Source organism: Amphiprion ocellaris, chromosome 8 (assembly GCF_022539595.1).
Source record: "Amphiprion ocellaris isolate individual 3 ecotype Okinawa chromosome 8, ASM2253959v1, whole genome shotgun sequence".
Lineage (NCBI taxonomy): Eukaryota > Metazoa > Chordata > Actinopteri > Pomacentridae > Amphiprion > Amphiprion ocellaris.
Window position 1 is genome coordinate 33,663,959 of NC_072773.1, and position 72,089 is coordinate 33,736,047.

The 72,089-nt window shown below is 39.0% G+C and overlaps 2 protein-coding genes across 2 annotated transcripts; both read left to right on the forward strand.

The window, feature by feature from the left end:
• Positions 1-570: 570 nt before the first annotated feature.
• On the forward strand, positions 571-27,251 carry pik3cd (phosphatidylinositol-4,5-bisphosphate 3-kinase, catalytic subunit delta). The gene is made up of 23 exons (XM_023277498.3): positions 571-869; positions 1,562-1,733; positions 2,330-2,558; positions 4,859-5,091; positions 5,449-5,625; positions 7,663-7,818; positions 8,736-8,825; positions 9,838-10,059; positions 15,190-15,286; positions 15,663-15,793; positions 16,424-16,474; positions 16,575-16,742; positions 17,648-17,769; positions 17,857-18,000; positions 18,566-18,665; positions 18,754-18,920; positions 19,489-19,598; positions 20,100-20,178; positions 21,879-22,046; positions 23,653-23,776; positions 24,050-24,195; positions 24,335-24,467; positions 24,559-27,251. The coding sequence occupies exons 2-23, from the start codon at positions 1,596-1,598 to the stop codon at positions 24,694-24,696; spliced, it is 3,123 nt and encodes a 1,040-aa protein (XP_023133266.2). The 5' UTR covers positions 571-869; positions 1,562-1,595; the 3' UTR covers positions 24,697-27,251.
• Positions 27,252-31,350: 4,099 nt separating this feature from the next.
• On the forward strand, positions 31,351-57,674 carry ctnnbip1 (catenin, beta interacting protein 1). The gene is made up of 4 exons (XM_023277507.3): positions 31,351-31,509; positions 42,230-42,344; positions 44,393-44,483; positions 54,662-57,674. Exons 2-4 carry the CDS (start codon positions 42,249-42,251, stop codon positions 54,718-54,720), a joined length of 246 nt encoding a protein of 81 aa, XP_023133275.1. The 5' UTR covers positions 31,351-31,509; positions 42,230-42,248; the 3' UTR covers positions 54,721-57,674.
• The last annotated feature ends 14,415 nt before the right edge of the window (positions 57,675-72,089 follow it).

Below are 72,089 nucleotides of genomic sequence, written 5' to 3' on the forward strand. Positions count from 1 at the left end.
AAAATTCCACAACTTTCTGAAAATTTGGAAAACTTTCAGGAAGAAAATTCCAATAATTCCTTAAAAGTTTCCCTTAAAAGTTTTATTTAAAAAAGAAAATCCCCCAAATTTGGCAAGAAAATTCTTGTAAATATTTTCAAAAATGAGTAAAAATCTTCTTAAAAAAATCTTTAAAAATATCTAAAGTGATTCCATATATATCAGTAAAACTTCTAATATTTTCTTGAAGAACATTAACAAAAAAATCAACCAAAATCCAGCGAAATTCGCCGGATTTTGGTTGATTTTTTTTTGTGAATGTTCTTCAGAAACATTTTTAACATTTGTTCAAAGATTTCCCAAAAATATTGAAAATGTGGACATCAAAAGCTGCACTGTGAATTTTTTATTTATTTATTTTTTTCCCCATATTTTCAAACTTTAAACCGGGTCAGTTTTGACCCGCAGGACAACACGAGGGTTAAGGATTCCGTGTCTGCATGACTGCTCCACTTCAACAAAACTCCCAGCATGCATTACTGAGGAGGAGTCCAGACAGATGAATCTCTTTTCACTTGTGCGGAGCTGAACTTTTGGCGGACGGTCCCTTGGCCCTCAGAGAGCTGGAGCGGCAGCGCGCAGCCGCTCAGTCGGTGCAGCGCGACAACATCACCGCATGAATGACGGGCAGCGGACCGAAGCAGGAGACTCTTCGCCGCTTCTCATGAGCCGCATCGGTCCCTTCGAGCTGGGTTCATAACGACTCGCCTCACTGCTTACAGATCCGCATCCTGCAGCCGCCGGAGCGGGACATGTCTCCGTGATGTTTCAGCCTCCATCTTCACTGCGAGAAGAACCATGAAGAGATGACCGGGTAGTAGAGCTGACAGGCAAGTGTCTGCATGTGCTAACAGGTTGGCCGGGCTTCCGACATGATTCAAGTTGAACTCAGGCAGTAGAAAGTCATTTTAATCCTCCTATATGTCCATCTTAATACCATTTCAGAATTTAGAGACATTTTTCTTCACAGCATGTTGGACACCCATATTATAGGAACCTTCACATACATGTTTCTTTATTATAAGTCAGCCTACATGTCTGATTAAAACCCACAGAATGCAGCTCACGCAGCACAAGTTTCCTCTTACCAAAATCAATAGTGTAGAATTACTTTAAGGGAAACAGGCGGCTTAACACTGGCAGGAAGGAGAAGCACATTTACATATAACCTGTATTTTATGCAGCGTGTACAGTGCAGGAAATTGAAGTTTCTCTTTAGTGTGTCTTCACCTTGCATGACCCTTGAACACTAACTATGTAGAGGTTAAGACTTCAGTTTGTAGCAGCAGACGCAGATATAGCTGCTATCTTCAATATCCTTTATATCCATTAAATTGAGCAAAAGCATCGAGGAGAAAGGGATCAAGCAAGGCCCTTCAAAAACAAGCCGCTGTTAATCTGTCATGTCATTCATTCACATTTTACGCACTCTGCATGTCCTCCTTGTAAAGAGGAGTCCTCCAGGCGTTAATAGTGGATGTATTAACCGCGGCTGTGTTTCCTCTGGTGTTCTGGTGAGCAGCGGAGGAGCTGACAGTAAATGAGAGGCCGTCACCATGCCCCCAGGGAAGTATGGGATGCAGGAGGAATGGGAGAAGGAGGACCAGCAGATCACCATGGACTTCCTGCTGCCTACTGGGATCTTCCTCAAATTCCCCGTGTCTCGAAACGACACCATCAAAAGCATCAAAAAGGTACGTCCCTTTAAAGATGTGTAGTCTATCTATTACAGGATGGCTCTGTTTTTTTCCCTAATAGACTGTAATTGATTGACTGCAGCACGACACTGTGGCTCAAATGACCGCAGCGCTGCTGTTATTTACAATACTTACTTGCTTTTAAACAAATTGGTCAACTTATTATTATTCCCTTCAGACATTAAACTAATTGAAGCATTCAGACAATGCTCACTGGTTTTGACGTTAGAGAGGCAGCCACAGCTTTTTCCTCCTCGGCCAGCCCTGTGCCGAAGCAGATCTACCGTTAAATGTGCCGTTCGGTGTGCCAACACTTCTGCCACTTCAGGCTGCTTGATTTAGCTGTGTTAAGTAATGATGCTCTGGGAGGCTGTTAAGATGATTAAAAGATTAACCGTCTTGGTAATTCGCTGGGAATTTTAGAAAAATGGTTTTAGAAAAAGGTAATGTCTCGCTTGTGAAAATATGACTCTGAATATACCCTGCATGACCCCTCAGGGATCAGCTTTACATGCACAGAGAACAAACTGTACACTGCAGGTCATAAACACTGGGCTCTCAACTTTGTGCGCCACCGTTGTCTCTTGTTTCAGATGGTTTGGAAGAATGCCAGAAGCGAGGCCTTGTACAGCGCACTGGACGATCCTGACGGCTACGTCTTCACCTGCATCAACCAGACGGCAGAAAGGGAGGAACTGGAGGAAGAGTCGAGGCGTCTGAGCGACGTGCGGCCCTTCATGTGCGTTCTGAAGCTGGTGGCGAGGGAAGGCGACCGAGTGGAGAAGCTCACCAACACCCAGATCAGCCAGCTGATCGGCAAAGGTCGGCAGAGTCCCCCTTTCTATCAGATCTGCTGCTAGGCTAACAGTGGAGCTGCAGAAGCTGTTGGTGGTTGTTGGTTTTGTTGCGTAGTTTCTAAGAATAAGATAAGAAGCAGCCTTTTGTCATCATCACAAAGAAGATGAGAGTTTTTTGTCATGTAGATTTTGCAAGCGGCAGAGCTGCTCTCGCCTGGTTCCAGTCGTCTGAATCGCATCGTCTACATGCCTGAATTCCTCAACAAATCAGAAAGAATTATTGATTAATCCTCTGAACCCCAAACCACACCGACGGCAACAGAAAATCATTCAAATGACACAACTTATCAAAGCTAGAAACGATAGAAACAGAAAGAACTGTCAGATTTTTAATGATCATTGAACTAACCCATCTGCTGTTTTATCTGGAAAGTTAACCAAGCTTAGAATTTAGATTTTTCATCAAAATCACTTTATTCTACTTGTCTCAGTTTAAAATTCTCCAGTATTATATTGTTTGCTCTCACCAGATTCTATAAAAAACAAAAAATACTGCGCTGATTGCTGCAGCTGAGAAGCTAATAGAGACTTTTCTGCTGAACTGCAGGCAGTGTTTATACAGATCCGATAGGAGAGAAATATGGAAATTAAAAAAAATGTAGGTAATAAAATATCCATAGTGTGTAGACTCACCATTTTCTTTTGTAGCACCTGTATGCTTTTGAAAAACTGTTTTATGTTGATTCCAGGCATTTTCATTTTTATAAAATAAGTAATCAAAAGCATTCAACTTTACTTTTTTAAATGATTTATTTTACTGTACCTGTCCTATACTGGACAACAGATGATGTTTTAGTTCTCTCCATTTCTAATCATGGTTGTTCTGTTTCCATGGACGTGCAGGACTTTATGTTACAGTTAAAAATTAGTCCACAGTGATAAAAAATGTGACAGGAGCAAAGAAACGCCCGGAAACTGTTTGTGATTCAGAGGGTTAATATATCAAATGGAACAATAAAGCGAAATGAAATGGCAAATTCTGGCTTGCCGTTTTCTTTCCCTTCATTATTCACCCTGACATTGTGTTAATATTTGCAGCTATGACAAACAGAACAGCAGCACTGATCAAGTCTCATCCATTTGTCGCCATTTTTTGTGCTAGTTTTTTCTAATTTTTTTTTTCTGGCCATTTTTCAGGTTCACAGACAAACTATGAAACTACCGTTGCAAAATGTACAACAGCAGGCTGATTTCAAAAAATAGAAGAAAGTTGTGGGTCAGAGGGTGTGAGTTAAAACCTAAGCAAAGACTTATTTTAGAAAGAAGGAACTCAGAAAAACAAGTGTTTTGCTTTGGTCATTTGTATTCATGATATTTATCTTTGTTGTTGAAAGTCAGCAAGTTACATACTAGCTATATGCTAATGTGGCTAACTTAAAACACATCTTCATAATGCATTTGTAATATCCCTCAATATATCAATAAGGGACTTTTTGTACCACAGTTGACATTTTTGCTGTTTTCAGGCCTAAAATCAACATTGCTGCCTATAACCAAACACCACATGGCATTTTTACACAAAGATTCTTCTAAATATTATATATATATTTGAGTAAAATAGAAATTGAAAGTTATTTCTAAAGATATTGTAGTAAACCTGTTGACTACTTTATATTAAATAACTCAGAAAGCCTTGGAGTCTGGCCAGTCTTTTCTTCAGGAGGAAATGACATCATGTGGAGCAGGTCATGTGATCTGGAATTAACACACTTCCTTCAGAGGTGTTTTTGTAATGGGGAACTTGGTGGAAAGTGATTTCTCAGACACAGATACAATTTGTTATTTTCCATATAAAATTTGATATATTTCCACAAAAGAAATATCTGTCATAATTATCTCAACTTAATACAAAGAACACAATCAAAACAATTGTTGAATAAACTCATTTTGTTATTGTTTATATAATTAGAAGGTGGTTGTTATTAAATTGGGACGGTTATTTAGTTGACATTTTAGTGATATCCAGTCATTTTTTATTAATAAGTGATTGTTTCCATAATAAATAATGATGCGATTTGTAAAGACATGTCATAATGAGCATAAAAAACATTTGTTTTTTTTTTTACTTTCAATAAAAATGTATATCCCATGGACTTCAAAAGTCCCTCAATTATATATTGACCATATATTCTTTTCTGCTCTGCTCAGCTATAGTTCTAAGCTTCTTTGAGTTCCATTTAATAAAATAACATCCTCCCAGGTAGATGTAAATTGTTCCTGCACTGTGGAAGACATGTATTTTTGACATGTAATGTGAACTTCTAGGTCTGCATGAGTTCGAAGCCCAGAAGAACCACGAGGTGAACGAGTTTCGGACCAAGATGCGCACGTTTTGCGAGGAGAAGGCTCAGGAGCGGGAGAGTTTACCATGGCAGCAGTGGATGGAGTTCAGCTTCCCGTGTGAACTGGAGCCGTGCTGCGCACCGCCAGAGAGCTCCAGCGTAAAGCCAAAAAACAGCAAAAAGATCTTCATCCAAATCAAGTTCGAGTCTTGTCAGGTGAGCTGTCGTTCTGAGTCATATATTCACACCGTTGAGACAAATCAAATGTAATTGTATGATTAAGCAGCAGCAGCAGCAGCAGCAGCAGCAGCAGCAGCAGCAGCAGCAGCAGCAGCAGCAGGGAGCTCCACAAACAGCACAACAGCTTTGATTGGAAAAACTCTTGCTTAAACCTTGTGTAGACAAATTGTGGAGGATGGTTTTAAGTCAGTGTGAGCACCTTCGGAAATTCCCCTCCTACACCGTAAACACCATCTTCAAAACATCACCCAGGAGTAAGATCCAGAGACACGCAAGCTGCTTTTTGTGACGTTTTTCTGTAAAGATGGCGCCTTTCTCTGAATTACGTTGCAGGAAAGCTTCATGCTGCAGCAGGACCCTCAGGACCTCCCGGTGGCCCTCATGAAGAGCGCCCTGAAGAAGAAGGCCACCGTGTTTCGCTCTGTGAGGCAGGAGCCTGAGGACTACACCCTGCAGGTCAACGGGAGGTGGGAGTTCATCTACGGGAAACACCCGCTGTGCCAGTTCAAAGTGAGTTACTGCAGCAGGGAAGAGTGATTTAAAGCATCTTTTGAATTAGATTGCTTTTAAATGTTCTTTCTCTTTTAAGTCCATTGGATGTTGTTGGTTTTGTGACTCCGATCAACAAAAAAATTGATGTTAATCTGTAAACAAACCGTTGCAAAGTAGAAATAAACCTTGAATGAAGTACTCATTTAAAGCTTTGACCTGTGAAGGATTGATTAATTAACCCTCTGAACCCCAAGCAGTTTCTGGGCATTTTTTTTGCTCCATGTTGGTCACTGTGAGCTCATTTTTCACTGCAACATAAAGTCCAGTGCCTCAGTAGAAACAGCACAACCATGCCTAGAGGAGGAGACAACACAAAAGTCTATTTTGTGGAAGATGACAAAGTTAGCTCATAAATTAAAAAAAAAAAAAAGATTTAAGTATTTGCTACAAAAAATAGAAAAACCTGCAATCAGTCTGTTCAGAATTTTTCCCAGTGCAGGTGTTACCAACACTGGAAAAAAAATAGTGGCTCTACATACTATAGACAATTTACAACTTACATTTTTAATTTGTTTCTGTACTTTTCTCCTGTTTGCTCTGTGTAAACACAGTAGTCATGACTGTCTGCTGCAGCTACATTAGTTTAGCTTCACAGTTGCACCAAGGAGTGCCAAATTTTTTGGTTTTCACAGAATGTGGTCACTGCAACTGGTTTAAGTTTGGCAAATTCTAAGTGAGTCATGTGCAGTAATGTGATTTTCACCAAATGTCACACTTATACACTTAGACTTGGTTAAATGTCCAGGTGGAATTTCATGTCACGCATGATTATGTAGTTCAAAGACTGTGAGAATCTTTTTTTTTTTTTTTTGATTGAGCAATTGTTTATTTTTTTAATGTCTGGCTATAATAAATGGTGTAATTTTGGCAATTTTTAGGAATATAATATGCCTTTTTAAAAAAAAAAAAAAAACAGGATTTGGAGTTCAGAGGGTTAAAACTAAATCTTTCACCCTTAAAGTAAACATAAAACATCACACAGGGCTACATTTTATGAGGAAATGGAATGTAGGTTAAGAATCTGGGTTGCGAAATTTATAACCTTATTTTGAAACAATTTCTGTGCAGCACTGTCTTTATTTTAGGTTTCAATTCCTAGGAAATGGATTCTAAGTTCCTATTTGCACCAAAGCTCTTCATCCTTCCTGGTTTTTGTATATTTTTGCTGCATTTATTTTACACTCGCGAGCCTTCTGGACCTGCTGCTGAGAAGCTTCCTCGCTTGCCTCCAGACAATCAGCGCAGATGTCATGTGAATTTTCTCCAATAACTGTTTTCTTTTGTCTCACAGAGCCATTAGTAGCTTCCATCGTTAATATCCTTATCATGCGGACACTTAAGTTTTGTGGATATCTATTCACAGATTATTTTCTTTATGACCAGCCCAGCTCAGATATATTTAGTGTGCAATGAATTTAATAGTTTTCGTTATTTTAAATCACCATCTGCCCTTATTATATATAATGAAAATTTACAAAATCAATCATTAAATCAAAAGCATTTCTGCATGAAAGAGCCGTTTTCTGTTGGTTTGTGTCAGAATTCTTAAGTACATTCAGTGCAAAACAAGGACAAAGCAAACCAGAACACCCGAAACTAAAGTTGTTATTTTCTCAGCGGTTGATTTTCTGTTCTGTGAGTTTTTCCCTGCTGGTGTCGTCCACGATAGCCGAAACGTCGTCAAATCAGGAGTGGGGTGAGTCAAGATTTTGGTGGCAGGAGACTCCACTGTTGATTTTGAAACTCCAGCTACCTGCGGGGGTGACTCATATCTGTCGAGCAGCCCTGCAGAAAGGAACTGCATCCATCCACACATAATGAGATTTCAGCTGCATTAACCTACAGTAAATGAACAGCCTTCAGGAGTGAACCAGCGCTATCAGAACACTGGGAAATATCTGTGGGTGAACTGACTGATGGCTGTACCGGTAAACAAACAAACCCAAAAAAAAAAAAAAATCCCTTTTTCTTTCCCGTCCTGTTTGTTTTCTGCAGTACATTTTCTCGTGTCTGAGAAATGGCCAGAACCCTCATCTCACCATGATTCACCACTCCACCATCGTGAAATACCAGGAGGAGCAGAGCAAAGTGTGCAGCCAGGTGTCCAAGAGTGGCTCCCTGTCCAGACCTCCTCCTCTGCCCCTGAAGAAGGTAAGAGGTCGTCTTTCATTAACCCTCCTCTTCTCCTCATTTACGGGCACCAAAAAATATTGTTTCTTTGTCTGAAAAAAATCCAAAAATTCAGCAAAAAAATTCCCCACACTTCTGAAAATTTGCAAAACCTTCAGGAAGAAAATTCCAATAAGTCCTTAAAAGTTTCCCTTAAAAGTTTTATTTTAAAAAATAAATAAATAAATAAAAATCCCCCAAATTATGCAAGAAAACTCTTGTAAATATTTTCAAAAAATGAGTAAAAATATTCCAAAAAAAAATCCTAAAAATAGCTAAAGTGATTCCATATATATCAGTAAAACTTCTAACATTTTCTTTAAGAACATTCACATAAAAATCAACCAAAATCCAGCAAAATTCGCTGGATTTTGGTTGATTTTTATGTGAATGCTCTTAAAGAAACATTTTTAACATTTCTTTTTTTCCACCACAAAATGTTCAAAGATTTCCCAAAAATGTTGAAAATGTGGACATCAGAAGTTTCACTGTGAAAATATTTCTTTTCCCCACATTTTCAAACTTTTGACCCGCAGGACGACATGAGGGTTAACAGAGCAGCTTTCTTTCTGTCTCTCTCCTCATCGCAACCCGTGGACTTTGGCACAAATTTGGGGAATTTTGGGATTTTTTTCAGACAAGGAAACAATATTTTTTGGTGCCCGTAAATGAGGACAACAGGAGGGTTAATGACTTTTGTCCGTTTCTAAGCTTCTTCCCCTTTTCATTTTCTTTTGAAAGCATACGTTGTTGTGCATCTAACTTCTGACACGTTGCCAAATAGGAAATTGTAGCAACAGTTTCATGACTTGGATTCCATCGAAAGCTATAAATGTAATTCTTATGTAAACAACAGGATGGAGGAATAAAATCTCCTCCTCTGTGACTCCCTCCTACAGCAGAACACCTCGTCTCTCTGGTCCATCAATGAGCCTTTCTACATTCACCTGCTGCAGGGCAGCCGAGTCAATGCAGACGAAGGAATGAAGGTTGGTGTGGTTTTGCGTGGGTTTTCTCTCACTTTTCTGCTCAATGAAGTGTGGCATCCACTTGTTTACCAATATCTCAATTTCAGTTGTAGGAACAGTGGGGTTGACATGTAAATGACAGGGGGTCACATGGTCCAGACCACACGTTTCCCATAATTCATCAAGGCGGTTGGTTGAAGCTTCAAAACAGGAAGTGGGGAGGGCCTATCTGGTTTTTACGTCTCATTCTGAGGCCTAGATTCTAAGAAAAAAGACAGACTTCATGCTGTCTCTCCCTCTCTCGCTTTCAAATACAGTTCTTTTTTTGAAGGCGTTGCGTGCACTTCGTTACTATTGCAGATAGGACCTGACCTATCTTGAAATTTGAGAATCGTCTGTGCTTGAAACTATTTTGATGTTTCCCTGTAAATACTGGTCGAAAGATGTAGAAATATCCAGATGCACGTAATATTATTCAATGTTTGTTTTTTGGTTTTCTTGCCATGTCAGAAAAAAGTGAGAAGACCAACAGGGAACTGATTGTGCATCATATTTAACCGTGTTACTGCATAGATGGGATATTAAGTGAAAGTGCACTTCCGGCTGCTGCCTTGGAGCATCATGACTCACGGCTAATTTGTCCTGTCACATAATTATCAGTCATGTCTGCAGTTGGCAGGCCGAGGTCTGAAAACACACCCTGGGGGAGAACAGCCACTCATGCATTTAGTAAATATAGATTCAGTCCGTCTTGATTTGGCAAAAGGCAGGAACTTAATGGTGGTACAATATTGAATTATGACTCCTCTGGTTGTTTATCATTGCGGAGCGACTCGAAAAGCATGGCGACCTGCTTGTGTTATGAATGTGTAGACCCTTTGACTCATAGCTGGAGTGACACAGGAAACTCTGAATCATCTCGCAAAGTCTGTAGACCTTCCACAAACAATCTCCTTCACACGAGTGGTAAAATCTTCAGCTTCCAAGACCACACGTCATGCTGTTTGTCTAACGTTTCTCCCCCCCTCTGCAGCTCGTGGTGCAGGCCGGTCTCTTCCATGGCAGCGAACTGCTCTGTAAGGTGGTGACGACCTCCGAGGTGACAGTTTGCTCTGAGCCGCTGTGGGATCAAAAGCTGGAGTTTGACATCAACGTGGCCGACCTGCCCCGCATGAGCCGCCTGTGCTTCGCCCTCTACGCTGTCATCGAGAAGGCCAAGAAACCCCGCGGCACCAAGAAGAAGAATAAGAAAGCGGTGAGTGTGTCAGAAACCCGTTTTTCGGGGTACCTCGGTGCACAGGTTGAGTTTGAGCAGGCGGCTGGTTGGGCTGGTGGGTGTGAATTTGTTAGCAAGCACAAACAGATCTGTTTCCTCTCCAGTGTGTAGTGCGTGTACTCGGCGTGTGTGTTGTGTGGGTGTGTTTTGCTGCTGCGTCTGGTTGTGCAAGTGTGTTCAGTGGCAAGGCTGCGGTTACCATTTCCTCTGCCTCAGCTCTTTTATCTGCACATCAGTCCAAGTAAGGAAGGAATTGGCAAACATTTTCAAGGAATTCTAAATTCATCTCCACACTTCCATGTCACTCTCCCACGCAACAAACTTCACCTTTTAATTTACGACCGGACTTTGCACCAGCGACGGTTTGGAATCGAGGTCTGAAACATTACAAAGCAGATTTTCTCAAGTTGGACGATTTATCTAGAGACTTTTAACGGTGTCTTATTTTTTCATGACAATTTCGCACATTTCAGATTACAACAAATCCATATATACACACTACTATTCAATGGTTTGGGGGTCACTTACAAATGTCCTTATTTTTGAAAGAAAAGCAGTTTCTTCAATGAAGATAACATTCAATTCATCCTGAATCTAGTCTAGACATTATTAATGTGGTAAATGACTATTTTAGCTTGAAACGGCTTAATTTTTAATGGAATATCTCCATAGGGGTACAGAGGAACATTTCCAGCAACCATCACTCCTGTGTTCTAATGCTACATTGTGTTAGCTAATGGTGTTGAAAGGCTAATTGATGATTAGAAAACCCTTGTGCAATTATGTTAGCACATGAATAAAAGTGAGTTTTCATGGAAAATATGAAATTGTCTGGGTGACACCAAACTTTTGAATAGTAGTGTATATATCAAATCTTGGATCCCTCACATTTGTTAGTCAAAGCTGCCACTAATATATGCACTTTTTTGCAGTTTTTGGACATTTTCTATTGCAAAAGCTAAAGCATGGGACAACACAGAACCAAGACACCCAAAATATGAACGTCATACATTATAGACAGCAAATCTTTAAGCTGCTCTATATAGTTTCTGTTTAATACAGATGACAGGCAAAGTATACAATAAAAAAGGTAGATGTAATTTGCACATTGATTACCAATAATGATGCCACATGCATGATGCACAGCGACTTTAGTCTCCTTTTCAGAGAAACACATTTAATTCTCGTGCAAGAAAAGATGTCGTGCCACTTTAGGTTTCAAAATAAGACGTCTTTGTAACCGCACTATCAGCTCTTTATCAGGCTGAGTAACTTCAGTTCCATTTACTGTTTAAATGATCATGTGCAGATATACATGCATGATGTGGGTTGTTTTGAATAGACAATTTTTTTTTGTATTACAGCATTGATACTCAACCAAAAAACAGGTCTCGTGGCATGAATGTCTGTTGGCTGTTGCTCAGTTAATTTGAAAATGAACAATTTGAAATTTAGATGAGTTATTTGCCTTTTAATGTTAAATAATTTAATTATTTAGATGTTGTTTGTTTATTAACTGGCCCCTGGTCTCCTGTCATTTTGCAAAAGTGGCCCCTGGATGAAGCAAATTGATTATTTCTTGTTTAAGGGAGATTGTAGTTAAATATATTGAGGACGGTGTCATCTGCATAAAACAGATGCTTCTGTGGAGTTGAAACTGTTGAGATGCACGATTAAGGACAAACATCAACACAGACAGTCAATATGAAAGAAACAATACACGGAAATGTGTTTTGTAAAATCCACTGAGTATGTAGACGTGAACGTCAATGTCAGTTTTGACAAATTTTCATAGCAATTAATAGTTATTTAGTACTGAATCAATCAGTCAACTGACAGACAGTTGATGTGCATAATGATCATGAATTCATTTTCATTTTTCAAGATTGTCTGCACAAATTTACTGCTTTATTGTGTTGCATATCACTGAAGATGATTTCGTAGGCTAAATTATTTTTTAAAAAACATCAGCTGAGTCAATACAAAAAATTACCTCTCTGTAGCCGTTATTACATCTCTAGCTATAAAATTAGTATGCTACTACAGTACTATTCAAAATATGCCAGTTAAGTCACAGTGAGGTTAAAGTTTTTGCTGTCGTCTTCCCTTCCCCTCTTTAACCCTCCTGTTGTCCTCATTTACAGGCACCAAAAAATATTGTTTCCTTGTCTGAAAAAAATCCAAAAATTCAGCAAAAAAATTCCCCAAATTTCTGAAAATTTGCAAAACCTTCAGGAAGAAAATTCCAATAATTCCTTAAAAGTTTCCCTTAACAGTTTTATTTTAAAAAATCCCCCAAATTTGGCAAGAAAATTCTTGTAAAAATCAACCAAAATCCAGTGAAATTCGCTGGATTTTGGTTGATTTTTATGTGAATGTTCTTAAAGAAGCATTTTTAACATTTCGTTTTCCACCAAAAATGTTGAAAATGTGGACATCAGAAGTTTCACTGTGAATTTTTTATTTTTTTCCCCCACATTTTCAAACTTTAAACCAGGTCAATTTTGACCCGCAGGACGACACAAGGGTTAAAATCCAGTTTTCCTGCACGGCTACAGCAGCAGTAGTACTCCCACTGTGAGACTGCACTGGAGAGTCCACACACCCACGCACTGTACAATAAAAAGTACAGTAAGCAACAAAAAATTCCCCTTTTTCTGCGGCTGTGGTCTCAGCATGTTGTTGTTTTGAAGTGTTGCAGCAGCAACACGTTTCGGCCGAACATTTTGCCCAGGTGTCTTTCAATATATGGGCATCGAGGCTACTTCTGCTTTCTGAGCCACTTCTCTCTTTTGTTGCCCGGACGAGAAGTCCTGCAGCCAGACGGCAGAAAGACAGACGGAAGTGGAGCTATTTTAGCCGTTCGTGTTTGTGTGCATCACTTCTTTTTTAACTGGGGGGTTTTCAGCCTATATTCTAATACACTGAACTGATGGAGGTTATATTAGACTGACTGCCTGGAAGCTCATCAGCTAATTATTTCTAAGTACGACATCACTCACATTTTTCTGTACTTGGCAGTTTAGAATCAATAAAAAGCTCCTACAAAAAAGCTTTATTTTATTTTATTTTATTTATTTAACACTCGTGTCGTCCTGCGGGTCAAAATTGACCTGGTTTAAAGTTTGAAAATGTGGAGAAAAAAATATTTTCACAGAGAAACTTCTGATGTCCACATTTTCAACATTTTTGGGAAATCTTTGAACATTTTTTGGTGGAAAAAAATAAATGTTAAAAACGTTTCTTAAGAACATTCACAAAAAATCCAGCGAAATTCGCTGGATTTTGGTTGATTTTGTTGAATTTGTAAAACTATAAATTTAAAATAATTTCTAAACCATGACAAGTTGTTTTGATCATAAAGTAAAATATTCGATTGCTCATTGTTCTTTAGTCATTTTGTGTCTCATTTTTGTAATATTTTGACTTGTTTTTGTTGTTTTTTTTGTCTGGCTTTTACCATTTCTGTCACGGTTTTGTCATTTTTTGTTTCGTTTGTATTTTTTTTTCTTTTTTTTGTCTAATTTTATGTCTCTTTTTTGTTTTGTTTCGTGTCGTTTGCCTCATTTCTTCTCATTTTGTTACTCGCTTTTGTTGTTTGTATGTCATTTTTGTAATATTTTTTCTTGTTTTTGTTGTTTTTAGGCTTTTTTTGTCTGACGTTTATCGTTTGCACCACGTTTTTGTCATTTTCTTTCTCTTTTTTTCAGTTTTTGTTTCCTTTTTGTCTCACTTGTGTTTTTTGTCTCATTTTTGTTATTTTGTTTTTTTGCTTTATTCATTGTTTTGTGTATCGTTTTTGTCGTTTTGTTTCATGGATTTGTCTTTTTTGTCTCATTTGTACATTTTTTGTCACTTTGTTACTTTTTTTGTCTTATTTTTTGTTACTTTTTTGTTTTGTTTCGTGCTATTTGTCTCATTTTTTGTAATTTTGTTTCTTGCTTTTGTTGTTTGTGTCATTTTTGTGATATTTTGTCTTGTTTTCATTTTTTTTTGTCCTTTTAAAAAATAAAATACTATATTATTCAGTTCCAGATAGCTGTGACTGAATGTTTCATGCCTTTGTTAACACCCTGTGATCTGGAAGTTGTAATGTGTAAATGATAAACTGAGGCAGAATGTTATTGAAATTGAATTAGTTTTTCTTCATAAATTTCAGGTTGTTCATGATGTTTTGTAGAAAGATAATTCCTTAAATGCGAACGTTTTCAGAATGCACTAAAACAAAGGAAACATTTGGAGTTGGGGTTATTTATCTGGTATTATGTTATGATTTTACTGGTCCACTTCACATCAAACTGGGCTGAATGTGGCCCCTGAACTAAAATGAGTTTGACACCCCTGATCTAGCTGATTTTTTTAAACGACGAGAGTGGTACGGACTCTAAACTTATTGATGTCAGATATGAAAGTTTCCCTAATGCCGTGTGGTTCAGGTGAACCTCTGAAATGCATTATGTATTGGACAGTGACGGGTTAACCACTCAAAGTGTTTTAGATTAACTCATTAAAATGCTTTAACCGTAAAGAATCTTAAGTTTATCTCTTGGATGTTGTAAAGATGAGTTGACTATAAGAGAGGATGGGAGCTTGGAGAAGCAGCTGGATGTTGAGATAGATGTTATGTTCCAAGTATTGCATGCATTTTGGATTTAAATGAACTAATTTTATGGCGAACAGTGAAGCAAGAAGGTTGTGGTTTCAAACCTGCTGGGGGCCTTTTGCTGTGCAGTTTGCATGTTCTCCTTGTGCCTGTGTGGGTTGTTTCTACGTGCTACGGCTTCCTCCCACAGTCCAAAGACATGCTTTGGTTAATTAGTGCTTCTAAATTGGCTGTAGGTGTGAGTGTGAACATGAGTGGTTGTGTGTCTCTTTGTGTTAACCAGCCATCTGCAACCCTCTACAGGATAAACCAGGTATAGCTGATGGATTAATGAACCAATTTGGTTTTAAACACAGTTTTCCTTTGACTGAAAATTACATCCATCTTTTCTGTTCTTTTTGAAGTCAAAGACAGGGATCTTTTCCAGGATTTTACAGCTTGCAGATGGTCTGTAAACCGAAACAACAAACCTAATCCTTCCCGTTGCGTTCTTTGTGTCTTGTCAGGATTGTCCGATAGCCTGGGTGAACACCATGGTGTTCGACTACAAGGACCAGCTGAAGACTGGGGAGTTCCTCTTGTCCACATGGCCATCTGTTCCCGGTACTTTCAGCCTCGCCTCTTCTTACATGTCCTCCTCTTCAAAAACACCTCACATGTTCACAGCCTCCTCCACAACTCTTGGCAGCGCGCAGTGAAGTCTGAAATACCCAGAGTGATATGAGGCGCCATCAAAAACCCCACATGGTCACATATTTTGTGTGTTTGCTGAGGCCTTTTTAAGATGTTGAAATGCCTGTTAGTTTGTGTCAGTAAAGCAGAATTGCTACATGTTTGTCGGTCACGTGAAAAGATTTTATCTCTGTGTTTTTTACTCTTGCGGTGTCGAAAGATAGATAAGGAATTTGAAGATAAAGTGTGCATGTAAGCAGATGAAACCGGCCACTGAATGTTTCATTTTATGACATTTTTATCCCAGATGACAAAAGTGACCTGCTGAACCCAATGGGAACAGTGGAGAAGAACCCCAACATAGACAGTGCTGCCGGGCTTCTCATTCGCTTCCCCAACATCCGACCGCACCCTCTCTATTATCCTCCACTCGACAAGGTACTTACTCCCCCCAAATATATACTTAACCCTCCTGTTGTCTTCATTTACGGGCAACGAAAAATATTGTTTCCTTGTTTGAAAAAAATCCAAAAATTCAGCAAAAAAAATCCACAAATTTCTGAAAATTTGTAAAACCTTCAGGAAGAAAATTCCAAAAATTCTTTAAAAGTTTCCCTTAAAAGTTTTATTTTTTTAAAAAATCCCTGAATTTGGTGAGAAAATTCTTGTAAATATTTTCAAAAAATGAGTAAAAATCTTCCAAAAAAATCCTAAAAATATCTAAAGTGATTATATATTTATCAGTAAAACTTCTAATATTTTATTTAAGAACATTCATATAAAAATCAACCAAATTCCAGCGAATTTCACTGGATTTTGGCTGATTTTTTTTGTGAATGTTCTTAAAGAAACTTTTTTTAACATTTCTTTTTTTCCACCAAAAAATTTTTAAAAATTTCTCAAAAAATGTTGAAAATCTGGAAGTTTTCACTGTGAAAATATATATTTTTTCCACATTTTCAAACTTTAAAACAGGTCAGTTTGACCCACAGGACAACACGAGGGTTAATACAGGCTAAGACTGTGATTTGTTTTAGAATCTAGCAAAACATCCTCTTCTGTTTTCAGATAAGTGACATGGAGAAAAACGGTGATGCAGTTTACGCCACTAAAGATGAGGTAAGAGTTCTGTAAATCTCACATTCTGCAATTCAGCCATTTTTTTGGTGGCCGCATTTTTTGTGAATATGTTTTCATCGCATCGTTTTGCCTTCTGCAGTACACGAAGCTGAAAGAAATCATCGACAACAAAAACTCCACTGAGTTTTTTGAGGATGAGAAAGAGCTCCTGTGGAAGCTTCGCACCGAAGTCCGAGACCGTTATCCTGAAAGTCTGTCCAAGCTGCTCCTCATCACCAAGTGGAACAAGCGAGAGGATGTAGTTCAGGTAAAAATGGAGGCTCCTGGAAGAGAATTTCCACACTGATCAATTTCATTTTCTCTGATGTCTGCACACAAAACATGGAAAATAAGTAGTCTTCCCACTGGACTTAACCTGCATGTTCATGAGTAATTTTGCATCTTTCACAGACAGTATAGTACTTGTGTGTGTTTTTACTGACTGGACACTGCATCAATATACCTCATGCTCAATAATCCAACCACCAGCGCTTTAGATTCTCTTTTTTTAACTGTAATAATTAATGTAGCACCTAATTACTGCATAACTGATTGATTTAGCCCGTGAAATGAAAGTGCTCTGACTGTTTGCGGAGTCCTTATCTCAGCTTATTAGCACGCTAATATTTACTTATCGGCATTAAACACAAAGTACAGCTGAGGCTCATGAGAATCTCATTATTTTTGCAGGTATTTAGTCCTAAACCAAAGATTTGGATGAGTTTATGATTCAATAATTCATTATTTTTAATAGGCAAAATGTTTCATTCTGAACCAAAAACCTCATTGTGCTGCCAGAGTAAAAGTCATCCTCTAGGAATTATTAATACCTGTACAAAATGTCATAGCAATCCATACAATAGTTTTGTGTTAGTGTTTGTACTAGTATGGCTAAATACAAAATGCAAAAATGGTCAGCGCTTTTTCCAAGATAATGTAAGAGCTTTAAACTGCACAAATAAACTCAATCAACGCAATTTAATCAATGGCATAAATCTGAGAAAAGCTGGGAAATGTTGTATTGGAGAAATTAAAACTACCAAATGTTATTTTTGATTCATATTTTCAGACCTTCTCAATACCTCCAGTGGATTTAAAGTAAAAACACAGTACACTGAAATGCTCACTGAAGTTTAATCTGTTGTAAAATCATAATTGCTTGCTTCTCCTCAGATGGTGAGTTTGCTGAGACACTGGCCAGACCTTCCTGCCATCTCTGCCTTGGAGCTCTTAGACTACAGTTTTCCCGACCCGGCGGTCCGTTCTTTCACCATCAGATGCCTCAAGAAGCTCAGGTACACACATTGTCATGCTCGGGATTCGGCATCAGACATCATTTTGAGCTGTGAATGTTAAACAACATAACATTTCTCTTCACACAGCGATGATGAACTGCTCCAGTATTTAATCCAGCTGGTCCAGGTCCTGAAGTACGAGTCCTACCTAGACTGTGACCTCACCACCTTCCTGCTAGAGAGAGCTCTGTCCAACAGGAGGATAGGACACTTCCTGTTTTGGCATCTAAGGTGGGACAATGTGTAGCTGTTATAAAGGAAAAAAAAAAGACAAAACATGGGCATTGTCAGGGATATTTTACATTTTAGGCACACAATTCCAGCTTTGCATGAGATAACAAACACACTGTTGGGTTGTCCTTAAATCTATTATTGTTAACAATATGGTGAATAAAATTATTGTAATGGGAAATACCTTTTACTCAACGTGGGGGGAAGAGACCTCAGTCCTCTCTCCTCCAAGGAAGAAGTACAAATGTAGCAGCATTTATAGAGAACAGCTCTTCTCCTATTGGCTCATTGAAAATAGTTTGTAAGTTTAAACATTATGCTACAGAAATGCTGAGTCCATCTCTCAAAGACGAAAGCCTTTCAGGGGTGTGAACATATCTTTGCTGGTTGGTTCAAACCTTCACCGTTTTGACCCCTTAGGTAACTCTTCAGTAATTAAGCTGAGCTGCATAGATAAATATACATAAAATGAACAAACAGATAATAAATGATAACCTAAGAGCTTAAGGTTGATTTGACTTTCACAGCATCTGCAGCCTGTTGTTCAACTTTTTCTGTATTGTAGGTCGGAGATTCACGTGGCGTCTGTGAGTTTGCGTTTTGGCCTGATTCTCGAGGCGTACTGCCGAGGAGACATCCACCACATCAAGCTCCTGACGAAACAGGTAGTCTGACACCTACTTACACTATCTTCAAGCTAAGTGTTTTCGTCCGTGCTGAATCTTAACCCATGCCTCACATTTTCCCACTCAGAATGAAGCTCTGGGCAAAATGAAGGCCCTGAGTGACATCGTGAAGTCGGGCTCCCAGAAGATGACAGTGGACGACCTGAAGCTGTGCATTAGACAGGAGTCCTACCTGGACGCCCTGTCAGACCTGTACTCACCACTCAACCCCAGCATCTTCCTCGCTGACATCTGGTTGGTGCACACACACACACACACACACACACACACACACACACACACACACACACACACACACACACACACACACACACACACACACACACACACACACACACACACACACACACACACACACACACACACACTACAGCGTAATTGTCTTCTATCAAATTGCATTTTTTTGTGCCCTTAATTGGATTTTCAGGGGCAGTTTGGGTTCCTTTCTGGGTTACTGAATTACAAACTATTACATTTATGTAAGAAATTGACAAAGTAGCCCTTTGTTGTTCCAGGACCACAAGTCTGTTTTATTTTATATTCTACCTGACGGCTTCTTATTCCTCTGTCTCACTCCTAAACCCATAACAGATCAGGATGGTACGAAGTTTTTTAAAGTCTGTTGGTATAATTTACCCATTTCTTACAGTGATGCACAAAGGGCAATAATCATCTATCCACCAAGTCATTTTGTCCAATTTCACCTGGATGACAAAATAAAATTAGTATTTTGTGGGGAAAAATGTTCATTATGTCCTCTGTTTGGTAATCGTGTTTAAAATGAGTGTTCTTGCTGTTGCAGTGTAGAAAAGTGCAGATTTATGGACTCCAAGATGAAACCTCTCTGGCTGATGTATCTCAACCCCTCCCTTCAAGGAGACATGATGGGCATCATCTTCAAAAACGGCGATGGTGAGCTACAGGGAAATCTGAATACATGGCCACACACCCATTCAGAGCCCACACAGTGTCAAGATTTAAGCTGTTAAAAAAGGAAAAAGTGAAAAAATACACAGTAGCACTTTAATATTGGCTGGAGAGATGAATATAATCAGTAAGTTTGAAGAGGGACATCCCCTACATTTAAAAACAGGAAGCTTAAAAGCATAGATTGTATGTTAAAAGTGGATGTAGCCCTGACAGAAATGCCTTAAACCTGCTTTCTTTCTACCTGCCAACAGGGGGCGACTCTGCTGGTTGCAAAAGAAGTCAGATTGTATCGAAGTCTATGAGAAAATGACCTTTTCACTCAATTTGTTACCTCAGTATCAACTTTCTTAAAAGGGTTATGATCTCATTTGCTAGTTTCAAGACATTTTGAATACAGCATGATGTTCATTTTGTAGATTCTGGTCCCATTAGTGTAAAACATATGATAAATCAGGAGATGTTTTTCACTCCTCGCCCTTATAGACCTTCGACAAGACATGCTGACCCTGCAGATGATCCAGCTCATGGAGAATTTATGGAAGACAGAAGGCCTGGATCTCAGGTAGGAGAACCTTCTTACATCAGTGGATTCATAGGTGTATCTGTTATACCATCCTAGACGGGTAGATGAACACTCGCTTTGACCCACCTAGCAGAAGAGAGAACGTTCATCTACCCCGACTGGAGGAACAGCATCAGTCTCTCGTCCTGCAGCTGCACCAAGTGAGCTCTTGCATGAAGAGAATCAACAGGAGCAAAGCTGAAGGACCAGATAGGGTGATGGGTCGCACTCTGAAATAGTGTGCTGACCAACAGGCAGGAGTTTTTCTGGATCTTTTCAACCTGTCCCTGCAGCTTGCTACACTCTCCATCAGCCTCCATCCTCCAAACCTCCATCATTGTGCCTGTGCCTAAAAACATCAGCTGTCACCTGCCTGAACGATTACCGCCGTGTCGCTCTGACTCCGGTGATTATGAAGTGATTTGAGAGGATTGTCTTAAAGCACATCAAGGACGTCATCCCTGCTGGCCTGGATCAATATCAGTTTGCCTACAGGGAGAACAGATCAACAGAGGATGCAGTCTCCATGGCACTTCACATGGCTCTGACCCACCTGCAGCTTTCTAAAACCTATGTGAGGATGCTATTTGTGGACTTCAGTTCAGCTTTTAATACGGTGTGCCCGGACAAACTGACACTGAAGCTCCACAACCTGGGACTGTCCACATCACTGTGTCACTGGATCAGGGACTTCCTCACCAACAGGCCTCAGAGGGTGAGAATGGGAGACTATACATACTGGTCCTGAGCACAGTTCAGTCCAGCCCTCTTCACACTATTCACCAGCGACTGCTCTGCCATCCGCTCCACAAACACGGTTGTGAAGCTTGCCGACGACACCACCATAGTGGGTCTCATATCCGACAATGATGAGAGCCACTACAGAGAGGAGATCCAGCACTTTATTCAGTGTTGTTCAGATAACAACCTTCTTCTGAACACCAGCAAGACCAAGGAGGTCATCGCGGACTACAGGAGGTCCAGGAGGACAGAGCAGCTCCTCTCCTCATCAAAGGGGAAGCGGTGGAGCGTGTTGGCGACATCAAGTTCCTGGGAGTCCACATCACATCTGACCTGACCTGGTCTCTGAGCACACCTCAGACGTGCTGGTGTCTCAATCAGCTCCTGATGAACTTCTACAGAGCGACAATAGAAACCATCCTCTGTCTTGGTGCAACAGTGTGGTACGGCAGCTGCACAGCTGAGGACAGAAAGAACTTATCCCAGGTGGTGAAAACAGCACAGGGGACTGTGGGAAGTCCTCTTCCAGACCTGGACTCGATATACATGGGCCAGATCAAGAGGAAGGCCTGACGTATCGCCGCCGACCTCAACCACCCAGGAAATGGACTGTTTGTTCCACTTCCCTCGGGCAAACAGTGCAGAAACATAAAAACTCTAACTTCCAGACTGACAAACATTTTTTAACCCAGAGCTGTTCAATCCATTTCCACACACACAGACACACTATGTGCAGTAAAGAACTGAGTCTTGCACTGGACTGCACTTTACCACAAATTCTGTTTACATATTTATATCTTTTGAGGATTTTTATTTTATTTGTATATAGTGTGCCTTTTTTCTATCTTTTATCTATAGCTGGGAGTCACCAATGGAAATTCCGCTGTGTGGAAACACAATGACAATAAAGAATCTTGATTCTTGATCCTAATGCTTTTCATTTCACCTTCCAATCACAGGATGATCCCATATGGCTGCTTGTCCACTGGGAACAAAATGGGACTCATCGAAGTCGTGAAGAACTCCGACACCATTGCCAATATCCAGAGGAACAGCAGTAACAGTGCTGCTACCGCTGCCTTCAACAAGGATGCTTTGCTCAACTGGCTCAAGTCTAAGAACCCTGAGTGAGTATGATGTAGTCTGACAATGTTTTTTTTTTTCTACAGAAGCTGCAAAATGTCATCTTATGCTGTATAGATACTGTATTGATCTCTCTGGAAGGGATGACTCTCTTTAACCTTTAGAACCAACCACTGGGTCCAATGTGTGCACATTTAAACCCACACTGAGGCAATATGTAGAGCAAATCCGCCCATACAACTTGCCCCAGCTTCACGTCTGGGCATCCCCAAAATGCTCCCGGGACAGCTCTGCTATGAGCCGTGTCCCAGTTGAAAATGTTAAACTAGTTCAGACCATATTTGTAGTACTTAAGAAGGCGAGAAAAGCATGCAGAATTGATTTAGCATTTTTGTATGGTTTTGAGGGGAAACTGTAATTATATGGTGGTGAGTTAGCACCAGGATGATCTCGAAAAACCAAAAGTCTTAAATCTTTGTGTCAAAAAAACATTTTATTTCTTGATGGGAAATTCTGTTTTTAAACCTAAAATTGAAGTTAACTTTCAGAGGTTTTATTTTGAGTGACATCTTGTTTTGCAGAATTAATGCTTTTTCCTCTGCATTACAAGAAGTGTGTGAAAACTGCCTCAAAGTTCACCAATAATAACACTTGAAGTTTTGTCTCTGTTGCAACACATGGATGGTGTGAAATATGTCACATCTGCTCAGTGATGTGTTAATGAACAGTTAACACTGAGTTTCAGTTTGTCAGGTTTCTTTGTGTGTATATTTCAGATGACATGTGAATTGGCGCTATATAAAAAACTTTGAATTTAATTATGTTAACAAATATATACTTCAAACTATAGTCAAGATTCCAAGGTATTTTTAAAGCATTTTTCTCAGGTAATTCCATGCACTAACACAAACATACGTTGGTTTTTGTACTAAGATCTCAGTGTTTCACTTCAAATGAGCGTTATGCACTGTGGCATCACTTGGAATAGAAAAGCACAGAGTATGTGCAGTAGGTACTTTTTCTTGACTGTTTGTTCCACCAGTGTTGGGAACATTTAAGTTTTATGTCTTAAGAAAAGCTCCCTTGATGTCTGTGTGTGTCTCAACTGTGTTTACTTGAAAACATGATTTCGGTGCAGCGTTTTACAGCGCAGCACACCGGCGACTACACCTTATAGCAGCATTAAATGAGAGTAGATTTTTATTTGGTTCCAGACAGTCTGAAGGTCTTGTCAATTCTAAAAGCTCCTTGAAAGAAAGAGAACGATTAAGTGTAATGAATAAGCCTTTATATGTCACATGTTCAAGACAGGCCCAGCTGACTGCACGACAGATCAGAATGGTAATTAGCCAGAAACGCTGCGGTGACTGAAGTGGAGCAGAGAAAATGAGTAAAAGCTTAACACAATGACCCAGTGCTTGTCTAGACCGTGAAAGGACATGACAGTCAATCATTAATCGGTCACAGCAGCTCCTTGGTGAATATTTCATATTATACTGTAACAGGGGAGACTTTCTGCCTCATGGCTATGGTGGTGTATGTGTGAAATGCAGGTTATGACAAACATATGAGAAGTGAAAAAGTGCTGTAAGAACAAAACCCACTCATACTTTGCTTCCTTGTTTCTCTGACCTGCTTTTTTGTCACCAGGGACAAGCTTGAGCAAGCAATTGAGGAGTTCACGCTGTCCTGTGCTGGCTACTGTGTAGCTACTTATGTCTTGGGCATTGGAGATCGTCACAACGACAATATCATGATCAGGGAAACTGGGCAGGTCAGGTTTACTCCATGTTTTGAATCACTGTGTATCTACTAATGCATGTATATCACTATCTAATATTTAAAATATATGTGTTAAGCATCTGCTATTGATTGGTATGTCATTGTTGTTAGTTTCCAGCTAGCAGTAAAATATTTTTTCACACTAGTTGGTCATGTTGGAGTAAATTTGTGCAGGTCATTCACCAGTTAGTGAGTCTTCAAGAAATGTGACTGTGGTCAGTGATTCAGAACAAACTTAACAGTGATTTTAATCTTGACTTTGTAGCTGTTCCACATTGACTTTGGGCATTTCCTTGGCAACTTCAAGCGGAAACTTGGGATCAACAGGGAGCGTGTGCCTTTTATCCTGACATATGACTTCGTCCACGTGATCCAGCAAGGAAGGACAAACAACAGCGAGAAGTTTGAGAGGTACAGGGATGTAATTTTATACAACTTTAAAACATATCCAGATAGATAGATAGATACTTTATTAATCCTGAGGGCAATAAAGTTTCTCAATGCTTATGAGGTTCTGCTACATTTTTAAGACTCCTCTGTCCTCCTGCAGGTTCAGGGAATACTGTGAACGGGCCTATAAGATCCTGTGTCGGAACGGGACACTGTTCGTCAACCTCTTCACTATGATGAAGGCAGCGGGACTACCGGAGCTCACGTCCTTCAAAGATATCCAGTATCTAAAGGTATATGGCAGTAATGATGATGCTGCTGCTGATGATGATGATGATGATGAGGATTATAGTATTATTGACTGTGTTTTCTCGTTCTCAATAGGACTCTTTAGCTTTGGGCAAATCAGAGGATGAGGCGCTGAAGAATTTCAAAGTGAAGTTCAATGAAGCCCTGCGGGAGAGCTGGAAGACCAAGGTCAACTGGATGATGCACTCCTTGGCCAAAGATAACAGACCGTGAAGAACACTGAACCAATGAAACCTGAGGACCAGCCAAAACATTCATAGATTTTAACTTATAGACATTAAAAAGGGAAGAACATATATATAGCTATTATTTTGCATTAAGAATAGCATTCAAAGGCAGACATTTGCAAATGTTTACATCTCACTGGCCTGTCTGTCGTGAGTAACAACTAAGCAGAGGCATCCAAAGACAATGAGATAATCATGGAGTGTCCATTGAGCGCAAATATTTTCAAAGTGAAGGAAATCCATCACACTCATCTTTCACCCATCTCTCAGTGGAATGTCTTCGCCTCTGGTACGTATCAACCCCCGATAATAAACGTGTTTTTGATTTCTTGAAATCGCTACTTGAAAAACCACCCGCTCACGTAAAGTGTCATGAATCACCGAAACAGAAAGTTCATCTTGCCAGCTGTATTACTCAGCAAGGAGAAAGCTTCAAAATAAACTTTATGATGACTTTAGACGACACGCGAAGTACAATAACAGGGCGGCAGTTTCACCTCAAGACTTTAGTACCGTTTACAACCCTTTATTGCTGTGTCATTTTCCCTCAGTTCAACTTCCTCTTTGCAATCATGTCTTGTTTTATTTTCATTTTTATTGTATTTTTATTTAATTTGGTAATTTTGAAGTAAGATGTAAAAGACGTATTGTGTCGTGTTTTACTGCTGTGACATTTTAGTGTAATGTTGCCTTGAGGTACAATATGTTGCCTTTGGAGTGCCAATACACACGAAGCATTGTGATATTTATAGTTTATTGTAAGATGAGAAAATATAAGGAGGTTTTATTTTGATTACGTGCCTGAGTGCCAGGCTATGATGTAATCCAGACCCTTACTAAGCAGCAACTACACATCAAAGGAGCGATCTGCCATTCTAGGGAATGCATTTAGTTGCTTTTTAGCCCAAATGACAGGGTGAGTACCACTTTCATATGTGTCAATGATACTAGAGCCATCCTTTAGCTTTGCTTAGCACACAGACTGGAAACAGTTGGAACCAGCCAACCTGAATCTGCCCAAAGTCAGAGTCAGTCTGCCTACTAGCACCTCAAAATATGACATGTTAATTAGTAAACCTTAGAGTGTTTTGCTGTTTAGACAGAGCCTGGCTACTTTATTTATGCGAAGCTAAGCAGACGTCTCTTGGCTCCGGCTACATATTTAACAGACTCTATGTGAGTGGTATTGATTTTTATTTTTTATTTTTAAAATGTCTAACTATTCCTTTAATGACTGCCACTGGCAACTGGAGAAAGAAATGATCTCATGCACTATAGTCAGAGACGCCATACATGTTGGGTCGGAGGGGGAGAGACAGAATATCAATCACATGCTTCAGTAAATAAGACAATCTGTGCACTCATTTAAGCCATAGACCCTTTGGTTGTGTTTCTCAAAGTGTGGTACTGTTCACACGGCTCTCATGGAAATGTAAATCATCTCAGAAGATGCAGTATGTGTGTTTGTGTGCGCGCATATGAGTGTGTATGTGTCCTCTGATATTTAAGTTATGCACTTATTATGAACAGATGTGCCTGGTGCCATGAAAGAGATTCCATGCTTGTTGTGTCAAACACCTCCTTACTTTGACACATCTAATGCTGTTTGTCAGTTAAAGTGAGCCAATATGCTTTCATTGTATGGTGTGTTGGGATTACTTCACATGGTATACATCCTGCTGTCACTCCTGCAAGGACCACTTGAATGAAAGCAGATGATATGCCTGTCATAGCCTTTTTTTTATTGTGCAGAACAGTCAAAACGGTCTCTACTCTTTGTGTGAATCTCGGTACAATGATGACTTACAGAAGAGCAAGTGTAGCTGTAGATTACACAGCACGAACATTTAAATATCTTAAGCTACTGAAATATTCACTGTGGAATAGACTTTAAATGTGGGTCATCAATGTTCCCAAATATGGGCTCCACTACACACTGCTGTGTTACGCCTACAGGAAGAATCTTCTTTTGCAAATTGTTGAAAAAAAATACTGCTGTTGCATTTTGAATTTGTGACTTTTATCAAATGATACAAATCCTTAAAGGCTCAGGCCTGACTTCCATGTGTGCAGCTAAAGCAGACAAATTGTCCTGTCAACGCAGCAGACCTGTTCTTTACTTGCACTCTGTTTTTTTTTTTTTTTTTTACATTTCGCTTCTGTTGCTGTCGGGAGGGAAAAACATATGTTCAGTAAAACAGTTTGCAACGGGAGCGCTCACTGTGGCTTTCTAGGATGCAGGCCATTTGTTAGCTTAATGTTCTGCCTAATTTTTTTGCAGCTTAAAATAGACTGATTAATTGGATAAAGGCCAGAGTCATCAAAGCCATTCCTACTCTCTATTTCCCCCCGAGTATCCTCCCACTATTTCAGAGCAGTGGCCTTCTGTACAGGTCTGTGGGTGATCACACCGTGGAGTTTCCGGAATATATCCTTCTGTTGTGCAAAAATAAGTTATTAATTTGATGTATTCATCAGCTCAGAATGGTCCTATCAGGGCCTGTCTTGTTTTTAATAAACACACACAGTGCAGCTTCCATATCTGCGGCTATTGATTTCTGATTTGTGGTTTTGGTTTATGTGATAAAGTCCATGAAAGATCCCACTGCGGTTTATTGTTTTGGCAATAATATAGCAAAGACACACACAATGCAGCAGAAGAGATGTCTGTGTTGAGGATGGTCGTGTGTTAAAGCTTCTGCAATACTGTTGTTGTTTTTTGTGGGTTATACTATTTTTATTAAACACACAGATGGGTGACAAATTAAAAAATCAGCAGGCCATGAGGGGTTACTGAATGCTACGATATGAGTCCAGCTCTGTGGCTTTCACAGTCACCAGATCTCAGCCTAACTGCGTCTCGCTGGTTTTTCCTCTAATTTGTCACCCATCTGCATTTACTAACAGACAGATATGAGGGTAGTGTCAAGAATCACTTTCAAAATGTGATGTAGGGTTTTTTTCCATTTATTTTTTATTGGGTTATATTTTTAGGAACAGAAACATGTTAGGACAACAACAATAACACTCGGCAAAGGGAGGAGCTATACACACGTATATATAAATTCACCTCTAAAATAATAATAATAATAATAATAACAAAAATAATACAAATTTAAATGATTTTAAAAATGGGCTAATAGCATCATTGCTCTTACACACCAATTCTTGGTTGGATCTGAAAGAAATACTTTCAAACATTACTAGTGTTTATGAAATCAGGCCTAAAAGTTGTCACATGGGCAAGCCATCTGGACCAATTTCCCTCAAATATGTCAAATTGATTTCTTAATTTAAATGTTATTCTTTTCATTGTATATATATTGCAAACCAGATTAATCCACTCATTTATGGTTGGTTTGTCTTTCTTAAGCCATTTTCTAGTCAAGGGCTTCTTACATGTCACTAATAACACCCTTTAAAATGTGATGTAGGTTGATACAAAATTAAAAAGCAGAATTTGTATAAGATAAATCTTTCCTTGCCGGACAATGATATTGATTAAAAATGTAATATAGTTTCCGTCTCCAGATGATTCGTCCGCAGATTCGGCACGATCAGACCTGGATTTACGTGAAATAAAGATACTATATATATATATATATATATATATATATATATATATATATATATATATATATATATATATATATATTATATATATATATATATATATATATATATATATATATATATATAGTAGCATATATATAGTATCATATAGTAGCATATATATAGTATCATATATATATAGTATCTTTATTTCACGTAAATCCAGGTCTGATCGTGCCGAATCTGCGGACGAATCATCTGGAGACGGAAACTATCACCAGTTAACCTGATCACCAGTTAAACTGGAACACCGGTTTTGTTTTCGTGCTGGAGTCGCTCTCGTGTGTCGTCACTCCCTGTCCTATCAGTGGCCTGCACTCCTGTCCAATCAGTGGCCTGCACTCCTGTCCAATCAGCGGCCTGCACTATGTAGACGTCACATCTCGGCTCACCTCATCTCGCTTGGAACCTCAGCCGAGAAGGTACGGAAAATTGTACCTGATACCATGCACTAATCCATATGGAAACGCTCGCAAACAAAGACGAGCCGAGCCGCGCCGAGTAGGTGCTTGTGCGCAAGCATCTACTCGGCGCGGTACGGCTCGCCACTATTGTATTTGACTCGGCTCGTCTCGGTTTAGTTGTTTTTCCATATAGCCTCATCGTGGGTGGAGTCGTCATAGCACGGCGAGCCGAAAGTCCCTTAACGTCATTTGTGTGCGACACAAACGCAACATAACGGAGACGATGGTTCACCTGCTGCTCGGTCTGTGGCTTTCTGTCAGATTCAAAGTAATAGAAGAGTCGGAGAAAGCTGAGAGCGGTGAGTCGGAACACTCAGGAGACACTCAGGAGAGTTTGGGAGGCGATACAGCAGTATCAAGCTGAAGACAAGAGGATACGAACGAGACGACATATGAGGGTAAGCTAATGCTAGTTCGCTAGCTATCGTGTATCAGTCCTGTGAACGACCCTGTAATGGCTGCAGTTTATCGCTATTAGCTATTAAAATAAGTATGCTGTGTATGTGTTTCAGATGCTCTCTGATGAGACTTCATGGGATTTACCTGAAGCAGCAGCACATGAGCCTGCAGTGGCACAAGGTGTAGAGGAGGAGGACAGAGATGTACAGGATGCATTGATGCACTACGTGTCATGCAAAAGTTAAAAGTTATTCTTCTCGCTATACTTCTGTTTTTCTGTCCCCGGACTGCTATTGTTTTCTTTAATACAATAAACTTTTGTACCTTTTGCAGATGTGTCTATGCTATTGTTTTATTTGTGAAGGTTAGCAAGATTACGTGACAAATTAAACACCAAAACATTCAAACAGCTGTTTTAAGAATATTCCAGTTTGATAAATCAGTATTGCTTTGGTGTAATTCAGTCAACGGACTTATGAACCATAAAGTAGTTTGTGTTAAAACATGTTAAATCCCATTAAACATAAATGCATTATTAGGGAATACAGAATTGTTTGGTTCAGACCGTTGACTCTTTTCCTACCAGTGTCTTAACGGACAAAATGAAAAGTTATGATGCAATCACATAAGTCACAAAATAGTTTATTAGTCAGCAGCAAAATCAAAACTATTTACAATGTGTAAAGTACAAACTGTGGTGGGCCTGTCCTACAGTGGAGGGCTAAAAGTAAAACTATATACAACTAGATCTCAAGTCTCTGGGAGGTGGACTCGCTGGCTGCCCACTGCCTGCACCAGCTGCCCCAGTACACCCAGGAATGACTGGTTGAAGGCAGTATTCTGGACCATCTCCTCCGCTGCAAGGCCGCTTCATTCTCTCTTGCCTCGCTGAGGAGCAACCAGATGTTCTCATCATGCTGGGCATGACTCCACTCCTCCTCAGCCTGCATCTCCACAAGTATGCTTGGAAGGTCCAATTTTCTGTGGCCCCTTTTCCTCTTGCCTCGACCAAAGACAGAAAAGTGATCAGAATCAGCTTTAGTAAGTACACAACATGCAAGGAATTTGGTTTCGGCTGTTGGTGTCACACTAGGAATATGGAAGAGAATAATAAAAAATAAACTATAGAATGAGGAACAGGGAGGAAAAAGAAATAGTAGCAAAATTAAATAAAACAATTATATACAGAAATTTACAGCTAGATTGGAATAAACACATTAGCAAAACGATAATTGCTATAAACACAGTAGTGCAAAAGCAGAGAATGCTGTTCATGGTGAAAGGGTGAAACCTCTGGAGACGGAAACTATCACCAGTTAACCTGATCACCAGTTAAACTGGAACACCGGTTTTGTTTTCGTGCTGGAGTCGCTCTCGTGTGTCGTCACTCCCTGTCCTATCAGTGGCCTGCACTATGTAGACGTCACATCTCGGCTCACTTCATCTCGCTTGGAACCTCAGCCGAGAAGGTACGGACAATTGTACCTGATACCATGCACTAATCCATATGGAAACGCTCGCAAACAAAGACGAGCCGAGCCGCACCGCGCCGAGTAGGTGCTTGTTTTGCCGCGATTCCACAACACACATGTGGTGGTCCACATATGTGGACTTTAAAAAAAAAAAAAAGAGTGTATTGTTCCTAATAATTCTGATAATAAAAATATTAACAATAATAATTCTAATAATAAAAATAACTTCAACACTAATAATAACAATATACATATATCAATATAATATTAATATAATAAAATATAATAATCTAATATTATATATTATTTGAACATTATTTTTATTGGTTACTCCTTAACCCGAATAAGTAGAGGAAATCTAAAATGCAAACCCAACCAAAGTTTGTGTCTTAAGAGGTTGAAGCTAAAAGTAAAATATAACGAGAGAACATCTAAAATAAACAGGACATAATACAGAATAAAACACTAAAACTAAATAAAGCTAAATGTAAACCTCACATAAAAGCAAGTCTATAAAAGTGGGTTTTAAGAAGTGATTTAAAAGAAGTTACTGACTCTGCAAGGCTTTTAAGTGATTTTTTATAAAAATGAGAAACTAATACACAAAAATACATTTTATAAAAATTATTTTCCAGATGATGGATCCCAGCGACCCTGTGCGGAGTTGTCCGGGCCGGTGGCGCCCCCGGCGGCCGGCAGCGGTACTGAGGATCCAGCCGGAGCCTCGCTGCGTTGAGTCAGTCCGCCGTAGCTCTGCCGACTGGAGGGATGTGACCCCGGAACAGGACGCCCTCCTACAACAACACACCATTCAAACAGAGCACAGAAGAAAGTAAAGCTGGACCAGGAGGGGTAAGCACTTATCTGTCGTTTTCTCATCCGGCTCCACATTGTCAGACGTTTTAGCGTCGATACGTGCGTTTGAATCCCCGCGTTTTTCCACTTCTGGCAGAGCAGCGGTACCTGGATGGTGTTTGCACCCATAGGAACTTCATTCAGGCTTTTGTCTGGGGCATGCTAGCGAGCTAGCTTGGCTTGTTAGCACTCGCCGCTTTGCCAAGGATAGCGCGGCTTTGGCGGAGACTAAATGAAATGTGTGTTTAAAATAAACCAAACTCGACTTGTAAGTGGTTAAATAAGTGGCCGCTGCGTTTTTTCCGAGACGGTATTAGCTTTAATATTCGTATCGAAAATGCGCTGGAGGCTCGCTGCTTGCTAGCCAGAGCGCTGCTACAGTTTGAATAGTCTGCGTCCCGCAACATGATAACAGGAACTGCTCGGTCATGTGTATCCATCTCTAGGAAAGAAACAGCCGCTTGTTGTTGGATTTTGCTGTGTTTGTTGTTCGGGTGTTTTAGTTATTTTTCACTCAGTGTTACAATTGACAAGATTTCTACATAATCTACAGCCAGAAACAGCCTCAGCTAACGTTCGTGTGCGTTAGATTTACATTATTTCACTCAACATCTACACAGTTTACTGTTTCCTGCCCATAAGCAGTTCTACACACTGCACATACATGATGGAAACCTACATGTAAATGCACAGGAACCCGTTTTTCCCTCTCATCAGCTGAGGGTTGATTTAAAACCCCACTAAAGCTGCTGTACATGTGGCCACTTTCTTTCAAAATTCATGTTCAAGTTGCTTTTTGCATAGCTCACTAGACTGCTTCTCTATTTTTGGATCCCACCACCCATGGATGCATTGTGCCACCTGGCCTTTTACAGTGTCTGCTTCCACCCCCCACTTCTCAGATAGCTGACAACCCCTTTGAGTGGCGAAGCTGGCACCCTGCGGGCAGCTGGACGTGGACGAGTGTCGGGGCTTGGCCACAGCCAATCCTCCTGGCAGCTACTACACTTGGTTCTGGACCTCGGTTTGCGCATTCCCCTAGCTGTCTGGGTTTTTCAGAGAAACTTGGACTTGGCCTCCTTCCCCTTTAGTGCCTCCTCACGCTCATGGCAGGTGCTCTTCAGCGGCTGCGCGACCTCCTCGAGCCCTGAGGGGATGTCATCAGCTGCCTGTGAGCAGAGTTTGGACAGGGAGGCTGGTTCATCTCTGTGTTTGGCAGAGCGCTTCTCATCCTGTCGGCATTAACCGGGCCACGTAGTAGCCTGTCGTGGCCTGACACTGCAACATTAGAGCCGCCTGCATCCACTTGTGGCTTTTACACTCTGCATGACCGGCGTGTCTTTTAAATGATTTTAAAGAATCAAACCTCAAGATTATTCTTTTTGGGCCATTTTCATTTTCTTGTTGTGTCTTCATGGAAGTCATCACTAATTTCTTTGTCTTTTGTGTGCTGTATACTGCACTGTGTTCTCCCAAGCACATGGATCATATAACTGTTTGCAAATCAGAAATTTATGCCCTGCCTTCACGCAGGCTCCTTTGAAAATCTTGCAGCCGCACCCCCGAGGGACCAGCTTAAGGCAGCAGCTTCTGTTTCAATTCACATGAGGGACCCTGAGGAGTGAGCATAGATGTTCTGTGATCGTATACCAGATGAGATTTAATTATTTTACATAGCATGGTCTGTACAAAACTGAGCTTTATCAAATTAGTTGTAAGAGAAACTAAATCAGAATCTCATTTAATAACCGTAGTAGTTTTATTCCAAATTAAAAAACTGAATTTGCCCACTAGCTTTAGGTATAAATACCTGTCGTAACCAACTCTCTCAATGTAACGTGGTGCAGAAATGATCGGAGGACATTTAAGCACACCCAGAAACCCAGCTATGAACTAAGCTTGTACAGTTGAGCAGGATTGTTGGAGTTCATGCCTCACATGGTGACAACAAGACATGACCTACTTATCAATCATGTTTTCACAATCTAGTTCATCACCATTGTCCCCAAATACTGTAGCCATTGTTGTGAACACTGTACATGTGAGCAGACGGCAGCGTGCAGACAAGCTGCGAGTCCGAGTCAGAGCCTTTCTGGCCTGCGGTGTCTGTTCGTTGTGCTCGTGCTGTTTCAGGACCCCAAGCAGCCTCCATCCAAAGGGAGTCAGTCTGCTGGGTGTCGAGTAGTTTTCATTGTTTTCTACATGACTTTGTTCATTATTACTGTTAATTTGCGGTAAGATTTTTTAGAATTTCTTTTTTGTCGATTGCCACAAAATTAGTCAATCTTCTAGTGCATAATAAATAATATAAAGTGCAACTATAGATGGAATCAGGATCAACTTTATTGGCCAAGTTTGTACGCAGACAAGGACTCCAGTGAATCTTATCTCTCATTGTACAGTAATCAGAAAAAAAGTAGTAAAAATTAGGCAAAAATTGAGGAGAGAGCAATAACAATAAGAGCATATAACCCATAAATAGCAGCATTTGCAGTGTGTGTGCAAAGTGGCAAGGCTACTGAGGTACATTTAAAGTAGTGCAAATACAGTAGTAGGTACTCAGATCTAGACAGTTAAGGTGCTTTTCCACTAGCACCTACTGTTCTCGACTCGACTCGGTTTAGGTCGTTTTCCATTACAGTTGAGTCCCACCTCATCGTGGGTGGAGTCGTCATAGCACGGCAGCCCGGAAGTCCCTTAACGTCATTTGTGTGCGACGCAAACGTAACACAACAATGGAGAACATCGAGGTGATGGTGTACCTGCTGCTCGGTTATACTCAAATTTTGCCAAGTTCCGTGAAGAGCAATGTGCACCGTCACTGTTGCCAGTTTTTTAAAAAAAAAAAAATGGTGGGTTTGGTTTTCGTGAAGGAGTTGCTCTCGTGTGTCATCACTCTCTGTCCAATCAGTGGCGTGCACTCTGCAGACATCACGTTATTGCCTTGACTCAGCTCGCTTGGAACCCCGGCCCAGTAGATACTAAAATAGTAGCTGGTACCAGGTACAACGTAATGGAAAACCTCACAAACCGAGTAGAGTCAAGCCGAGTAGGTGGGAGTGGAAAAGCACCATTTGTGAGTGTTTAGAAGAGTGGTTTATTTTCTTGTGCTGAAACAGTTAATGGACAGGAACATATTGTAATCTATTAATGGCCAGGAATTGTTTCTCAAAATTTTGGAGTAAAACTGTGATTCCTGCTTTGGAAATGTGGGTACTTGATGTTTTTTGTTTTTAGTAGCTTTAAGTTTGATCATGTTGTTTGGAAATTACACATAGTTTTAAGACTTAAACTTTGGAAATCTGTGGGGCAATTTTTTACCACACAATAATGAATGTGTGATCTGTGATTAGTTGCTTAATTAAGTGACAGATTAATTGGGCAATACTTCAGACCTTTTTTTTCTATACTGTCACACAATATCACCAAAAAGTCACAAGATAGATGTTTATGTTGCTGAACTGCAGTGTTGAATGAGACCATTGTTCTGCCATAATTTCTCTTGACTAGTTGTGTTAATAGTTCTCATTCTGTGGTTAGCCATCAGCAGAAACCAGTGTGTGTGTTTGTGAGTGTGTGTGTGTGTGTGTGTGTGTGTGTTTGTGAGTGTACCTGCAGTGACACAGCTGCTCCACAGAACCAGGCCAGGTTGTTGGCAGCTGAGCTGGCAGCCACACCGGGCTCATAGCCTACTTAAGTTTCTCACACATTTGCTTGGGATGTTGGAGCAGCTCATGACTGAATTCAAGCTATTTTTCCTTCTCAGTTTTTCCCCTTCTGTCGAGGCTATTGACCTCTCAGAGTCTTACTGACTTCGGTTCTGCTTGCTAGAGGAATTTTATTTGTAAATCAGATGTTGCGCATCATGCGAGCAGCTGATTCTGGAGCCGGTGACAGCGGATATCCCATATGTGCGAATGGGCCAGAGCGCCGTGGCAGCCTCTGCTCTTCTTGACCCTCAGCAAATGTGAGGGCCTATCACATTGCATACTGTAATCCCTGGCAGCAGACCCTCGTTGCACTGTGTGGCCCAGCCGGACTCCTGAAATGGTTTAGAGAAGTGTTCTTCATGTTTTTGTTTCTCAGAGACACTTACTGATACATTTGTACACACAAGAAGTCCAGCGTGACGTGTGAAGCTCGTCTCTATTTTTAAAGTGTCATTACCGAATGTGTAATGTCTTTAAAAAATGTTGCACTGCTGTGACAGCGTCTCTGCCATGCAGCGAATGTGAGCATTTGAACCAAACCTAATCTCCTTTACTAGAGTTGTTTGATATTTAGAGATGCTTTTAGTAAACGGCCAAGTCACAGCAGCAGTTATTCTAAATGACAATGTGATTTTAGACCTTGACTGGGCGCTTTTTGGTGGGTACATCTGACTCATCACTCATCAGAGCCCCAGAAAGAAAAATCTCTCTTTAATTAAGTTTAAGATTTCTTGTTTTTTCCTCTCTAATTTTCTTTGTTTGCTTGTTTTCAGACCAGCTACTGCTCCTTTTTTGCCTTGAATGTATGTGTATTTTCCTAGTAAGAATAACATAGTAGCAACCTGACATAACGTAATACAAACAGTGGGATTATTCAATGCGTGGCATATCTGTTTTTTTCATACATTTATCTTACTGAGATACAAATAGTAATCTGAAAAAAATATTCATACGAGCATATTGTGCTAATTCCTATCGTATTCCCACCTGCTACAACTACATTGGAGACATTCAGTGTCCTGATATGTGCTATGAGCAGGGAATTGGATGGTAACTCCTGATGCTACATTATGTTATATAACCATCCAGAATCATTATATATTAGTGATTCTCCAATTCATAGTTAATTGCAAGATTTGTGATATATGATGGTAACTGTAGATAAGGTTGATAGGAGTACCTATCAGATAATTTTTTAGAACTCAAGAATCACTTATAAGTTGCATGTATTTTTGATACACAACTGAGAAAAATTTGTATCGTAGCATATATTTTACCTGTTTCACACATTTACACAGTGAAACTTTGAATGCATTTGTACCATATGCTTTTATCTAAATGTGAAAGAGCCACAATCTGACACAAGAGTGGACTATCTTAAATCACTTCTGTTAAAATGAGTTCTTGCAACAGACAGTAATGCATTGTGTTGAAACTAATATCAATAGATTAGTGAAGCCACAGAAAATAACTGCAGAATTTTTTATTTTTATTAAGTAGTTTATTTTAAGCATCAGTTAACCTCACATATTTTAGTCACTTTTGAACAAAATCTGTTAAAAATCACAAATTATATCCATTCTAGCCTCTCTAATGAAAGGATTTCTGTGTCATATTTAATTGTAATCTAAATAATTTGGGTTGTTGGTCATTCAAAACAAGATATTTTATGATGCTGTTCGGCGCTCTGAGAAGTTGCAGCACTTTATTTGATATTTTCATTGGAGATTTAGTTGAAACATCAAACGATAACAACAATAATAGGTTTTACACCCATAAAACGTTGTTGTGTGCCCTCGTGTTGTTTTATTTTTTACTTTGCTTCAGTGTCAGCGATGATGTGGTTTAGCTGGACTGCCTAGAGGGGCTGAAAGAGCTTGATTTCTCAGCTCAGCCCAACATCACAACACTGACAAGAGCCCCACATGGGCAGAGGGGGGATTATGGCTAGATCAGCATTAAAGAAAGCCTTTGATTACGTCTGGAATATTAGCCGTATGTGTCTGAGGCTGGCTGAGTATCCCTCGAGGGATTAGTGTTGAGCCAGCCTACCTCTAGAACCTAACATCGGACACATACAAAGGAGTCTGGAAGCATCCTCATTGTGGTCCTTGAAACGATTCAAGACATGCTGCACACAGGAGCATGTATACCAGTACAATGCTAGAATGACCCCAGTAAGCTGCATATAGTTTCTTTATAAAACATAATATAAGCTTTTAAGCAGAGCTCACTTGTCTGTCATACCTTTTTAGAACACATATTGAGACATTGGTCTTACACAATTGTCTTTTTTCTTCTCGGTTAATGTGTGAATAACAAATGTCATACTTTCCAAATTTGCCCCTGAATTTGTAGACATGTTTTCTAGTACACAATTAAACTGTTAAAGAAATTCTGTTGTGGTTGTAATAAACAACAAATTGCATCAACGAGGTTTCACACAGACAGAATTTTCATGGCAGGCTCTTGTTCCCAGATGCACTGTCCAAGTTCTTCTGCAGAAGCACAAAGACCTGGGTAAGAATGAGGACTGGTTAGCGAAGAAAACAGAATGTACCACATGCTGACTTCCCCTGGAAACTAAAGATGGTCTGCACTGCCTTCAACTCAGGAATAAATTCATCTGCAGTCTGGAGAAATGCGGTCATAGGTGGTCTTAATAGAAGAACTTGCAGCCAAAAGGGCAATCGTCCAATGTGAAAACAAACCCAGGAAGCTCACCAATGCACAAACATGACCACCAGTGTGCAGAAAAATGGCAGCAGGTGCTCTGAGCTGATGGAGCTCAGAGCAGAGCCGCTGCTCCTTCACATTAAAAGGAGCCAGTCCAGAATATGTTCTGGACAACGGGGCTGTTCTGGGCATGTCCAACTGTTAAGATGGTCCCATAACAGGCTGCAGATTCATGTCCATCACACCATACCATCAGGGAGGCGTCTGCTTGATCCCAGATTCATTCTGCTGCTGACAGTGAGCCCAGACATACAGCCAGATTCTTAAAGATTCAGCAACAAGGCGAGCAACGAGCCGTACAGCAGATGGTATGGCCCCCACAGAGCCCTGAAGTCAGCATAGTGGAGTCAGTCTGAGATTACATGAAGAGACAGACGACTATAAGAGCTGTGGAAACTTGGCAAGAAGTATCTAAAATTGTGTGAAAGTGCAGAAGGTCGTGACACCCATTATTCATCTGATTAGTGTTGTTTTGTTTGCTGCATAAAAACTATTTATATCAGTACTTTTGAAAGCATCCTCGCTTTACAGCATTTTTTCACAACTGCATAAAACTCTTGCACAGTTCTATATATGTTTTTCTTTTTAAACAATCTAGTTAACGAGGAGTGGATATGTCAGATCATATGAATATTATACAAACAGCATCTCGGGTGTAAACTGTCAGAGTGGGCTAGACGGAGTTTGTTGTTTGCTAAAGCACCTGGTTTCTATAAATAGAGGAGTTTGTCTTTTCTTTGTTCCCAAAAGACTTTAATCCGAACACAACTCAAACAAGTATGATGAGAAAAGATGTCAGTCTCTTCATTGATCAGAGTTAATTTTGTGTAATGGAAAGTTGGATGTTTGGAAAGCTGCATTTCAGGGTACTTTGGCAAAAATGTAATGTGGATTGTGCTGAAGCAGAATATGGAGACAGTAGAAAATGATCAGTAATTCTGATGTTTCTGTAATTTTATTAAGCTTAATGGCAAGCATTTTCTGGTACCTGCTTTTCAGATAGGATGATTTATTGCATTTCCTTGTGTTGTAAAACTTAGAATTGGATATTTTTGGATTTTAAAGTGTTGGTTACACCCAGCAAGCAAATGAAAATCTTTAGGTTTTGGACTGTTTGTTGGCTAAAACAAGCCGTGTGGGCCCTAGGCTGTTGAAAATTGTGATATCCCATAATTTTTTGCCTTTACAGGATAAAGTAGGCATAGAAAATTGAATGATGAGCTCCTGTATATACTTATAAAATGTCAAAAATAATTAATGTTTTACAAAAATCTTGAATTAATAATGATGAAAAAAGCTTGTTGCAGCATTTTATTGAAACATAAGTCTCTGATAATACATATGATTATTTGGACATGCTGTATAAGATTTTTGGCTTTAAAATAATCTCTTAACTGGACTTTACTTTGACTGTGGGTTTAAAATTTTCTAATCCAGAGACCCAGGAAGTCATTACTGAGATGTTAAGTCTGTGGCATTGAGCAGCAGGTACCAGACTACCATCTGGTTGACTGTGGAGTAAGGTTGCATATGTGAAACTGCTCATTATATAATCATATGCACAATGTTAATCACTGTTGTGTACATGTTGTGATCCAGTTCACTGAGTAACAGAACTGTAATTATTCCAGTTCTGTAGCTGCTCAGCTGCCCAAAATAGTCATTGAGAAATTAGTCTTTGTGGCTCCCTCCAGCCAGAAGAATAAAAGGTGAAATCCACACAAGGATTAAATCTGTCTCCTGGTCCTTTCCTCTTTTTTTAAAAGCATGACAATAGAAGATGATCAGCCTCATTTACAATTCCACATCTTTCCTACTTCCTACAGAGATTCTCCCGGAGGGATTTTGTGAACTATGTTTGTTCTTCTTGCAGCAGATATTGCTGTGAAAGTAGGATAAAATAAAAAAACATTTTTTTTCTGGCTGGTAAAAGCTGCAATCCTCGAAACAGTGAGGAGCCCGGGCAGACATTGTGCTAAATATGGACAGTTTTCAAACTTCAAAAGCAAACATCAGAGGATCTGAAATGCCTCAGTCATGAAAGCGGTAGGCCTATTTATACAGATGATGAATGTGGAATATATCGACCTTATGTCTGCTAGCAGACATGAAAATGATTGCATTGTCTTAAAATATTCCTGAATATTAATGCATCTTTGTTGTATAATGTTTTCCGTCTTCAAGGATCTCAGTACAAGACAACACCTTTTAGAGTAATCGCACCCCTCAGTCCTCATCCTCGGCTTTTCATCCAGTCGTGTGCAGTGACTGTTTTATTCCCAGTGAGCTTCTGAGGCAGGCAGATTGGTGCTCCTTTGTTTCCATCAGTCTTCATGCTGCACGTCGCCTCACTGGTAGGTCTCTTCGCCTGGAGTCTCAGCTCTCCCATTTATCTGAAGTGAGGAGCTTGGAGACGTGATCAAACGAGTCACTGCTGCTGATCTGAGGACATGGCCACCCCCTCCTACACCCTCCACCAACATCCTCTCCCTGTCACTACCCCCACCCAAATACATGCACACACCACCACCACCAATCCCCTGAAGGTTTACTGAGCAACTGAACTGACACTGGCAAGCTCTCTCAATCTTTTCATGTCTGCCTTACTTTGAGTCTTCAGCAGCTCTCCAATTAAACTGTGCCTGACGCTCAGGTTGACGTGAATAACTAATCTATTCATCCAGCTACCACTTTCTGTGGCTGAAGAAAAAGGCAAGAACACAAAGTCGAGGGCTAGTTGCTTGCAGTTAACATCCACCGAAGGTTGCTGTAATTATAAAGACTATAGCCAGAAGCATGGTCTCCAGCTGCTCTGATCTGGATGAATCCACATGCTCACAGTGGCAAACAAATGCCAGCCAATGGCCAATGGTACCCCATTCATCCTCTCCCCTGGGCTCTGGAAAGGGGCGAGCCAGCTCCTCAATTAAATATAACCCTACATCAAACAGCCTGTCAACATGCATTAGTGGTCCTTTGTATAGATAAGAGGCCAAAATAAATTGCCAGAACTATCATAGTCACTGTGGCTCCCATAGGATTTTTATGATTTATTCTAAGGGGAGAACAAATCCTGACTTGCACACTGATATTCTCTCTGCTAAATCTTATGTTCTTCCCACTGAATTTATCCTTTGTAAAGATTTATTTTACCCTTTCCTGTGAATTATTTCTTCTGCATGTTTAGCTTTTTCATTAGCTGGATATCAAGCCGTGTCGTGCGCCTCGTCTCGTCGGTGCATTGTAAAAGATATCTAATGTGACAACAGCCGACCTTGATGTGTGTGTGCTATCACAGCGGAACCTATCCTTTTTCTGTCACCCACATTAGCTTTGGCAGCTCCTTTTATCGCCTTCTTTTCCCTCCTCCCTTTTTCTCCCCCTTTGCCTATATTTTGCATCTCTGCAGACTGACAGTGAAAATAGGTCATTAGTTAGATGGAGAATAAGAGATGGAAGCAGGCAGGGGTGAGATTTGTGAGAAAACTGCCATGCAGTATTAATGATGCTGTGAAGTAGCAAACCTGCACTGTGACTTTACTCAAGACAAGTCTCCTGCCTCGGGAAGGGCTCTGGAGCTCAGACATCCTGAGGGAGAGTGTGTGTGTATAGTGTCTGTAATGGTATATATATATATACCACGGTTCAAAACTTTGGGGTCACTTACTTAGAAATGTCTTTATTTTTGAAAGAAAAGCTTTTTTTCAATGAAGATAACATTAAATTCATCATAAATCCAGTCTAGACATTGTTAATGTGGTAAATGACTATTCTAGCTGGAAATGGCTGATTTTTAATGGAATATCTCCATAGAGGTACAGAGGAACATTTCCAGCAACCATCACTCCTGTGTTCTAATGCTACATTGTGTTAGCTAATGGTGTTGAAACCCTCATTGATGATTAGAAAACCCTTGTGTATTTATGTTAGCACATGAATAAAAGTGTGAGTTGTCATGGAAAACATGAAATTGCCTGGATGACAACAAACTGTTGTTATAATAGTAATACTCTATCACTGCAGATGTTCTGTTAAAAAACTGTCATTATGCACATAATTATTGCACAATACCCATAGTTACACAGAATAATCATCTGATTCATTAAAAAGTCTGCACTGGTAAGCGTTCACCCCACATTGCCGCCAGTCAGATTTTGTGGCTGGAACAGCTCCGTGTATAAGTATGTTGACCTTCTAGTAACACCGTGAGTGTTTGTGTAGCTGTGATTTTTCTCAGGGCTTGTGTAACGTGCATGTGTTTGTTTGTCCAGAGCCACAGGAGCAGGGGGGATGAACCGCGAGGAGGCCCCGGGGAAGTCTCCTGAAGACATGTACATCCAACAGAAAGTGCGGGTCCTGCTCATGCTAAAAAAAATGGGATCAAATGTAAGTAGAGTGTCTTGATGAACACGAACTGCACTGACAGTTTGAAAAAAACTGCTAAAGCAAAGGTTTCCTACTGACATGTTATGAGCACTATTGCCATTTGTTTAATCAGCAAACACACAAATCATAATCTCCTGAAATCTGCCCCCAGTAAACCTCGTCAGCTTGGTCATTAACACCGGAAACCATCATCGCAATGTCAGAATGGTTGATATGGTTGCTTCCAGGAACAGATGGAGAGGAGCTTTATATAGAGAGATTTCCTGAATGCGTAGGGCTGACATAACACCTGTCAGACTAACTTTTGCACTGGTAGCACTGGTAAAGTTTCCCACACCTCCCACCTTGTCACAGGCAAAACACCTCACTGGCTGAACATCTGCTTCATGATAGCGTAGATCCTGCTAGGTTGCTGCAGTGCTCCTAGACAGGTTTGTGGGCAAAAATTACTTTGAAAAGACCAAAATAGGGCATTTTACTGTCAGATTTGTCAAAGATGAAACAGTTTTCTATGCAGCAGCATTTTTAAATATAAATCCTGCAGTCGATTTTGTTCATATAATAGAAGGAAACCAAAATCATGATTGGAATTAATATCCATTTCATTTTGCAGTGCTACTACTGCATTAGTCAATGAAACTGAATGTATTACATTTTTTTCTCCTCTCCACAAGCTTTCTAGTTGTTGTTCAATTTTGTTTTTGAAATAATAATCAGCTATAGACAGCTTTTTCTATGGAACGCACAAAAACAAAGTTCACATGCAACCATTTTCATCACAGTCTGGAGCCTAAAAGTGATGTCATTTGGTCAATTAAGTAATTTTTAATGCAAAATTAATATTGTTTGAAGTGTCTTTGTTATAATAGCTTGATAGTAAGTTTAGGGTTCTGTGACTGGGTTTTAGGATCAGTCCAAATTGTACCACTATAGTGGAAGTCAAGGGAAATAATAATGTCACAATTATAGAAGTTTCTTGACAGCAAATGTCAAAACTGACAACTTTTGAGTGTCTAATGTCATATAATGTTAACACATAATGCTAAATAATTTGTTTAAATGTGTTAATTTGGCCTTCTATGCCATGTTTATGATAGGTTATGTTGTCTCTGTTCATGTCAAGACAACATAACTTATTTTATTTATAGAACCTTAATTAAACTGATTCAGTCCCATTCCAGACAACAATACTATCAGTGCTTGTAGGTTGTTGTTGTGATTCTGAATAGGAAAAGAAACTAAATAAACAAAAAGTAGAACCCCACCAAAATGATCTTAGTCAGTGAATGAAGCTTGAAGATAGAGATATGCCAAGATAGAAATATACAAAAGAGTATGCTCTGACCAAAAATACCATTTGGAAAATATTGGATACGGAGAGTTTGATATTCCCTGTGCAAGAATGATCTGCTACAGAAAGAAATCTGCATTTGCTTAGATGACTAGAGTCGTTTGGGAAGAGAATTTGAGGTGTGGTTGTATTAATAGTATTCCTTCTTATTTCCTTTACTTCTCAGTGAGCGACAACTGCAATATCCTCTCCAGCTCCTCTTCCTCCTGCCAAAGACTTTGCCAACTTTGCTATAAAAATGACATAACTGACTGAGTGACGCCCAACAACAAGAAGTCACAAACATGTATAATGAGTCGTTCATGTTGTGACAGGTGTCATGTCAGCTTTATTCACACGCCTTCAAGTAAAATGTTAGCAAAGCTGCCATCGACGTCCGCAATTATCCATGTAGCAGGAAGGTAAAATCGGCTTATAACCTATCTCATAACTGTTTGCTTCTGAGTTACTTTCAGTGACTGAAATAGGAAATATTTGAAGAGATGTGCAGCAAAGCAAAACATTTTTTTAACTAATTAATGTTAAAACTCAAAATATTTTGGATCCAAATTGTCTCATATCCACCTCTGGGAGAATTATTTTGGTTTTTAAATCACTTATCACCATAATAAATGCTTGACTTTGTCTTTGAGGTCAACATTTCGTTGTGTTTGTATTCGTTTTATAATTTGGGAATCCACTGTGTGCTCTTCTTCAGCTTACACCGAGTGAAGAGGCTTTTCTCCGGAATTATGCAGGTGTGGTCCACAGTCAGATGAGCCAACTCCCACAGCACAACATAGACCAGGGTAAGGCTGTGACGCACACACACACACCCACACACACACTCACATTCCAAGTACAGTAGTCTAGCCAGTGCTATTATTATTTTTGGGAACTATTTGTTTTTGTTGGAAAGTGGTTCTGAATTTTGTTTAATTTTAAATATCTGATTATGTTACCTTTTCAATGCAGGTCAATCATTGAACTTTTCAGATGACGTCGTTGTAATTTTTGTCTTTAGAAGGTGTTTATGGCAGTGAGTTGATACGAAACAGCATTAACCTACAAACACCACCCTCACATGTCAGGTGCCACTGGGCCCAGAACAAAACGAGGGAAAATCCCTGCACACACATCTCTCTCTTAGAGCCTGTACACCGTCACACCAAAGTGGTTCCCAGACCGAGCGCCGAGGCCGACTCAGCGGCCCACCAGCACCGCGAGATTACTCACCCGGCAAACAGCAGCAGTGGCTGACTGGAAACAAATGACTCATCCTCAGTATGAGCGCATCTCTAGTTTCACCGCTGCCTCTCAAAATGGGCTCAGACAGAGAATGTTGCGGTGTTTACATTATAGAGAGGATCACTGTTCACGCATGTTGTTATAGCACCTCGTTTGATTGGTAATGTGGCGTGACATGTGATGTTTGTGCCGCTTCACGACACAAGAGGGTGCTGTTGAGCTTTTGTGAGCAACTCCACTGTTCTTACAAGTTTAAACCACAAGAGGGTGCTGCTTTAAACACAATGCTGCATGTGGAGAGGCACTGCAGTCACCTGAGAAAGCAGCAGCAAATTGTTTTTTTTCCCTAACTAGACTTATCAGCTGCTTTCCAGGCTCAGTCCAAAACACGACTGTCAGGTAGGAGCACCGCTGTCCTCCTGTGGTAAACCTGCTGGGACTCAGGTCCAGCTTTGCCCCATATGGTGTTGGTCCCACGGGGGAGCTTTAAGTCAGGGAAAAATTGCCTGTGACGCTTCACCCACAGTGAGGTGTTGGGTGTCCTTGTCTGTGTCCTTTCTCCGCAAGGAAACAATCAGTGCTGCTCGCATTTAGACATACCTCATTTTCTGTGTTGAACGAGGATTAGGTTATGATTATATAACATGCCGAGGATGCAACTTAAAGGTGCAATGACTTTGTCTTTTTGTCCTCCTTCAGTGTTTTTTTTTTTTAATCACCTTTATTTTGTACTGAACTACAACGTCATATCTTGCTAAACTCACTCTGCAGTTTCAGGACGCACCATTAAAATTTTAATGTGGGTCATTGCATCACAGACGGTGTAGATTTCATTATTAACACCGTCTCCTCGTGAAACGGCAGAATATAAAGCATTGCAGCAGATCAGACGGATCATCGAGCAGCATCCACATGTGAGATCAGCACTGATTTGAAGTCACTCGTTTACAGCAGATGTTTTCTGTCTGTTCAGAATCATTTACAGATTAGCTGTCATTTCATGCCGCAGACGCTCGTCCTCTCCTGCTTTGTGCCCTTTAGTGGCTACAGAACTCCACGTCTTTGCTTTGTCAATACAGCTAAAAAGAGCGTCGTTAATTATGGCAGAAGATGACTAGCGAGAGGTGCTCCAAGTATGCATTATACATCACAAAAACAGACACATTTAGTGTCATTTGGCAGCTTGCCCACTTCGTCAGTATGCCAATAAATTATTAGTGATCTGCATCTTGTCCTAGGTACTGTGATTAGGCATCACGGAGATGGCTGAGAGTTAATCGGTTTTAAATATTTAACGCTGCACTGAAGGACGGCAGTTTGGACGTATCCGCATTACACTTGGGATACTTCAAGGTGGTGTGAGGAGTTTTAGTTGCATGAAGAAGGAACTCCACTATTTGATCTCATTTAGACTCAGTAATGGGTTAAAGAAAGTAGATGAAAATAAATATTTTATGACCTGGCAGCAATTCACTGTACCTTAAAGTTTAATTCATGGGAACAGACTTCAAACGATATGACAGTAGAAGGAACCATTTTGATTTGGGGCAACAAATAAATACAAAAAAATCACAAATAATTACAATTTACAGAACAGTTTCAGCTCTTTATTGTGTAAAATCTGGATATTTATACAGATAATTGTGAAATTGTAGCTAAATTACATCAAATACTATTACTACCACTTTCAGCATGTTTTTGTGCACATTGAAATTTGAGGTTGTGTTTGAACAACAATATATCAGGAACTATTAAAGATAAAAGTCTGAAATTCTCCCTGTTAATTCTCATTGATTCAGAATCTGCAGTACTGGACAAGTAGATCAATATAATCAAAAAATAAATAAATAAAGCCATCTTGGAATGTCCCATATTTAAGAACACATTAGCAAAAAAAAAGATCAGCTAGTGATATTGTCTGAACTGTGGTTGCAATAATACAAGACAGAACAAATAGAATCCTTTCTAATATAAAACATTTGGTTGCAAAAAATGAAAGGAAACGTATTTTAATTTTATTTTTACAACAGATCTAGCAGTTGTTTAACAAATTGTACCACAAAAATAACCAAATATTGCTAGATAGCTTTATCTAAGTAGAGGTTTTGGAGTTTCAAAAAGGTTCACAAAATATAAGAAAAATCATTTTGTAAAAGAGGCATGTAATGTTGTTTTTAGTCACTTCAGACATCACATATTCAGCTCTTATTGATCCAGAGATATTGTTGTTTATAGGCAAACATTTCAATGTGCAAAAATGTGATAAAAATGGGTCAAAGGGCAATTAAAATCTAAAATTTTACCGTTACCATTCGTACATCTATATTTTATGATGACAAAAGTTTAAAGCAAATCGGGAACCGTTGAACAAAAGACCTCTGAAGATTTAAGAAGGAATAACCATGTAGGAAATTATGTAAAATCTGTTCATACATTTCTAAAGCAAGAGGTATTCATTTTGATTGCATTTCAGTGTGTTATTATATTTATAGACACATTTTTGCTTTTGGTTTAAAAGAAGGTATTTTTATGTTGACAAGTGGTTTGATTGATTCTTTTTTGATGTCTGGAGGGGAGCTTAAATGGATCAGAATGTGGGCTGGGCGTACATAAGCGCTGCCTGAACCTGTTCAGCTGACACTTAATACATATAAGCTTCTGATTTTCTTTAGATTGTTTGTGCTGTTAATTCTTACTGCATTGTGTGTTATGACTGAAAAGGTATAAAGTAAACCAAGTTTGCAACATCTATGCTACGAGGGTGTGGACATAAATGGTGCATTACTGTCTGTGTTTCACCCTTTTCTCACCTTATTATAACGGCATCCTGCTGTATGTTTGTCCCAGCTGATCATCTCACAGTGCAGCAGAAACTCTCTGTATCTGACCAGCAGTTTTCCAGGAAGAAGTTGTTTGTCTGTTTCAGATCTTGTACAGTTAATGTACCAACCTACAGCAGTTCCACCTTCAGACTTCATATCGGTTTCTGCAGCAAAGCTTGTAGCCTTGGTTAATAAGTATTTTTCCTTGGTGCAGTTTAGCATGACGACTTAAAGAATAGCATCATGAATCAAGTAAAATCATTCTAGACTTTTCCCTCCTACCTTGTCTCTTGCACATTTGATAGCACCTGTAACAACAACAAAAAAAGACTTTTGCTCCTCAGCTGGCTGTTCTAACAATAATTCATAGTGAATGGCTCACCCTGTGCTTGTTAAATAATAAAGTTGTGTCGGCTGCCGTTAAGGTGAGTAGAATGCCTAAATCAGAAAGCTTCGAATATTTTCCAGTTGCACTGGAGACACTCACAGAGGTCGGATGGGTCCAACCGAAGAGATTTTTCGCTCTCGAGTGAGAAACTTCACCCGTCCAGCCACAGCAGTGTGAAACTGAGCGTAGATTGGACATGCTGATGCAGGAGACTCTGATATCCTCAACGGGTCTCCAACAATCGAGTCTCGTGTCAGTCGTGGCATCTCTGATTGAGCGGCGGCATGCTTAGGGGGCGCTGAGGGCACGGTGGCGGCACACAGATATTGATTACTCTAAGTCATAGCTGGTCTGTGTTCAGGAAGTGTTAAATTGAAATGTAAATGCAAAAACACAGAAATGCTAATGTGATAAATGTTTAAGCTGGTTGCTGTTGTCAGTGAGTTTGTAGGTGTTGCCGTCTAAGCAGAAATGTTGTCATTCTTCATCACGTCTGATTAGACCGATTGAAATAGTGTTTTAAACCCGGATCATTCCTTCAGACTCCGCTTAGCTGTCAAATGTTTGTCAGATTTTTCTCGCAGCGGTTACAACTCATATTTCTTGTAAGTCTACGGGTCACCGAATTTGCATTTCAGATAGTTTTAATTGGCTGATTACCATACATGCAAATACAGAATTTTTGTTTTGCAATTTTAATCAGGCCAGAAAGGAATTCTCTGCCAACGGCGCTGGAGCTGCGATATTTTAAAAAAAAAAAAAAAGGTCTTTCTTCTTGTGAATGCCTTAATTTTGGCGATGCAGAGAAATGGAGGACAAGCAGGACTTTGTGTGCGATATTTAAACGCTGTTATGTTTGGAAATGAATTGTGAACTCATTAAGTGAGGCTTCTGTTTTGGCGTTTGGTTTTAGTGTTAATTGCGACTTTTTGGCTAGTAGTGAATAATGACAGTGTCTTAAAAGTGAGTTATGGAGTTATGATACAGAGGCTTAACATGAGAAATATGGAGGTTTTATCTTTGTATGCAGGCTGTTATTCCTCCTATTTAACCCTTTTATTCGCCTCTTTCTATAACTGTCCCTATAAACAATACAGTTTGTGAGAGTCACTCATAAAGCCAGCAGTCTCAGGACTTGTTATCCTGTCTGATTTGACGAGGAAAGTTTACTCCTCCCAGAAGGATGTCGGAGGGCCACAACAAAAGAGGAGAGAGGGAGGAGGTTGGTCACCATAGCAACCTCGGTTGTCCCGGGAAAGCAGAGCCTCCCTTTGGGTTTTTGCTGTTGTTGTGACGTGCTGCAGCCGTAGATTGGTGCAGGTGTCATTAAAGGGCCCGACGGCGAGCTGGAGTGCTAATTACAAAGCCAGAGTGAGAGATTCCAATCAGTCCGTCGTGTCCCTTCCTGCAGAAATACGTCCTCTGTCATTTGAGATGTCACCGCAGCCGCTTACAATCAATACACTCTCTTGTTTTCTTTTTGTCTGCTGACACTCGCTGTCCTTAAAGCTGCCTTTTTCAAGTAGAAGCCGTGTCGTACATAGCAAGGACCTCCCCTTTGTTTGGCTTTTTGGCACTTCTAGAGATGTATTGATTCTTACTTTATCCTGTTTCTTACTGCGGCAGGAATCAGATTTATGAGGTACCATATCTGGCTAACTTGACTCAGTTAAACACAGAGGGATGATTTTCTCCTTAAATGCAACCTCATCTCTGTCACAAATGGGTAAATAAGTACATAGCTATATAGACGAATATTAAAGGGTAGCTCTAAAGCAACTCGCATGTGCTGAATTTGTCAATTATCTTTCTTTATTATCTCTGCTTCATTTGTATCACAAACTAAAAGTTTACCCAAACTGATATTACAAATCTGCTGCATTGTTAAGTAATTTACTTCCTGAATGTAGCCTGTAAAATGTTAGATTTATTAAATCCATTTGAATAAGAGACATTTATTTATTAAGCTTAGTTTATTTGTTGTTGCTTAAACCTAATTTTATTCCTCTGAACCCAAAGTATTTTTCGGCCGTCTTTTTTGGTCCCGTCACATTTTTACTCGTTGTGGGCTCATTTTTCTGCAATATAAAGTCCTACTCCTCTGTGGAAACACAACAACGGTGGCTAGAAGTAGAGAAAACTTAGAAATGCATTGTTTAGTCTGACACAGTTAATGCCATAAGTCATAAAAAGTAAACAAAGTTAAATATTTATGTTACTAAAAAAAATTTCAAACCTCGAATCAACATTTTTCAAAGGTGTTACAGAGAGGAAAAATTTAACTATACATACTATAAATATTAAATTACTTGCATTGTTTTTTTTTTTTGATAAATGTCTGCTTTTTTCATGGGACTGTAGATCACTAATGGCTTTATCTGTGCACTGGGGACTGTAACGTTCATAGTTTTTTATAGAATCTGTCATTTTCTTTTAGGCAAATTTTTAAATGAGACATAACATGTATAGGATTTTGATGAAATATCAAAGGTTAAGCCTAGATTTGGTTAAGTTTTCCTACACAGCAGTAGACTACACAGATGAGTAGTTCGATTGTTCAAAGGTTGAACATCCATTGTTTTTTTTTTAGTTTTACAGTTTCTGGTCCTGATAAATTGTGGGATTTTTTTTGTTTTTTGAGAATATAGCATACTTTTTAACCTCAGATAGTTAAAGATCATTAGATCTCAGTAATATGTGAACTAAAGAACAATCTGCTGTACAAACTAGATTTTTTTTCTGTGAATTCAATAGAATTTTTGAACTGTTGAAATAATTTTATCGTTTTATTCTTGGAAAAATCTTCCTACAAAACTAGAATTTACAAAAAATCCTCAAGCTTAGTGATTTTTTTGTTGTTGTTTTTGTAATTTTATATTAAACGTGGTTAGCACTGTCCATCTTTAGTAGAAAAGACAAATGCCTTTAATTAATAATGTCTATTTTTGTTTTAGACCTTCATTTAACCAGGCAATTGATAGAAACACGTAAAAGAGGCCAAGATAACAGGTTAAAATAGCATCAAAAAAGAAGATGCTGCAAGTCGGCACTAATCAGAACAATAGATCATTTCTTAAACACACACTCCCCCGTTGTGTGTCTTACTTCTTAACCCGCCCCTGCTGTTGTGTAGTCGGGGTCCCGGTCCTTCATCCCCTCAACTGACTCGGCACAGACTGTGACCTCAAATGCCGTCGCTGCTTCATCATGTCGACATGGGGAGTCATCATATGGATACTGCTCTGCTTATTTAGTCTGGAACTGTGCTCTGGACATCAAAACAACTCCTCTTGGGTTAATTCATAGCTCTTCTTACCCTGAGGGGTTTCAGCGGAGCTTTTATGTTTCTCTGTTAATTTAGGTGAGCCACATATTGATTTATAGTCTCTCAGAAGTGTGAAGAGCGGCTGTTTGCTTGTGAATTAATTCATGTGAATTCACTGATCGTCGCTGCTTTTAGTGGGACGAAGAAAAGGGCTGCAGCCTGTGATTATTTATTCATTAAACTAAGTGTTGAATTTTAATTGAATAGTTTTTTGTCAAAGCCATATTCCTTTTCACATGTTGATGACTTTATATGGTTCTGCTTTACTTCCATGCTCTTTTCCTGGATAGATAAAAGGTTTGTTTTCTCTGTTTTAAAGTATTAGTGGAGATAAAATCAGATGACATGGCTGTTGTTGCTGTTATTTGTGTAATCTGCCGTCCGGAGTCGTGCTGCTCCCCTCCGTCAGGCCGAGGAGGGAATAGGTGAATTGTGGAGAATGGCTGGACGCAGAGCTGCATTGTAACAAACCAAAAGCTGTTTGCTTATTGGCAGCAGCGCCACTGATGCAGGCTGATTTTTATCTGTCGCTAGGCAACAGCGTTGAGGGACCTGACGTTCCCATCGTGTTGCTTGTTTATGTGTGAGTGTGTGTTTGTGGCAGGGCGAGGTCTGAACACGACGCTCAGGCGAAGCGTTCAGATATAGCCCAGCCGTCCATACGACTCTGTGGATGTATTTTGAGATGAACGTCTGCCGGTCGCTCGGCTCAAGTTGCTCGCTTGTCCTTCCTCTGAATTGCCCGTGAGCTCCTTCACGCAAACACTAAATAATTCTGACTGGTATTTTCTGTGATAAATGGGTGTTATCACAAGTTCCCGTGCCAGAAAACATGATCTTGAACAGCAGTGTTCAGCTGCAGCATAATTCAGGTCAGGTTTGCTATTGTGCCGGTATTACATAATTGTCTCTTGTTCGAGCATCATTATCTGTACGTGCTGTCTCAAAGCAGATGAGATTTATGTTATTAACTAGAGTCGAACAGCATGTCTCTGCCAATATTTTTTCATCCCTCTTTCTAGTTTCCTCTCCCCATGCTACTTTTTTGGCTTTTTATTTGCCACAGCCTCATTTTGGTAAGCTGGTGAACTCCCACAAGAAGAAGAACTTGAAAGTTGATATTAAAAAAGGCCTCCTTCCCCCCCACAGAAGTCTTGATCTTACCAAGCTCCAACATGGCCTGAATGCAGCGTAGAAAGCTGCTAATTATTTTCCCAGAGCGATGGCAAAATGAAATACAAAATTCTGTGTTTGGAGGGTCTGCGCTGTCTGATGAGGAGGGTCCGCCCGTTGTGCCAAATACATGTGGAAGCTCACAGTCCCTGGCCTACTTTCATATCTCCACAATAATGAAATGTAACAAGCACTTCAGGGCTGCGGCGAAGAAAGGCTTTTTATAGCAGACATGCACAAGGTGCTGATAAGAGCGATTTCTAAAGGTGTGGAAGTCGGCGCTAACGATACCTACATGATCATTTCATCAGGTGTTTTTGTATCAATACACAATCATACTTCGGACTATTGCATTTTGCTCCTCTTTTCTTTAGAAGCTGCTTTTTAATCAAGGCCGTTTCTTAGACAAGAATTGCACTCACTGTGTGTGCTTTGTTGTGTCATATTCAGGCTGCGCTTCCATTATAAAGAAGCAAATGTATTCTGCCATTCTGATGAGTACAAAAGCGGTTTTAAGACTTCATCTGGCTGAGTTTGTAGCGCTTTCTCTACCCAATTGAAGATCTGAAGTCAAAAGAAAACATAAATTTTTTCCACATTTTCAAACTTTAAAACGGGTCAATTTTGACCCGCAGGACGACACGAGGGTTAAAATGAGTTCTTGCTGAAATTGAGGCCTATACGAAAGAACGTTGCTGTATTTTGCGTTGTGTATGTCTTTTAATGCTACTTAAACTGAATAGGAAAATGTATAGTCAATTATGAGAGACAAAAGTGTCTCAGCAGGTGTGGGCCAGTCCAAATGACTTGGTGAATCACAGTTGGCAAGACTAATGAATGATTCCTTGTTAAACAAAAGCCAGCTGACAAAGTCCTATTGTGTAGCTGGCAGGATTCATTAGTTTACTCAACCCAGATGAGGCTGTAATTATCGCTTGGTCCTCATTAAGTTGGTGAAATTGAACGAGGCACAAAAGGAATGGGCAAAGAAATCAGACTTTGTGTACTATATATCACTTCAGTGTCTTTTTCTTTGTGCTTATTGATTTTTTTCCTTCTTCCTCAGCTTATTGAAGTTAATATCATCAGCTAGAAACCAGTATTGTGTACTCAGACAATCTTGCGCCTTAGCCGCCCCAGCAGAGGAGATTGAGTGGTATTGAAGTGTCAGATCTAAGTGTTATCATGGCAGAGCAGGAAGCTGCTGTCAGCACCACACATTGTGCTGCAGCTTCTTCCCCGTCGGGGCGCTGTGATGGCAGGCGGTGGCTTCCCACAACAGGTGAACATGGCAATAGATGAAATTACCTGCATGGACCAAAAGGATTTTCATGGCAGGGTATTCCCTCTCGGCTTTCTAGTCACAGCTGACAGGATTTACAGGATGCCGACAGACATCTAAGAACCCGTAGAAAACTTGGCTTGCTTCGCACTTTGAACTGAAATTCGTTTTGGATGATCCGATCACAAATCAATAGTCCAAAACAAACAGAAGACTCGCTGTGATTCGTACAACCTTCAGACAGGTCTGAGATGCCTGCAGATAGAATGGTGGTGTTGTACGAATAATAATGCTTCTCTGATAGCGCAGAACAGCCTTGTTTTTGTGCATGCGGCACAACAAACACTCCAGACATTTTTGGCTTTTCTGAATATCCCAGTCAAGTTGCATGAGTGAAGCCAAAGTCCTGTTCTCAAATCCAAATCAGCATGTTTTTCTTTAAAAGCAGGAGTTGTATTATCACATAGAAAACAAGTATGAGTGGAGAAGAAAGTTATTTACTATACTGGACTAAAATATATAAATGGAAATTTTTTTTAACCCTGTAAAACCCACTGTTGCAAAAATACAACATCAGTTTTATTTTTTAATTAATATTAGTTTTTATTATAACATATATATTGTTTTGGCTGTTTTTTTCTATATTTGGGTTCTGTTGGAATTCTGCATCACTGAAATGAAAAGTCTCACATCTCTTTGTTTCCCATCATTTCCATTTATACACATTTCTTCATTCTGTTGGTTCTCAGGTGCAGAGGATGTGGTGATGGCGTTCTCACGGTCAGAGACGGAGGATCGACGGCAGTGACCCTGGCCCCCCCACCAACACCCCCATCCCGCCCAGCCCCGCCCTGACCCCCCATCCCGCCCTGCACGTGATCCACAACTCCATTAAAACTCCACAAACACAACACTGATGAGCTCAGGAGAAAGAGGGAAGCCCGGGAGGGACAGAAGAGGACGGGAAACGGTGGCCGCCTCGCCCTCCGCCCGACCTTTTCCACCCCGACGACTCCTCGCACCAGTCGGCACACCGTTACCTGAGATGCACTCAAGTGGGTCACTGTGGGCTGAAGCCTTGGCGACAAGGCGGTCAGTGAAAACACTCATAGATTGTGTGGATGATTATCAAATCTAGGTTTCTTTTTGTTTTGTTTTTTTGTGGAGGGAGGAGAGGTTTCGTTTTGTATCGTTTCATCTGTGTCAAGGCTTTAGGCAGTGTTATGTGTTCCACCTGCTGCGGTCACTGGAGGAAACTGACCAGTCAGCAGTTGACTGAAGCAAAGAAAAATATAGTTTTGGTCAAGCAGCGAATGTGTGACGGTTGGTTGTGTTAGAAGAGAGAGAGATTTTAAGTATTTCTGCTTACCCTACGTGGGCTAAAGTTGTTTTCGGTTTAGCTGTTGTTGTGTTAATGGCTTTTTGTTCTCTGTCCACCAGGGGCCTCATTTCTAAAGACATTAAAAAGAAGCATCTCCCACACAGATGTTGGGATTTAGAGACGTTACCGGTGTCCAAACATGACCTAAAACCTGCACCATGAAGACCAAGTAGTCACATCAATTCAATTTTAACTGCTTCAGGTCCTGTACAGAAAAATATACAGGGGTTTAACACAATAATGTAGTTGTTGTAAGTTGATGCAAGTGTTTGTTAATGTATTTTTCAAAACCTATAATGCCTCCTGTGGCCATATATAAGTGGAGGGTGGTTTATGAGTAGCACATAATTGAAATAATATAAAATATGTCTTCATTGTAGTTAAAATTTGGCACACATTGTACATTAATGAACCCTTACAGCTATGTACAACCAGGTATATTGTCTTTAAATCATGTCTTAAATGCTGGGACTCATACTGCCCATAGATATTTCCTAATCTATTTTAATATCAGATTAAACCCAGATACCAAGCGAATTAAAGCTTCTGTAACGTGTTGATTTTCTCGATCCAGAAATAGGAACAAAAACAAAACAATCGAGTCTTTTCTGCTCTGTAACGTTCCTCCGTGTGATTTGCGTTTTTGCTTCATGTACAAATCCTCTGACGACAAGCTGATTGATGCATGTGTTAACAGTCGCACCAGGCCTGTCATTAATCATTCATGTTTAATTACGGGAGTTAACAGGGCGGCGTGACGAGGCTCACGGTTTGATTGATGGGAGTTTCTTTCAGTGTATTTCCAGCGTTTTATAAATGAGGCCTCGCTTGCTCTTCTGCTGCTTTATTTTGAACCATAGGCTGTTGAGAGTGCAACGAGGGGAAGCGTAACAATTAAAAGACACTACTAGACATAACACAGGTTGTACACGTTCTCCCCAAATGAATACCGGCTTTGGGTTCTTGTGACGTGTAAAGCCTTTCCTCTTTTTTTTGTTTTTTTTTTAATTGTACAGATAGTTGGGAAAATAGGAAGATGAATTAAGCTTGCCAATTGTATTTTTGTTGTTTTTTTTTTTTTTTTAAATCTGTAAGATAAAAATTAACCGTTAAGAAAGAGACAAGCTGTAGTTGTAATTTATTGTTTACTGAATCAACACCCTGTTCTTCAAACACATCGTTAAAGACGGAGAACCAGTAGATGGTGAAAGCTCACCATGAGCGACGCTTTAAGTTCATCCGCAGCGGCTCTTTGTTCACACTAAAGTCATACGAACTCTAATTTTTAACTACCTGTAGCTGAAGACATGAAGCCAAACATGAGAACTGTGTGCTATTTTCTAACTGTACTGTATCTCTTGCACTATTATCAGTGGGATATTTGCAAAAAATACATTTTGATATTTAGCACAGAGATTCTATGTTTGGTTCAGTGGATTAAAGAAAAAAGCAAAACAACTTTGTAATCACGTTTTTATTCCTTCGCTGATTGAAAAGAATCTGTGTTAATTGACTCAACTGGAACAGCTCAGATGAATATTTGTTAACAGCAGACATGTTTTTCTAGTGACATGCTCAATATTAAATGTGTTTTAAGTACAGTTTGTTAACTTGTATAACTTAAAATAATTGTAACGTAATGTTTTGAAGCCAAGCATGTCTGCCTTGTGGTTTACGATGTTCATTCAGTCGAGGAACTTTAAAGCCTCGACCACAGTGACCATTGTTTGTACATTCTTGACGTTTGTGGAAGCTACTAGCTCTTTTAAAATGTTTCTGGAAAAAAAAGATTTGTTTTTTTTTTGTATGGGTAAGTGTTATCCATTCTATCTTGTTGGCAATAACTTCTTATTTGAATGTCCTCAACAATCATCGCAATGTAAAAGGCCAACAGATTTGTCGCTCTGTCCGCCACTGACAAAGAAATTTGTCTTTTTTTTTATGTTTACTTTTGTTTTAAAACATTCTTTATGTGTCTATGCATTTGGTTTTTTGTTCTTTTGTTTTCTCTTAAAGGTGTCTTACTGTACATTTTACCTATCAGGGTTGTTCTACAGCCTTTGTTCAAGTTGTGAATGAATGTCGGTGTGTGTGAAAGTGTGTGTGTGTGAGATCATCATTGAACCTGCTACCAGTTTTGGTTTTCAGCATGCTGTTGAGTTGAGACTAGGATCGTGTATCTTTTTACTGTGATGACCCGACGTTGCCTAATTGTCCTTTTTTTCCTGTTTTTTTTTTGTGTTGGCTTTGTATTTTATTTTCCCTCTCAGTCAACATTGATTAGTTGGTTTCGTTTTGTATGGCTGCTGACCATGTCTTGACTTAATGCTTCCAAATCCTATACCAACTGAACCATTAAAGAACTTTTAAACAGTGTAAAATGTGCTCTTTCTTCTTTTCTCTGTGATAAAGAGATGAGAAAGTTGTGCTTACAGATGCAGGATGGCTGCTTGTGTTCAGATAAGGCTTCATGCCGGGCGCCCAGGGAAAACACTATCCAATAGAGTCATAATAAGGGTCAAATCTGGGCTGTTTTGTTCCCCTTATCATCTGCATATGAACAAGAAAATTGCCCTACTGTTCTGGCTAAGTGAAAAATGCAGTTTGTACATAGACACAGGAAGGCAATTTAGATCAAATCAAAAATTTAAGATACAGGTCTAAAACGTTCACTTACTTGTTCTGAGGTTTTCAGACAATGCAGATTGGTTTAACAGAAAACAGTGGCATTTAAAAAATTAAATATTGATGTCGAGTTAATCCTCGTGTCATCCTGCGGGTCAAAGTTGAGAAAAAAAAATTTTTTTTGCAGTGAAACTTCTGATGTCCACATTTTCAACATTTTTGGGAAATCTTTGAACATTTTTTGGTGGAAAAAAATGTTAAAAATGTTTCTTAAGAACATTCACAAAAAAAAGATTTTTTTATGTGACTGTTCTTAAGAGAATATTAGAAGTTTTACTGATATAGATATAATCACTTTAGATATTTTTAGGATTTGTTTGGAAGATTTTTACTCATTTAAAAAAAATTTACTAGAATTTTCTTGCCAAATTTGGGGGATTTAAAAAAAAAAAAAAAAAACTTTTAAGGGAAACTTTTAAGGAATTATTAGAATTTTCTTCCTGAAGGTTTTGTAAATTTTCAGAAATTTGTGGAATTTTTTTGCTGAATTTTTGGATTTTTTCAGACAAGGAAACAATATTTTTTGGTGCCCGTAAATGAGGACAACAAGAGGGTTAATATTATCATAATATTCAGTACAAGAACTACCTGGTTGAGACTCCAACACAGTAGGGGTCGCTGTTGTAGCTTAATGCTGATTGCCAAAAGGAAGACACGGTTACCAAGTAGTTGCAACAATGGTAGCCATGTTTGCATTTAATGGTTGAGTGAAATTGAATCAAACTTTTGAAGAAAATTTGATTATAATTTTTTGAAAAGAAAGAAAATGCAAATTAGACTTGTTTCAGGGGCGGATCTACTGGGGTGGCATAGGGTGGCAACTGCCACCCCTAGAAGATGCCTTGCCACCCCGGCTGCCACCCCAATTCTGAACGTTCTAATTTAAAAATATGTATATGAAAGGTTGTGGCCGGCCGTAAAGAGCGAAAGTCCAGCTAAGACGAATAACGAGTGAAACTCCGATGTCCGAGTGCTTTGAATGCACCATGTAAACGTCACATCCTGTACAGTCTCTGCTGCTACAGATACGAGGCGACACGCCCCCCTGAGGGGGCTGCTCTTAGACCTCACTCATGTGGATGACAGCTGGACTTCAGTGTGACAGTAAGACACTAGTTAGACTGGGTTAGACTACATGCTAATATAACGGTTCACTATGTATTAAATGCTAATAGTGTCTAAATTCACATAAACTGTTTGCTTGCGAGACAAGTCACGGTTTCCAGTGAGTCTGGGCCTTGCTAATTTTTATTTATGTAGCTAGCTAACGTTAGAGAACAGCCACAGAAGGATGGTGGGGGATCGTCTGTGGAAGTTTTTCTTCTTTTTTTTTGTTGATAATTACAACCTGTGGTTCTGACAACAGACTGTAAGTCAAAAAAAAAAAATAATCACACATTCACTCAGACTTTACATGACATTAGAGTGTAACCAAACCTCCAGTCACACCAGGTTTTCATGCACTGGTTGAAAACTACATCCTGCTTGTTTAATGCTGGTTTTTATAATTTTGGTGTCAAGGTCATAATAACACCAACATTGATGTGTTTCTTCATAGTACAGTCATATCATTTAGTTTACAGCTGAAAAAACGTTTACATGTTAAGTATCTCTTTCAAAGTTTAAATTGTACACATCAGATTGTATCATAGTTAATAATGAAAATCATCAAAGGAAAAAACATAGTTCAGTCAGTGTGATTCTTGTAGGAGACAGTAAAGAATGAAGAGGAAGGGAACCACCAGCAGCTTTTCCCAGCCTAAAAGAAGAGAGGAGATGGAGGAGGAAGAGTTCAGAGAGAGAAATGAAGGCATGCAGAGCTCAGACAGAGAAAGGTAAATCACACTATCTCTGGTCCAGCTGGTCCACATGCTATGAATATTGCTTTAGTATAATATATCTGAGTAAGAGGTACCCCTGTCACAATAATTACCTTTTTGGACAAATTATTATCTGATGTAGTTAGTCTTTTAATTTTTAAGATGATAAGTAGATCATTACTTCTTAAGAATATCCAAATATTAGAATTATAGAATTATTGTAAGAAATGTCTCAAATAAAGAGCATCAAAAAATAGAACCACAATCTAAGACAATAAATGAAATTATCTGGACTCTGACTCTGTTCTAGAACTGATAATGTAATCATTGTGGCAGGCTGAACATAAGCATAGATCACACAAATGCAGATTTCCCAAAACAGTGCACAAGAGAGACATTGTCTAGTCTTAATCTAATTTGTTGCTAAATTTAAGAAACGTTTTTGACATATCTAGCATTGAGTTTCTTCAAAATGTATAAGGTTGACTTTATTTCAGTTTAAATCTTTTCCCCTTTCTGCTAGACATATCAAATCACATATTGTGATTGACAGCTAATAAGAACAGCTCATGTTTAGGATTGGCTGACAAATACAAATGATATTTACTTATTTAACATACTTATTTCAGCAGGATTTGTGTCAATTTGATAACGCCTGCTGGTTGGTTTCATCCAAACCTGTAATTCCATTTTTGAGTAATGTTGCTAACAGACAGACAAACCAATGCCAGTCATCACATGACTCTGCCAAGGCTCCGCCTCCTTGGCAGAGTCATGTCATATATATGTGTGTGTGTATGTATATATATATATATATATATATATATATATATATATATATATATATATATACATACACACACACTATACACACACTATATACACACACACACACACATGCATATATATATGTGTGTGTGTGTGTGTATGTGTATATATATACATATATATGTGTGTGTGTATATACACACACACACACACACACACACACACACACACACACACACACACACACACACACACACACACACACACACACACATATATATATATATATATATATATATATATATATATATATATATATATATATGCCACCCCCTAAAATGTATCTGCCACCCCTTTGCCACCCTATTAATTTTTCTCTAGATCGGCCCCTGACTTGTTTCCATCAACTTTTTTGGAACAATAGGCTGTATGGTATCATCAGAAGGTGGCAGAATCGGCTACGTGGTTCTAATAAAGGCAGAAGAAGTAAAGGCCACAGAACAAAACCACTGTTTTCCAACCACCAAAAACTTCCGATGAAAAGAATAAAAAACAAGCCAAACCTTGGCCATCTATGAGGTGGAGCGACTTCTAAAGGACATTCTGCTCAATGAGGTAAGTTGTGATTATTTTTTCATGTCAGTAGTTATCGAGCATGTTTCATTTACAGTCTCTAGCAGATCAGATTTCTACAGTCTGTGGTCTCTTGAAGCAGATCAGTCATGTGAGCTAAATGTGTGTGGTGAAGCTCTCCATTTTCCAGTCCATCTACATTCCAACCCTCACCTAAGGTCATGAGCTCTGGGTAGTGACCGAAAAAATGACATACAAGCAGTTGGAATGGTTTTTCTCCGTAGGGTGGCAGGGCTCAGCCTCACAGATAGGGTCAGGAGTTTGAACTTCCAGAGGGAGATTGCAGTAAAGTCGCTGCTCCTTTGTGTCTAAAGGATTAGAATGCCTTCTGAGAACTTCCAGTGGAGGTTTTCTGGGCAGAACTCAGAGGATGGATTATACAGTGCTGTGAAAAAGTATTTGCCCCCTTCTCAAATTCTTATTTTTTTGGCATATTTTCCCCACTTTAATGTTTAAGATCATCAGACAAATGTAAATATCAGACAAAGATAACCCAAGTAAACACAAAATGCAGTTAATAAATGATGATTTACTATTCAAAGCTACCTGGCCTTGTGTGAAAAAATAATTGCCCCCTAAACCTAATATCTGGTTGGGCCACCCTCAGTAGTAATAACTGAAATCAAGCGTTTTCTTAGAACTAGTAATGAGGCTCACATCTCTGTGGAGATATTTTGGTCCACTCTTCTTTGCAGAATTGTTTTAATTCAGCAACACTGGAGGGTTTTTGAGCATGAAGGGCCTTTTTAAGGTCATGCCACATCATTTCAATCAGATTCGAGTCCGGACTTTGATTAGGCCACTCCGGGGATTATATATCTCATCTGGCCTGGACCATCTTATCCAAAGCAAAACTATTTAAGATGCCTTTGCCAATATTCCTCCAAAAAACAGATAAAAGATACCCATAATTGAACTTTCTCTAAAATAATTTTAAAATTTCTTTGCAAATGCCTTGACGAAACAGCCCTGATCGTCACAGAATGGTTCATTCTTTCCAAATAGCATTTTTCAAGTAATCTGATGAAAATTCTGAAATCTCCTTAGTTGGTTTCTTTGCTTGATGCAGACCAATAATTTGACCCTTCTGAGACAGATTAACATCCTTTCCATGACCACAGGATGTGTCTTCCAACATGGTTGTTTCAGAAATGAGCAGCTCTTTACTGCATCAGCTAGAGTTAAACAAGTTGTTTCATCACTGCAGTAATTATCCAACAGAAGGCTCTTATCTGTTTGCTTAGTTAAATCCAATGGTTTTTTTGGACATTCAGTGTATATCGCAGAATTAAAAATCACAATGTTATTTTTTTCCAATACCCTGCAACCCTAGTTAGTCTTGCAGTAAAAATGTGACATTGTGACTGACATATCTTCATCTGTATTTGCTCAGATGTTCTGAATTTTCAGGACTTATTGAGCAGTCAAACTCTATGGTTCTGTCAGGTGTTAATTGAGGCAGATGTTTATATTAGGTGCTATTTGGTCACCGGTTTGGAAAAAGGGACTCCGTGTTTTTCTGGTGCTAATGATGAACATCTGCTCACTGTTCCCATGTCTTCATTCACAGATGCATAAAAATCCTGCAATTTAGAGGCAACATTCTCTGGGAATAACAGACCATCTGTTGGCCAATTTTGTTTTCTGCGTTCATGCACCGCTTTTTACTGTAGCTGTCATTTGCACCCATTAAAACTTCTCTTTCTCACTAGAACAGGTTGAGGATTTGTTCTGGTTACTGGTGAGTGTTTAAAACTTCACTTTAAGCTCCAGAATTAGACTCAGGTGTGGGAATTATAGGATATTTTAACCCTCATGTCATCCTGCGGGTCAAAATTGACCCGTTTTAAAGTTTGAAAATGGGGAAAATAAACATATATTTTCACAGTGAAACTTCTGATGTCCACATTTTCAACATTTTTGGGAAATCTTTGAACATTTTTTGGTGGAAAAAAAGAAATGTTAAAAATGTTTCTTAAGAACATTCACAAAAAAATCTACCAAAATCCAGTAAATTTCACTGAATTTTGGTTGATTTTTTTGTGGATGTTCTTGAAGAAAGTATTAGAAGTTTTACTGATATATATGGAATCACTTTAGATATTTTTAGGATTTTTTTGGAAGATTTTTACTCCTTTTTTGAAGAAGAATTTTCTTGCCAAAATTGGGGGATTTTTTAAAAATAAAACTTTTAAGGGAAACTTTTCAGGAATTATTGGAATTTTCTTCCTGAAGGTTTTGCAAATTTTCAGAAATTTGGGGAAATTTTTTTGCTGATTTTTTTGGATTTTTTTTCAGACAAGGAAAGAATATTTTTTGTTGCCTGTAAATGAGGACGACAGGAGGTTGAAATAGCATTTAGTATCCAGAAAATAATAACATTTTTAGATGATTTAATGCTTAAAACTGTGATTTTATGGTCACACATTACAAATGCATGCATGAACGTTTGTAAAAATACAGATTTTTGATTTACAGTTATAGATAGATAGATAGATAGATAGATAGATAGATCCTTTAATAATCCTTTACAGTGCCACAGCTGCAGTTTCTGAACAGACATAGCACCACACATTTCCTCAAATAGCTTCCATACTTAATAAGTTAAAATAAAAACTTTTTAGGGAAACTTTTAAGGAATTATTGGAATTTTCTTCCTGGAGGTTTTGCAAATTTTCAGAAATTTGTGGAATTTTTTTGCTGATTTTTTTGGATGTTTTTCAGACAAAATATTTTTTGGTGCCTGTAAATGAGGACAACAGGAGGGTTAAAGGATTATTAGACAAGTTTTATAGATTTAGCTTTGTTTACACTTATTTTTCCATACGTATTATTTGTAACCCAGTCTCTCACACACACAGAGGGCCTTCAGTGCCCGGCATTCGTCAGACACAAGCTGAAATGTAGACGAAGTGTGTGAGAGCGGGCCTCCTTCCAACGACATAAGCTCCTCTCTCTCTGTACACGTGAGCCTTGACATTGTGTTTATCTGATGTCAGGCAGATCAGACCCAGAGCTCAGCACACAGCAGCCGCTCTGTGCAGCAGCCAGCTGATAAACGCCACCAGCGCTATCACATCATGTTATGCAACAGCGTTCGGTGTGCCTGGACAGCAGCGTGCAGCAGCTCTGAAGACAGCCCAACGAGAGAAAAGAGGGTAAAGCTGCACGACGCGTGATCGCTTTAATCTGTTAACAAGTTCCTCAGTGACATTTTAAATCTGTGTTTTCGGTGTCAGGCACTCTCTTTCACATGCTGGAGTGCAGCGACTGCGATCAGTGAGAAATATATGGCATCTAAAGGCACAAAAACTAGTCCTGTAAGAGAATCTATACGTCTCCTCCGTTCATCCGTGTGCTGAGTATTTATTAAGAAGTTGAAATTTAGCAGAAGAGAGCTCAATATTTTCATGAAGAGGGGAACAACATGACACATAAGAAGTGTGTTCATCTGTATTTGGACACAGGTTTGAGATAGATTGATAGATGGATGGATGGATGGATGGATGGATGGATGATAGATGGATGGATGGATGGATGGATGGATGGATGGATGGATGGATGGATGGATGGATGGATGGATAGATAGATAGATAGATAGATAGATAGATAGATAGATAGATAGATAGATGGATAGATGGATAGATGGATAGACAGAAGCAGCAGTTTCAGAACAGACATAACATCACACATTTCCTCAAATAGCTTCCATACTTAATAAGTTAAAGAAAAAAGAACAATGAATAAATCCTAAAGAATGCAGTTATTTTTGTGCATTATAAAACCTTACAGCAGCTGGTATAAAAGACTTCCTGTATCTAAACAGATAGATAGATTTGACTGTGTCATAGCAACGCTGACTTTTTTTCTGTGAATTTCTGAGCGACTCTGACTGATTCAGAACGCTGCTGCCTTGATCTCATAAATGTGATCATATAACTCCAGAACTTGCTAAATTTACATTGGCTACCTGTAAATTTCTGCACTGATTTTATAATTCTGGTGATCACTTTTAAATCTTTAAAGGCCCTTACTCCAAATTCATTTAAGGACCTTTTAACCCCTTATACCTAAGGACGGTATCTGATATATGTGGCTGTATTTTATGATCTCATTTGTGTTTTTTTTCTAGTCTATGAAACTGAAAAATTATTGTAAACATTATTAATACAGATAAACACTCACATGGAACATCATACAAACAACACACAAATGTGCACATTTTGACATTTCAATCCCTAAAAACAGTAAAAAATAAATGAATAAATTTAAAAAACCTTGGCCGCAAGTGTGCCAGAAATAAATATGTTAAAAAATGGTTGACGACTGTAAATAATGCTCAAAAACTATAAAAACAATGACAATAACAGCAACTATTTGTACAATAATGATATTTTAAAAATAGAAATATTTGATAGTATGTACAACAATCAACATGTAAATTATTGTATTGTTTCTGGGGTTTTACTATATGATATCATTAATTAAATAAAATTGTTATTATAATTGGGACATTCGTTTAAAAAAAAAAAAACATTTTATTTATTAACATTTTTCAATCTTTACAAACATACTTTTCTGTCAAATAAATGGAAATATCTGTCAAATAATATTTTTGCTGATTTAAATACAGCAAAAATGGTGTCATTGTATAGTTAAACACTGTAAAAGAACAAAATATAATTTGTTTAAAAAAATTTAAAAAGTACTTATTTTTGTCAAGGACATTATTAAAACTTTTGTCCTGTTTTGTTTTCTTTGAAATGAATACTATAAATGAATAATTCTGCAAATTTGCTACTTATCTATAATTTAATAAAACAAGAAAACAGCAGCGAACAGTAAATTGTTAAAAAAAAAAATAATTAAAATAAAAAAAGTACATTTTTACAGTGTCTCTGACCAAAATAATCATCTTAAGAGCAGCACATTGCACAGCACTTAAAATAATCCAATATCTAACAGAGGGAGTTCTCAGGATAAAGCGGCCGATCCCTCTACAGATGTGAAGGTTTGCTTTGAGCCGCCAGAAAAAAAGCTTCAGTGCTTCTTTTAGTGGACTGTAAATCTCTTGAACTCTGCTTGGGGGGATGAACATCACTCTCTGAAGGTTGTTTCATGTTTCGATGATCGTAGTTGAGAGTTGTCTCAACATGTGGCTCCAAAATGTCGATGCTGCTGAATATGAAGCCCGTATGTCGTTTTCATCCTCATTAACCATCCGATGCTCCTTCATGCTCTGCAGCACAGAATAGCTGTTGTTTTTACTACTAATTATTTTTAAAAATATTACATAAGACACTTTTACATATGAAATACTAAAATAGCTTTCACAAGCACATACAATCATGGAAAAAAAACTATTAGACCACCCTTGTTTTCTTCAATTTCTTGTTCATTTTAATTCCTGGCACAACTAAAAGTGCATTTGTTTGGACAAATATAATGATGACAACAAAAACAGCTCATAAGAGTTTAATTTAAAAGCTAATATCAGACATTTTCCATTGTTTTCTTGATAATAACCAAAATCCCTTCAGTTCTTCCATCAATATCTATGGCATTGTTCTGATAAAAACAGCTTTTAGGATTCCATGTTTTCTTTTCTGTCTATTTTAGTCCCTTGATCCACACAGGAGTTAGTACTGATTCATAACCATTGTTTCTGATGACTGCAGTCATGCATCTTGGTTGTTCTCCACCAGCTTCTGACATTGTTCTGCTGTCACAGCAGCCCATTCCTGTTGCTCAAATTCTAACTAATTTGCTTTGTTTCGGGGCTTGTGGTTCTCCATTTTGCGTTTGATGATTTTCCACAGGTTTTCATTTGGATTTAGATCTGGTGATTGAGCAGCCAAGGCATGGTTCCAATGTTCTGGTTCTCCATCCAGGCTTTAACTGACCTTGTCTTGTTGGAAAATACAGTCATTGGAAGCAGGAAAGAGTTTTTCAACTGATGGAAGAAGACTGTTTTCTAGAGTAGTCCCAAACATGACCTGGTTCATTTGCCCTGTTCCACCCAGACTGAAACTACCCCAGATGGTCACTGATCCACCCCCATGTTTTACTGTAGGGGCAGACAGTCTGGTTTGTAGCTTCTCCAGGCTTCCTCCTAACCAGTAAGTTGGCTGGAGTGGACATCAACTGAAAACTGGATTAATCCCTGAAGAGAACCTTAGTCCAATCATCAACAGTCCAATCCTTGTGATCCCTGCAAAGAGTAACCAGCTTTCCTCTGCCTTTCCTTGATGAAGGGCTTCTTCCTGCCCAGTGTGACTTGAGACCAGCTTCAAGAAGTCACTTTCCAACTGTCCTTGACCAACAAGTCCCATTTCTCCACAGTGTCCACTCATTTTTAAGGTCCCTGGAGGTCTGAGGACGATTCCTGACACAGAAACAGATGAGTGATGGTTATCTGGTGGGTAGAAAGACGTTTCCTGACCAGCTAGCAGTTTGGTAGAACCATGTTGGGCTTGTTTTTTCTTGGTATAATGAACGGCTGTCTTGGGGATATTCAGTTTTTTCGCTACCTGTCTCTCACTCATGATGGCTGCCTTTGTGGCTTCACATAATTCTTTAGTTTAAGGCATTATGTGAGAACTGATAACTTGTGAGTTGTGCTACGACTTGAATGTCAGCAGGAAATCACTCTAGGCCTTTACATGTGCGCTGATGACATGAAATGTCCTCTTATAGACCCTGGAATACAATGAAGCTGAAGCATGTCAAAAAGGACATGAAGTATGATGGAATCAGCTGCATTTTTTTGTGCTCATTGTATTCTTCAGGTAATATACCTTTAGTTGTACCAGGCGTTGAAATGAACTGAAGAAAACAAAGGTGGTCTAATCATTTTTTCCATGAAAAACTATGAACACCACACAAAAAACAAAACAAGAAAAAACACAATGCACTTCTCTGCAGTTTCAAACAACATATTCATGCAAAACTTTTCAGTTACACAAAATATCCAGAGGGAGAAAAGAAAATGCTTTTTTTCTCGTCTCTCTTTCCAACTAATTGAAAAGTTTTGCATGAAAATAGCCGATTCTGTCTTTGTGCATCATCTGTATTTACAGAATCACGCTATGATTCTCTGCTCATTTCTTCAGCTTGTGGAGAAGAGGAGTTTGTCTCTGAGGGACTCAACCTGCAACACTTCAACACGATTAGAAGAAAATCACTTGTGGTGTTATGATATTATTTAATTACATTAAATATATAACTGAGGAAAATCAACATCAGCATTTTTCTGGGTGAGTGGGCGCTTGGACTCCTGACAGCATTTCTAAAATCTCCACAGAGTTTAAAGTCTACATAATTGAAAGGGAGGCCTCATTTTAGAAAGTTTAAAGCTGCACTGCTCCCCTGACCGGCTCTAAAATAACTCTACCTCATAAATGAGAGGGGAAGGATTTCACTTTACGGGCCAAATGGATGTGATCAGCTCCACCTTTCATCTTCAAAGCAGGAGAGCGTAAGCGTGGCAGCTCCGCAATCGAGGGAGGCGACTCCTCGTCCCACCTTGTGACTCAACATGTTAAACAAAGCCAGGAGGGATCCAGAAAGGAGGAGGAGGAGGAGGAGGAGGAGGAAGGAGAGGCACATGTGGAGTAATGCAGCAGCTCGACACAAACCTCTGCAGAAACACTCATCCACCTTGAACCTCATGACTAATAGATGAGATTTGCTCTGTGTTCCTTCAGCATCTGAAGCTCTTTTCATGGAGGAAATTCAGCCCATTTCTGCATCAGACGCTCAGCCACTGACTCAGCTTTGATCAGTCTTTTGCTTGTGCGCAATATAACAGTTAAGTACAGGAATTTCTATTTGTACACCGAAGGTACAGGGCGAGGCCAGTTTATTTGTGCCGTGCAAAGTGCTTGATGCAACACGTAAAAGGTACTTAGAAAAGATGTGTAGAGGGGAACGAGGTCATGCAAAAGGCAGCTGTGCATAAAGAGGTTTTTAAAAGATAGAATGAGTTGGATTAATCAGGAGAATGAAGATTACTGTGCAGCTACAGTGCAGTGCAAGAATAGTGCATTTGAATAAATAGCAGCAAATAGAAGAGTCAATATATAATTGCAGGTCTTCTAGTAACATAGTTGACAGGTATCATAGTTGACATTGTTGCTGTTTTCAGGCCTAAAATCAACATGGCCGCCTATAACCAAACACCACATGGCATTTTTACAGAAAGATTCTTCTAAATATTATATATACAATTGAGTAAAATTGAAATTGAAAGTTATTTATAAAGATATTGTAGTAAACCCGTTGACTACTTTATATTAAATAACTCAGAAAGCCTTGGAGTCTGGCCAGTCTTTTCTTCAGGAGGAAATGACATCATGTGGAGCAGGTCATGTGATCTGGAATTAACACACTTCCTTGAGAGGTGTTTTTGTAATGGGGAACTTAGTGGAAAGTGATTTCTCGGACACATATACAATTTGTTATTTTCCGTCTAAAATTTGATACATTGCCAAAAAAGAAATATCTGTCATGATTATCTCAACTTAATAAAAAGAACACAATCAAAACTATTTCTGAATGAACTCATTTTAATATTGTTTAGCTAATTTGAAGGTGTTTGTTGTTAAATTAGGACGGTTATTTAGTTGACATTTTAATGATATCCAGTCATTTTTTTTAATTAAAAAATGAGACACAAAATGACAAAACCAAGACACAGTGACAAACCTAGACGCAAAATGACAAAATGAGACACAAAATGACAAATATGAGACACAAAATGACAAAAATGAGACACAAAATGACAAATATGAGACACAAAATGACAAAAATGAGACACAAAATGACAAAAAACAGACACAAAATGTGTAGCAGGTCATGTGATCTGGAATTAACACACTTCCTTGAGAGGTGTTTTTGTAATGGGGAACTTAGTTGAAAGTGATTTCTGGGACACAGATATAATTTGATATCTGTCATGATTATCTCAACTTAATAAAAACACAAAACTATTTCTGAATAATCTCATTTTATTGTTTAGCTAATTAGAAGGTGGTTGTTATTAAATTTGAACGGTTATTTAGTTGACATTTAGTGATATCCAGTCATTTTTTTATTAATAAGTGATTGTTTCCATAATAAATAATGATGGAATTTGTAAAGACATGATCACAATGAAAATAAAAAACAGTTTTTTTTTTTACTTTTAATAAAAATGTATGCAAGATATATAATAGATATACAGATATACAATATAATTAACTGTTTTTCAAGTAGTAACAGTTGAATCTGGAGCTTCCAGAACCCTGAAAAATGACTTTTATCCATGCTAGCCGTCAGTCAGCAGCTCCAAACTAAAGATCTCAGTATCAGTGGTATTAAAAAGGATTAGATCAGAGGATGAATTGGGATCAGTTTGGTGGTTTGGATGACTTGGACCAGCAGGTCAAAGGTTCACTTACAGTTTGTCCATACATCAGTGTCACATACATGGCCGTAGATGTTTTCTTTAATCCTGTCCACATTACAGTCAATCTTCTTAGTAGATAAAACAACACAGGCTGTGTAAACATAATGTAGTTCAACTTTAATCTTTTCCTTTATATAGTATGAAAAAATAATCTTCCTATCCATGATACAGTCTGAATATTCTGTATGAATGTGTTCCAGCGCTTTCTGTTTATACGCATGAAGCTTGGCCACAGTTCAGTCAGTGACACTATCTGATGTTTGTACTAATCATTCAGATCCTCTCCCTTCATCTTTCTTTCTTCCACCCCCTACACCGTAAAAAAAATTATTTTTTTTCTCTTTATTTTTCCATTTGTGCACTGTTTGTGAAATTTACTAAAAATATTAAGAAAATGACACAAAGTTGCTGTGAATTTACATGTCTAACGTAAAATACCTTTAAATACAAGCAACTGTGAAAAAACAGAATTTTTGTCTTTTACAAAAACACATTTTTTTGCTTCAAAAAACTGTTAAAATACATTTACAGTGATTTCACCAATATTTCCTTTTGATTTAACAAATGAAACAGTTAAATTACAGTTTAATATTATAAATATGTTTTGCAAATTAGATACAATTGGTGATAAACAATAAGAAAGAATAGTTGTGTAATTTTTCACAGATTTGTTTGTTAAATTAGAGATATCTTTTATAATTACAGATGTTTCCACAGAAAAAAATGGTAATTGTATCAGATATTTAAGCAATGGTGTTATATCATAATATTTGTTGTTATTATTTATTATAAGTAATTTAAAAAAAAAACATTAAAAAGACATAAATGCACATGTTTATGTTAAACTAAAGCTAGAAAATGTAATTGTTAAAAATTATTGTATTGGAAATGGTTATATTCCATTATGTTCCAGTATTTTTTAGTGCCCCTCGACTCCTGTAATATTACCCTTTTTTACAGTTAGTTTTTTTTTTTTTTACAGTGTTTTAACCACTGCAGCCCACTGAGAGCAATCCTCCCACCATTAAAAACCTGATTTTGCCACAGCCGCAGCCTCTTAGCCAATCATTTCATTTTCAATCTTCCCTTATTGCTCTCACCACATCAAATGAACCATTTAACTTTAAGCCCCGCTTTCATTTCGGTCTCTGCTGATTGAAACATTTTCAAACACCAGCTGCCTTTGGTGTCTTTGGAAGCAGTTGGATCTCCACTAGAATTCAGAAAAAGGTCTTTGGGTGTGAGCAGTGTTTGGCTGCACAGCAGGAGTTTTCCTGACAGGTCAGCGGGCTTTAAGAGGTCAGCAGAGAGAAACAACATTCTTTCTCTATTTTTAGAGGATGCAGGTGATCGCTTAGCAACTGTGAAGGTGCAGGAGTGAATTCTTACCACTAATATTTCTGCCTCATGCAGATTTTGCACGTAGCTGCTTTGTATTTTTA

Bases quoted from the DNA above. Each gene is read 5' to 3' on its own strand.
- pik3cd (XM_023277498.3), top strand. From the start codon at position 1,596: ATGCCCCCAGGGAAGTATGGGATGCAGGAGGAATGGGAGAAGGAGGAC. The intron at 17,770-17,856 runs GTACACACATTG...CTCTTCACACAG, and splicing joins AGATGCCTCAAGAAGCTCAG to CGATGATGAACTGCTCCAGT. The intron at 19,599-20,099 runs GTGAGCTACAGG...TCGCCCTTATAG, and splicing joins CATCTTCAAAAACGGCGATG to ACCTTCGACAAGACATGCTG.
- ctnnbip1 (XM_023277507.3), top strand. From the start codon at position 42,249: ATGAACCGCGAGGAGGCCCCGGGGAAGTCTCCTGAAGACATGTACATC. The intron at 42,345-44,392 runs GTAAGTAGAGTG...GCTCTTCTTCAG, and splicing joins TAAAAAAAATGGGATCAAAT to CTTACACCGAGTGAAGAGGC. The intron at 44,484-54,661 runs GTAAGGCTGTGA...GTTGGTTCTCAG, and splicing joins ACAGCACAACATAGACCAGG to GTGCAGAGGATGTGGTGATG.